This window comes from Miscanthus floridulus, chromosome 7 (assembly GCF_019320115.1).
Source record: "Miscanthus floridulus cultivar M001 chromosome 7, ASM1932011v1, whole genome shotgun sequence".
In the NCBI taxonomy this organism is placed as follows: domain Eukaryota; kingdom Viridiplantae; phylum Streptophyta; class Magnoliopsida; order Poales; family Poaceae; genus Miscanthus; species Miscanthus floridulus.
In genome coordinates, this window is record NC_089586.1 from 38,053,290 (window position 1) to 38,123,262 (window position 69,973).

The 69,973-nt window shown below is 42.9% G+C and overlaps 4 protein-coding genes, 1 long non-coding RNA gene and 1 other non-coding gene across 6 annotated transcripts; 5 read left to right on the plus strand and 1 right to left on the minus strand.

The window, feature by feature from the left end:
- The first annotated feature begins 4,496 nt into the window (after nucleotides 1-4,496).
- Nucleotides 4,497-7,461, plus strand: LOC136466894 (U-box domain-containing protein 4-like). Its single transcript, XM_066465410.1, has 2 exons — nucleotides 4,497-7,106; nucleotides 7,226-7,461. The coding sequence occupies exon 1, from the start codon at nucleotides 4,872-4,874 to the stop codon at nucleotides 7,056-7,058; it is 2,187 nt and encodes a 728-aa protein (XP_066321507.1). The 5' UTR covers nucleotides 4,497-4,871; the 3' UTR covers nucleotides 7,059-7,106; nucleotides 7,226-7,461.
- A 14,664-nt stretch (nucleotides 7,462-22,125) lies between these two features.
- On the plus strand, nucleotides 22,126-26,671 carry LOC136463053 (G-type lectin S-receptor-like serine/threonine-protein kinase SD2-5). Its single transcript, XM_066462097.1, has 2 exons — nucleotides 22,126-22,246; nucleotides 22,370-26,671. Exon 2 carries the CDS (start codon nucleotides 23,254-23,256, stop codon nucleotides 25,777-25,779), a length of 2,526 nt encoding a protein of 841 aa, XP_066318194.1. The 5' UTR covers nucleotides 22,126-22,246; nucleotides 22,370-23,253; the 3' UTR covers nucleotides 25,780-26,671.
- Nucleotides 26,672-28,144: 1,473 nt separating this feature from the next.
- On the plus strand, nucleotides 28,145-33,989 carry LOC136466896 (protein HIGH CHLOROPHYLL FLUORESCENCE PHENOTYPE 173, chloroplastic-like). The gene is made up of 16 exons (XM_066465412.1): nucleotides 28,145-28,352; nucleotides 29,093-29,308; nucleotides 29,414-29,575; nucleotides 29,682-29,732; nucleotides 30,301-30,435; nucleotides 30,531-30,554; nucleotides 30,665-30,776; nucleotides 31,222-31,347; nucleotides 31,460-31,509; nucleotides 32,256-32,414; nucleotides 32,491-32,586; nucleotides 32,678-32,793; nucleotides 32,916-33,039; nucleotides 33,281-33,394; nucleotides 33,499-33,579; nucleotides 33,676-33,989. Exons 1-16 carry the CDS (start codon nucleotides 28,287-28,289, stop codon nucleotides 33,820-33,822), a joined length of 1,779 nt encoding a protein of 592 aa, XP_066321509.1. The 5' UTR covers nucleotides 28,145-28,286; the 3' UTR covers nucleotides 33,823-33,989.
- Nucleotides 28,534-28,605, plus strand: TRNAQ-CUG (transfer RNA glutamine (anticodon CUG)). The gene has a single exon. It is a non-coding gene; the product is annotated as a tRNA-Gln (tRNA).
- A 116-nt stretch (nucleotides 33,990-34,105) lies between the features above and the next one.
- Nucleotides 34,106-45,191, minus strand: LOC136466895 (receptor like protein 22-like). The gene is made up of 2 exons (XM_066465411.1): nucleotides 43,586-45,191; nucleotides 34,106-38,175 (listed from the first exon to the last, which is right to left on the minus strand). The coding sequence occupies exons 1-2, from the start codon at nucleotides 45,189-45,191 to the stop codon at nucleotides 36,290-36,292; spliced, it is 3,492 nt and encodes a 1,163-aa protein (XP_066321508.1). The 3' UTR covers nucleotides 34,106-36,289.
- On the plus strand, nucleotides 38,226-41,028 carry LOC136466897 (uncharacterized). Its single transcript, XR_010761494.1, has 3 exons — nucleotides 38,226-39,179; nucleotides 39,267-39,381; nucleotides 40,762-41,028. It is a non-coding gene; the product is annotated as an uncharacterized lncRNA (long non-coding RNA).
- Nucleotides 45,192-69,973: the final 24,782 nt, after the last annotated feature.

The window sequence follows — 69,973 nt, forward strand, 5'->3', positions numbered from 1 at the left end:
ATGCAACTAATTTAATTACGAGATGATTTTTAAGTATAATTAGTTCATGATTTGACAATGTGGTGCGACAGCAAAGTTACAGTAAATATATGTTAATGACGGATTAATTAGGTTTAATAAATTCATCTCATGGAGTATTAAGGACTTATATAATTTATTTTATCATGAACACTCCCATGTGACCTAAACTTTAGCCAAGGCCACGTTTAGTTCAGCCTATTCGGCGCCGATAGATGCACTGTAGCTACAATGCAACTACAGTGTCGTTTTGTTTTTATTTGATAATAATTGTTCAATCGTTGACTAATTAGGCTTAAAACGTTCGTCTCGTAAAGTACAACCAAACTGTGTAATTAGTTTTTGATTTCGTCAACATATAGTACTCCATGCATGTACCGTAAGTTTGATGTGACGGGAATTTTTTTTTGCATAGTATCAAAGATGGGAATGTGGTGGAACTAAGGCCCCGTTTAGATCCAAAAATTTTTGGATATTGGCTCACTGTAGCATTTTGTTTGTATTTAGTAATTAGTGTCTAATTATGGACTAATTAGGTTCAAAAGTTTTGTCTCACGATTTCTCGACCAACTGTGTAATTAGTTTTTTTCGTCTATATTTAGTACTCCATGCATGTGCCACAAGATTCGATGTGACAGTTACTGCGTAAAATTTTTTGAAATCTAAACAGGCCCTAAACAGGGCACAAATACGTTGAACAATTAAACACACACGCGAGCAAAGTACATACGGTACAGCCTTTAATTTATCTCCCGGTCCCAGACCCAGACCCAGACCCAGACCCCGAGTAGGAGCATCATATCATATGTACCGCTCCCTGCACTAGCCTCAGCTTGTAAGGAGAGTGAGTTTTTTTTTTTATAAAAGAAAAGCTTATTGGAAAAGGTCACGGAAACGGCAATTGATTAAGCCACGTAACTGATCAGTGCACCTCATCATAATATAACGTATGGTACTACCCGGTCGACGAAAAGGATGCGACGAAAGCGACGGAGATGGAGATATCAAAAACCCTTACAGCGCTGGTTGATTAAGAAAAAAAACACGTGAACTGAATAGAAGATATTAATTCCCTGCAAAATTTGGAAGAAGGGAGTCAAATCGTGTAGTAGTAGCACATAAGCCATAAACAAGTATATGTATCTATTATTATTAAATACTCTGTCCGGTCACAAATAGTAAATGACGTTCTGCAATTATGTCTAATATAAAGTGCAAACTTTGATTACATTACTCTTCTTGTATTTTTAGTCTGAACATTTCAAAGTAATATAGTACGAGTACGTTTGCATCGAGAACTCTGGTTACAAATACATTACACAAAAGTAGTAGTTTAGATCATATATATTTGTGTGGTAAAAAATGTGGAAAATGTCGCTTATTTGTGGACAGATGAATGCTCTTAGACACGACGAGATGAATCAATCAACTAACAACCGTTACCTACTTCTCTGCTCGACAGTGACGTAGCTAGTAGATGGATCCCAAATAACAAAAATGTGGGGTATGTGTGTTCAAACATAGCAACCCCGTCTCTTACCACTTCCAAAAAAAAAAAGAAGTCATCGTTGCTCATCAATCAATTTTAAAAAAGAAAAATCAGCCTCAAAGTTTTTTTTTTGAAGAAACAAATTAGCCTGCTTATGCAAATGCACATGGGTTGCATTGTGTACTCGCGTCCCGTCCCATAAAAAGAATCACTACGTGACTTATACGGATTATTTTTTTTAAGTTTAACTAAACTTATATGAAATATTAGCATCATTTGTATCTCCAAATAAATTTATATTATGAAAATATATTCAAAGATCTATTTAATAATATTAGTTATGCACATAAATATTAATATTTTGTTATATTTATATATATAATAGATCAAACTTAAAGGTAGTTCCGACTTCTTCTGCAACAGCATGATTGATACATATAACGCACAGGCAGCAGACAAATCACAAATCCCAGCAGCGCAACATGCAGGGCCTGACTGAAATGCCAATGGGAACCAAGCCCTACAACCTCTTCATTTTGTTGAGTCGAGTGCTTCGGACCCTTTATTACCCTTTGCAATGCCGGGCGGACCAAGGCTACGGGAGAGGCACCAGGGAAGGGAGCCAGCGGCTGGAACTGCACAGTGCGATTTGGATGGAACGAATCCGGTGCGTTCTGCCCTGCCGCGTGTTATCTGCTTGCTTTGGTCTGCTGGTCCATTCAAAATCATTTCAGTTTCAGATTGCACCAACCGGATCCGGATGTAGTAGTAGTAGCATGGTGTTGGGTGACTAAAATTTAGGAGGTGTGTCGAAAGGATATTGTATGGAATGTTCAGATACTAATAAAAAATAAATTATATAATCCGTCAGTACTCCACGAGACAAATTTTTAAGCCTAATTAATCCGTCATTAGCGCATGTTTACTGTAGCACCACATTGTCAAATTACGGACTAATTAGGCTTAAAAGATTCGTCTCGCAAATTAGTCGCAAACTATACAATTAGTTTCGTAATTATTCTATATTTAATATTCCATGCATATGTCAAACATTCGATGGGACACAGACTAAAATTTAGGAGGGGCAACCAGTGTTTTCCTAAACGCTAAACGGTAAACAGTCGGTCACCTACCGTTTAGCCATTATTCGGGCAAAACGTCTCATTAAACGGGCTAAATGGCCAATTAAACGGGGTAAACGAGTGATTAAACGGAAACGGTAAACGGACTAAACGACCGTTTAGACGAATAGTGAGGCAACCAAACACCACCTAGCTCTTCACTTCCTCAAAAAAGGAACTCCCATCTCAAGAAAGGTAATAAGAATAATAATAATATGGGTCACTTAAGACTTTATTATATTCCTGGAGTACAGTATGTTGTTATATAAATAACATTAAAAAAGGTGCTGAAATTATTTCTTTGTTTGAAAATAAAAGGAGTAAAAACACAGTCCCTAGCAGGAGGAGTACGGTCGCCGAGAAATCCTTTTGGACCGTTTGTTCTTGTGGCCACTGCACCGATGATCCCCAGCCGAAACAAGAGTTGCAGATTGGCAGTAGCAGCTCCCGGTCACCAGCAGCACAGGCCCAGGCAGACTGCACCCGTTGACTTGCGAGTTGCGAGGCCCGAAGCATCCCTACATTTCCAACTTTTGAATGCCTATACGTACGCCGAGCGGACCCTACACTCGTACGCCTGGTTTTTGAAAGGAACACACGTTTTTTTACCACTTTGCCCCTGTACAAGCACGTACTCCCTCGGTTCCACTTTTTTTCCCCCTTCTTTTTACATTGATTTTGCTAGATTTAACGTGTCGAAACTTAGTGGCCGCTATAGCGATCAACAATTCTTCGTAGCAACCGCAATAGCATGGTAGCGATGAGGTTACTGCTTCTGACAATGTTAACCAATTTTGGTCCTATGAAATTTGGCTATCATAATCTATTGCTTTAAAACTCTATATGTGATGGTGATGTGTATATAATATGTGGAATGCCATATTCCCATTTTTTTCATTTCAAGTATACGAGACATCAGTTCTCTAATAAGTATAATTAAATGTCTATTTATATTTTATTACCCATGATATATATACACATTAATTTATATGTGGTTATCGGATGTCACTATTGAGACTTGTGTCCGTGGTAGCATCCACGATCTGCTGCTACCTTCACGTCAATCCGCTATACGCATTTGATATCTTGATTGTGATCTCGACGAAGCACAAACTGCATTGACATATATTGTTGCGCGGAGAAACAAAGCTCAGCTATCTCTTTCAGTGTCACTTGTCAGTTGTCACATTTTCTTTTCTAATACTACAAAAAAGGAGTAGGAAAAATTGTCTTCTAAAAAAAAGAGCATAGCAAAGAAAATGTCATCCTCACAAATCCCGTGTGATGGCAAGCAATATCTCTGAGTTCTATAGAAACAATCCCCATCCACAAATAAAAAGACACGACACACTCGTCCGGTTTTTAGATAATTTTTCATCTGATATTTTAATATATACCGTAGTAGTAGACGGAGCAAAAATCACATGAGGCTGCATTATCTTTAATATTAAGTATAAATATGTCCATGTGTTGCACACATAATCATAATATATTACAATCAGACTCCCTATCATCGTTGCATATGACTATATGAGTCATTTTGTGAGTATAAGTTATAAATCTAGATCATATACAAGATACATAGGGTGTGAGAGCAGTTTGAAAATTAAAAAACAGAATGAATAAAAGGTAACTTATATAGAAAGTAAAAAGCAGGTCAGAAAAAAAATCATGATATAAATAAATATAAAATATTGGAAAAATAGCAATAATAAAGAAAGGGAAGTAGGGGAAACCGAAGGAAAATTAAAAACACACACCAAAAAACCGTGGATCCAAAAGAAAACCGAAGCGAGAGGAAGGTTGACATGTCAGCAGCTGGCGCCATGGGCCCCACCGCTCACCTCTCTAGAAGACGAAAGCCGTGGTCGGGCGTCCTCCTCCTCCTCCCCCCACCTCCGCTTCCTCTTCTTCCTCTTCCTCGCCTCCTCCGCCTCTTTCCCGGACGGCCGCCGTTTCTTCCCAACTGGCGCCGGTCCCGGTCCCGGCCCCAGCCCCAGCAGGCGCCAGCGCGCAACGCGACGCGGGCAGTGGGTACGCCTGCGCGAGCGCGACCATTTCCGCGCCGTCGCCGCCCGTCTCCCACCTAACCTAACGCGCCCCCACCCAACCGACCGCCTATCCGCCTCGTCTACTCAGGCGGGGGAGGGGTCGGTCAAAGGAAACGGGGGGAGGGATTCCGTTCCTCCCAGACACCGAGGAGCGGGGGGCCTCTGCGCTCCTCTGGTCCGGTCCTCTTCGCCATGGCCGCCGCGCCGGCCTCGTCGCCGGTCGAGTTCCTGCTCTGCCGCCTGCCGCCGCGCCTGCGGAGGAGGCCACCTCTGGCCGGCGCGTTCTTCGCGCCCACGGGGTTGTCCGGCGCGCCGCTGCTCCGCGCGCTGGCGTCGCTCGCGGCGGATCTGCTGGGGACCCCGCCCCCGCCGTCGCAGCGACGGAACCTCGACGCGCTCATGCGGAGGCTCGCGCTGCTCTCCGCGCTCCTCGACTCGCTCCTGCTTCTCCTCGCCGACGAGGGGGAGGCCGCCTTCTCCGACGCCGCCAACCTCTGCTTCCGCGAGCTCTACGTCGTGCTCTTCCGCGCCGACCTGCTCGTCTCCTACGTCGCCTCCGCCGGCCGCGCGTGGGCGCTGTTACGGGCGCCCCAGCTCGCCGCCTCGTTCCGGGACCTCGACGCCGAGCTCGCCGTCGTCCTCGACGTCCTCCCCGCCGCCTCGCTCCGCCTCTCGTGGGACGCCGCCCAGTACCTCGACCTCCTCCGCGCGCGCTGCAGGCGGCGGGTGCCGGCCCACTACCACGACTCCGCGGAGGCCGCTCTCGGAGACCGCCTCCTCGCCGCCCTGCGCCACTTTGAGCTCGGACAGCCGCCGGACCCCTCCACGCTCCGATCCCTCCTCCTCCAAATCGGCATCTCCAACGCCCCTTCCTGCCGCTCTGAAATCGAGCACCTGGAGGAGCAAATCCTGAGCCAAGAGGAGGACGCCGACCTCCCCCTCATCGGCGGCGTCGTCGCCTTGCTCCGGTACTGCCTCTTCTCCCTTTTCGACCCCAGCAACACAAAGGCGTTGCGTGTTTGGCTGTCGGCGGGGAACAGGCAGCGGCTGCTGTCCTGGAGCTGCAGCGACGACAGCTCCTTCTCGGTGCCCAAGGAGTTCTCCTGCCCGATTTCTTTGGATTTGATGCACGATCCCGTGGTGGTCTCCACCGGACAGACCTATGACCGGCCGTCGATCATACAGTGGATCGAGGAGGGGCATTCCACCTGCCCCAACTCCGGCCAGGCCCTCTCTGACAACCGGCTTGTGCCAAACCGGGCGCTCCGCAGCTTGATTTCACAGTGGTGCGGGGTGCATGGCTTTCAGTTTGATTCGCAGGAGAGCAACGAGGGGATGATTGAATGTGTTGCTGCATCGTGCAGCAGCAAGGCAGCAATTGAGGCGAACAAAGCCACAGCAAGGATTTTGGTCAAGATGCTGATGGAAGGATCCGATAACACAAAGCCGGTTGCAGCTAGGGAAATCCGGTTGCTGGCAAAGACTGGGAAGCAAAACCGGGCGTTCATTGCCGAGTTGGGTGCGATACCATTGCTATGCAGATTGCTGCTGTCGTCAGATTGGATGGCGCAGGAGAATGCAGTGACTGCACTGCTCAATCTATCGATCTATGAGCCGAACAAGACAAGGATTATGGAACAAGGCGATTGCCTGCATCTTATCGTCAGTGTGTTGAAGAATGGTTGGACGACAGAGGCCAAGGAGAATGCTGCAGCTACGCTCTTCAGTTTATCTGTGGTCCATGACTACAAGAAAAAGATAATGAATGAGCCAGGGGCTGTGGAGGAGCTTGCCTCTATGCTGACCAAAGGGACACCAAGGGGAAAGAAAGATGCAGTGATGGCATTATTCAACCTCTCAACACATCCAGAAAGCTCAGGTCGGATGCTTGAGTCATCAGCAGTTGTAGCTTTAATTGAGTCACTGAGGAATGACACCGTGTCGGAGGAAGCTGCTGGTGCTCTGGCTCTGCTGATGAAGCAACCTACCATCGTGCATCTTGTTGGGAGCTCTGAAACAGTGATCACTAGCCTTGTTGGGTTAATGAGGCGTGGAACTCCAAAGGGCAAGGAGAATGCAGTGTCAGCTTTATATGAGATATGCCGGAGAGGTGGATCAACATTGGTACAGCGCGTGGCAAGGATACCTGGGTTGAACACAGTAATACAAAACATCACGCTCACAGGAACAAAGCGTGCCAAGAAGAAGGCAAGCTTGATTGTCAAGATGTGCCAGAGAAGCCAAATGCCATCGGCACTAGGAAGTACATTGTCATTGGTTGATCATTCATTGGTAGGGAACAGCACATTGAGGCGCGCTGCAAGCTTTGGCAGCGGGGAGTTGTCAAACCCTGTGTCAATTTCAGTGCCTGTGCCCTAGGTGGGAAAAAAAAAATCCATTCCAGAGCCCACATAATTGTCACATTTGGTGAGTTTTGTCCCTGAAATTCTTTCATTGCATCCTCAAATGAAGGTATACACATTTAATCCAAAGAATCAAATATATCAGATGTGCTTGGGTGTATGTGATTGTGAATAATTGTGCAGATATAGGTTTACAGGCAGAACTCCAGCTTGATGTTTCCTTGTGAAGGGGACCGTGACGCCTAAGAAGAGATGAATTAGGCAACTTAAAAATTTAACTCCGTAAACTATGGCCTCTTTTTCTAACCCTAGCAAAATATATGTAAATGATAAACTATCTAAATGTACAACTATGATTTTGCTAGTGTGTTGCTATCTCTACCGTAAAAGGAGTAATATAATCAATGTAAATGCAGAAGCTAAAGAGTAAGGTAGAGATATGCAAACTTCCGTCGACGACTCTGGTATTTTTATCGAGGTATCGAGAAGCGCGCAAGCTTCCTCCTAGTCCTCTTTGGAGCCCCTTGCAAGGAATCCCTTGCAAGGGCTAAGCTCCCGGTTGGGTAACTTCATGGATAGCCTCGGGCTTTTTCCACGCGCAAGTGGGTCTTCGGCGTGCCTTTCAGCAAGTCTCTCCTGGATGCTCTCCGCTATCTTCACTATCAACCTTCCGGCCGAAACGTCGCGGGTCTTTCCATTCGGTACACGGTGGCGGTCACACCACAAACGTGGTTGATGTGATCTCGCAAGACTACAAGTCCTTTCGATGTACAACAATGGTGCGCACAAGTACCGAGTGGTAAGAGGTATGCAAACCTCACTAAACACTAGGCCTAAACCTAGAGCAAACGCATAAGCGGTGGTCTAATCAATCTAAGCACTTCGCAAAGCACATACGCTAATCACCTAATAAAATACTAAGCACTATGCAAGTGAAGATCAATAAAATGGTGTATCAACACCCTTGTTATGTTTCCTCAGCTTCACTCATCTCAAATGGTCGATTGGGGGGTCTATTTATAAGTCCCACTGAGAAAGTAACCGTTGGGTACGAAATCCCGCGTTTCTGCTACTGGCCGGACTCAAACCAGTGTCCGGTCAGCACTGACTGGACGCGTCCGGTCACAAAAACGGCTCTCTAGAACCTTACTGATGTTGATTGGACTCTGTCACCCAGCGTCCGGTCACTTTGTTGCTCAGCGTCCGATTATCTCTGTGAGCTGTCTAGCTCCGGTCACCTCTATGAGCTGTCCAGCGTTCGATCACCTCTGTGAGCTCATTTCTTTGCGATCTTGCATCCAGCTTGGTTTTCATCTTTGTGCTTAGACTTTGCTTGATATGTTGGGTTTTCTCTTGTGCTTCTAAGGTCTTGCTTATGGTGTTGATCATCGGATCATCATGTCGTCTTCGTCCAAGTCACGTCTTGTATCCTATTGAACTATAAAACAATCACTTGCAAATTCATTAGTCCAATCTGATTGTGTTGGTCATTAAACACCAAAATCTAAAGTGAATGGGTCAAGGATTTATTTTTCTTACAATCTCTTTCTTTTTGGTGATCGATGACAACACGACCAAAGCAAGTAAATAATAAAATTTTAAAATTTAAAAACTACCTACTTGCTAGGATGCAATGCAAAGGGCAAGATTATATGATGCTAAAAGATACTACTTGTAAGTCTACATAAAAACTTATCTTGCCCTTGCATACCTACTTGCTAGGATGTAATGCAAGTGGCAAGATTATATGATGCTAAAAGATACTACTTGTAAGTCTATAAAAACTCATCTTGCCCTTGCAAATGTTCCCATGTGGTATTATAGATTTAAGCCTTACTTTCTATAAATTCTCTCCATTACATAGGTTAATCCATAATCCAATATTCTTCCTTTTTCGGACCATTACTACAAATTAATGCTTAGTTTTGGTCCTCTAAATTCTCCCCCTTTGGAATCAAACACAAAAAAGAAAGACATTAGTAGCACAAGGGAGGGTCAAACTTTGTGATACTTTATGTGTAGAGAAATATATCACAAAAATTTGACTCACATTATATAGACTAACTTTTTTCTAAATATATGCATACATATGATAGAAGACAAAGCATATGCATAATTGGTAAAGTATTGCACAGGGGAATTTAATCTATATAATGTACGGAGAAAGCATATAAATATTAAAATGAAATTAACATGATGATATTGGTTTAGAAATACCACATGTAGAAATCAATTTTGATTTCTACCACTTGCAATCGATGGTGGATATTTGAAGTATGATGCTTAACTTCGGGGACTCTATTTTTCTTGCAATGAGACTATTACACACATGATAAGTTTGAAAAGGTGTTAGTCTCAAAGCATCCAACTTATAGAGTAACCTCCCCCTAAATTTGTGCACACAAGTATGAAATACTTATAGTAAACATGGACATTGATTTTAGAATAAAAAACACAACTTGAAACATGACATCATATGAATGTGAGGGTCATTTTCGAAGGCGATATTCGGGAGAAATTATCTATAATTTGGACTTTGGCACATATTAGATAAATAATTGAAGGATAAGCTATGTGTCGTGCTCTTAAATAATTTTAAACCATGTAGGATTGCTCTAAAGAATAAGAATGAAACCGAGCAAGCCTACCATATGAAATACCTAATGTATGCATGACCAAATATATAAGAATACAAATGCAAACCTAGGCATGAGTAACTAGATGCTAAAAGATTTCAATTGTAGAAAAATTTAAATCTAATACCAATTGAAGTAAATTGAATTTAGTTACCTAACATGGGAAGGAGAATTTAGGTTTATAGTATTCATTAACCCACTTGGCAATGATTTTGTCCATCATGATGCACCCCATGAAATGCATCCATACTTTACCAAATTTTCAAATTCTCCGAAGTTCATTGGACTTCTTACTTTTCTTGTGGGATCCAAACCTTCTTGGTGCTCTTCATGTTGGAAATGATTTCCTTTGGCACTCAAAAACGTTTGACCCTATTATTGGCTTGCTTGTTCACTTTGATGGCCACCATCTTGTTATTTTTTTCTTCTTCTTCAAGAGATAAGGTGTGGAGGCCTTCTTGTCCACCTTGTTGGTGTATATGTTGGAGAGCTTTCTTGTTTGCTTTCTCTTTTGTTCTTTGCTCCTCCCTCATTTTTCACCTAGCACTCGTAGGACTTGTGACCTTCCTTGTGGCACACGTAGTAAACCACGATTTGTTCTTCATCAAGCTTCTTCACTTCCTTGACGGTGTTATCTTGATAAAGTCGGGCTTGCTTCGCCTTGCCTTTCACTTGAGTTAAGTCCTTGGTGAGGCGAGCTACTTCTTGCTTGAGATGCCCATTCTCCTTTGCAACCTCTTGTGTGCATATATCTACAACAACTTTCTCAACACAAACTTGGTTACACAAAGATGAGTCTAAACATAAATCATTACAAGAAGTAGAGGCATCATTTTTAGACATATTAGAACTTTTCTTTTTAGATGCCTTAGTGGGGGTTGTACTTGAAGGGACCATGACGCCTAAGAGGGGGGGTGAATTAGGCAACTTAAAAATTCTAACTCTAAACTATGGTCTCCTTTTCTAACCTTAGCAAAACCTATGCAAACGATAAACTATCTAAATATGCAACTACGATTTTGCTAGTGTGTTGCTATCTCTACCGCAAATGTAGTAAAGTAATCAATGTAAATGCGGAAGCTAAAGAGCAAGGTAGAGATATGCAAACTCCCGTCGACGACTTTGGTATTTTTACTGAGGTATCGAGAAGCGCGCAAGCTTCTCCCTAGTTCTCGTTGGAGCCCCTCGCAAGGGCCAAGCTCCCGACCGGGTAACTCCGTGGATAGCCTTGGACTTTTCCCACGTGCAAGTGGGTCTCCGACGTGCCTTCCGGCAAGCCTCTCCCAGATGCTCCCCGCTGTCTTCACTATCAAGCTTCCGGCCGAAACGCCGCGGGCCTTGTTCCCTCCAATACATGGTGGCGGCCACACCATAAACGCGGTTGGTGTGATCTCGCAAGACTTCAAGCCCCTCCGATGTACAACAATGGTGCTCGCAAACACTGGGTGGTAAGAGGTATGTAAACCTCACTAAACACTAGGCCTAAACCTAGAGCAAGCGCATAAGCGGTGGTCTAATTAACCTAAGCACTTCACAAAAGCACCTACACTAATCACCTGATGAAACACTAAGCACTATGCAAGTGGAGATCACTAAAATGGTGTATCAACACCCTTGGTATGTTTCATCAACTCCACACTACTCAAATGGCCGGTTGGGGGTCTATTTATAAGCCCCACTGAGAAAATAGCCGTTGGGGACGAAATCCCGCTTTTCTGTTACTGACCGGACTCTGACTAGCATCCTATCAGTACTAACCGAACGTGTCCGGTCATGAAAATGGCTCTCTGGAATCTTACTGATGTTGACCAGACTCTGGCACTCAGCGTCCGGTGCAGCGTCCTATGCATCGGAGCATCTGGTGCAGCGTCCTATGCAGCGTCCGGTCGCTGCTGTTGACTCTGCTGTTGCTTGATCAGAGCGTCCTGTGCAGCGTCTGGTGCAGCGTCCTATGCATCGGAGCGTCCTGTGCAGCGTCCTGTGCAGCGTCATGTGCCTTATGTGAGCTCGTTTCTTCACGATCTTACGTCCGGCTTGGTTCCTATCTTCGTGCTTGGACTTTGCTTGATATCTTGTGTCTTTTCTTGTGCTCCTAAGGTCTTGCTTATAGTGTTGATCATCGGATCATCACGTCGCCTTCGTCCAAGTCACGTCTTGCACCCTATTGCACTATAAAACAAATACTTGCAAATTCATTAGTCTAATTTAGTTATGTTGGTCATCAAACACTAAAATCCAAAGTAAATGAGTCAAGAGTCCATTTTCCTTATAATCTCTCTTTTTGGTGATTGATGCCAACACGACCAAAGCAAGTAAATAATAAGAATTTAAAAGTAAAAAACTACCTACTTGCTAAGATGCAATACAAAGGGCAAGGTTATATGATACTAATTGATAGATACTAATTAAAACTTTACTTAAAAGCTTGTCTTACCCTTGCAAATGTCCCCATGTGATATTATGGATTAAAGCCTAGTTTTCAAAATAATTTCTCCCATTACTTAGACTAATCTATAATTCACTTTCCTTCCTTTCTCGGACCATTACCACTTGTAGACATCAACTTGATGCTTGCCTTTGGTCCTTCAAATTCTCCTCCTTTGGTATTAAATACCGAAAAGGAAGACATTAGTAGCACAAGGGAGGGTCAAATTTCGTGATCCTTTGAGTATAGAGTGAAATGGATCACAAAATTTGACCCTCACATTATATAGACTAAGCTCCCCCTAAATATATGCATACATATGGTAGAAAGCAAAGCATATGTATAGTTAGCAATTTATTGTTCAAGAGAGTTTGATCTATATAATGCATGAAGAAAGCATATAAATATGAAATGAAATCAACATGATGATGCCAATTGAAGAATAATGCTTCACTCTAGGGACTTCAATTTTCTTATAATGAGACTACTACACATGTGATAGGTTTTTAAAAAAATGATACTATTTGAAAAAGTGTTAGTCTCAAGGCATCCAACTTGTAGATTAAGCTCCCCCTAAATTTGTGCATACAAGTGTTGAATACTTGTAAAGTTTGTGCACATTGATTTAAGTATCAAAATACCACTTTGAAAGATAATATTTGGGAGAGATTATCTACAATTTGGACTATGGCACATATTAGATAAACAATTATAAAACCAGCTATGTGCCGTGCTTCTAAACAATTTTAACCCATGTAGGTTTGCTCCAAGGGTTGATAATGAAATCGAGCAAGCCTACCATATTATATACCTATTGAATACATGACAAAAGATTTAAGCATGTAGATGCAAACATAGGCATGAAAGATAACTAGATGCTTTAAGAGTATATCAATTGAGAAACAAAACCAATTGAAATGTATACTAATTGAAAGGAATGACATCTAGTTACCTAACATGGAAAGGGGAATTTGGGTCCATAGTATTCACTAACCTACTTGGCAATGACTTTGTCCATCATGATGCACCCCATGAAATACACCCATACTTTGCCAAGTCTCCAAATTCCCCGAAGTCCGACGGACTTCTCACTTCCCTTTCGGGATCCAAACCTTCTTGATGCTCTTCATGTTGGAAATGATTTCCTTTGGCACCCAAAAGCATTTGACCCCATTGTTGGCTTGCTTGTTCACCTTGATGGCCATCACCTTGTCATTTTTCTTTTTCTTCAAGAGATAAGGTGTGGATGCCTTCTTGTCCACCTTGTTGGTGTAGGTGTTGGAGGGCTTGCTTGTTTGCTTTTTCTCCTTCTTTGCTCCTCCCCTATTCTTCACCTTGCACTTATAGGACTTGTGACCTTCCTTGTGGCACATGTAACAAACCACGGTTTGTCCTTCATCAAGCTTCTTCACTCCCTTGATGGTGTTATCTTGATGAAGTTGGGTTTGCTTCACCTTGCCTTTCACTTGAGTCAAGTCCTTGGTGAGGCGAGCTACTTCTTGCTTGAGTTGCTCATTCTCCTTTGCAACCTCTTGTGTATATGTATCTACAACAACTTTCTCAACACAAACTTGATTGCACAAAGGTGAGTCTAAACATAAATCATTACAAGAAGTAGAGGCATCCTTTTTAGACATGTTAAAGATAGAACTTTTCTTTTTAGATGCCTTGGTGGGGGTTGTGTTAATGGCTTCAAGATTAGCAACTTTATTAGTTAGCTCATCACAATGTTTGCACATGGTTTCCATTTTAGCAAGCAAACTATTATATGCTTCTTGTGAGCTAGCTAACTTTTCTTTTAATTTTTCATTTTTCTTTAAGAGTTGCTCATCATTGATTGTGCATGCATTTGTTGTTGCACTAGTCTCAAGTTTCTCAATTTTAGTAGATAGTTCAACATTGAGATTAGCAAAGTTCTCATATTGTTTAAGTAAGGTTTTGTATGCCTTTTGTGAACTACCTAGCTCTTCTTTTAAATTTGAGAGCTTCTTTTATTGACTAGTGCAAACTTTAGCATATTTACGATTTTGTTGCACAATTGTATTATAAGAAGGTAAATTATCATCACTATCGCTCTCACTAGAGGATGAGCTTTTATTACCTTGTGCCATAAGGCACACACGAGAAGAGCTTGATGATGAGTGCTTGCGCCCTTGCCTCTTGTGATGATCTTCTTCACTTGAAGAATCATCCCATGACCTTATTGATGTGAGGGCTTTGTTCTTGCACGCCTACTTCTTTGCCTTGGGTGTGGGCTTGTTTGGACAAACTTCCACAAAGTGCCCCAACTCGCCGCATCCATAGCATCCTCTCTTTCTTTGCTTGTTTCTTTGATTAGTGAAAACAATGTCTTGAATTTGGATGGGCACACCCTTGACATTGAGCCTTACGATCATCTTCTCCACCTTTTTGATAAGTTTGATTGATTCTTCATCAAGGTCGGAGGTGGAGGAGAAAGATTGATCATCATCACTTGATTCTTGTTCATCATCATCATCATTCTCATCTTCTTCTTCTTCTTCACTTGAGGAGCTTGAGCTTGAGCTTGACTCAACTTTCTTGCCCTTCATCTTTTTCTTCTCGCTACAAGAGAGAGCTTTGCCTTTGCTTGATGAAGATGCTTCTCCTTGACCCATCTTACGTGACATTTCAAATGCCACTAGCTTGCCAATGACAATGCCCGGGGTCATGGTGCTCAAGTTCTCCATGTTGTGAAGGATGGTGATGATGCTTGCATATTTCTTTTATGGTAGAACGGAGATGATCTTCCTCACGATGTCTGCATCATCTAGCTTTAATAATCCTATTGAATGGAGCTAATTGATAATTAGATTCAATCAAGAATACATATCACGAACAAGCTCATTATCATTCATAGCAAAGGAATCATAATTTTACTTAGCTAGATAATGTTTTTGCTCACGGACATTACTTGTGCCGTCATGGAGCTCTTGGAGTTTTAACCAAATTTCATGTGTCGTATTTAAGGTGAACACTTGGTTAAACACATCGATGCTAAATAATTCAAACAAGCAATTCTTAGCTCTAGCATTAAAATACATTTCTTTTTCGTCACTCTTTGTGGGCTTTTCGGAATTCTTAATGGGTTTTATCCCATCACGAGTGACTCTCCATACACCTAAATCAACCGCCTCAAGGTGGCAAGCCATTCTAGCCTTATAGTAGAGGAAGTTAGTTCCATCAAATTGTGGAGGCCTAGCGGTATCCATCCCAATCACTCTACAATAGCGTTGGCTCAACGGTGGTTAAGCCAAAAGGTCCAAATATAAGCCAACCGGCTCTGATACCAATTGAAGGGACCGTGACGCCTAAAGGGGGGGGGTGAATTAGGCAACTTAAAAATTCTAACTCTAAACTATGGCCTCCTTTTCTAACCTTAGCAAAACCTATGCAAACGACAAACTATCTAAATGTGCAACTACGATTTTGCTAGTGTGTTGCTATCTCCACCGCAAATGTAGTAAAGTAATCAATGTAAATGCGGAAGCTAAAGAGCAAGATAGAGATATGCAAACTCCCATCGATGACTCCGGTATTTTTACTGAGGTATTGAGAAGCGCGCAAGCTTTCTCCTAGTCCTCGTTGGAGCCCCTCGTAAGGAATCCCTCGCAAGGGCCAAGCTCCCGGTCGGGTAACTCCATGGATAGCCTCGGGCCTTTCCCACGTGCAAGTGGGTCTCTGACGTGCCTTCCGGCAAGCCTCTCCCGGATGCTCCCCGCCGTCTTCACTATCAAGCTTCCGGCCGAAACGCCGCGAGCCTTGTTCCCTCCAATACACGGTGGCGGCCACACCACAAACGCGGTTGGTGTGATCTCGCAAGACTTCAAGCCCCTCCGATGTACAACAATGGTGTTCGCAAGCACCGGGTGGTAAGAGGTATGTAAACCTCACTAAACACTAGGCGTAAACCTAGAGCAAGCGCATAAGCGGTGGTCTAATCAACCTAAGCACTTCGCAAAGCACCTACGCTAATCACCTGATGAAACACTAAGCACTATGCAAGTGGAGATCACTAAAATAGTGTATCAATACCCTTGGTATGTTTTATCAGCTCCACACTACTCAAATGCCCGGTTAGGGGGTCTATTTATAAGCCCCACTGAGAAAATAACCGTTGGAGATGAAATCCCGCTTTTCTGCTACTGACCGGACTCTGACTAGCGTCCTGTCAGTACTGACCGGACGCGTCCGGTCATGAAAATGGCTCTCTGGAACCTTACTGATGTTGACCGGACTCTGGCACTCAGTGTCCTGTACAGTGTCCGGTGCAGCGTCCTATGCATCGGAGCGTCCGGTGCAGCGTCCTATGCAGTGTCCGATCGCTGCTGTTGACTCTGCTGTTGCTTGATCGGAGCGTCCTGTGCAGCGTCCTGTACATCGTCCGGTGCAGCGTCCTATGCATCGGAGCGTCCTGTGCAGCGTCCTGTGCCTTCTGTGAGCTCGTTTCTTCGCGATCTTACGTCCGGCTTGGTTCCTATCTTCGTGCTTGGACTTTGCTTGATATTTTATGTCTTTTCTTGTGCTCCTAAGGTCTTGCTTATGGTGTTGATCATCGGATCATCACGTCGTCTTCGTCCAAGTCACATCTTGCATCCTATTGCACTATAAAACAAATACTTGCAAATTCATTAGTCCAATTTAGTTGTGTTGGTCATCAAACACCAAAATCCAAAGTAAATGGGCCAAGGGTCCATTTTCCTTACTGTACTAACGACTTCAAGATTAGCAACTTTATTAGTTAGCTCATCACAGTGTTTGCACATGGTTTTTATTTTAGCAAGCAAATATTTATAAGCATCTTGTGAGCTAGCTAATTTTTCTTTTAATTTTTTATTTTTCTTTAAAAGTTGCTCATCATTGATTGTGCATGCATTTGTTGTTGCACTAGTCTCAAGTTTCTCAATTTTAGTAGATAGTTCAACATTGAGATTAGCAAAGTTCTCATATTGTTCAAGCAAAGTTTTATATGCTTCTTGTGAACTATCTAGTTTTTCTTTTATTTTTCTGAGCTTCTTTTGTTGACTAGTGTAAACTTTAGCATAATTAAGATTTTGTTGTACAATTTTTTCATAAGAAGGCATTTTATCATCACTATTACTCTCACTAGAGGATGAACTTTCATTACCTCGTGCCATAAGGCACACACATGAAGAGCTTGATGGTGAGTGCTTGCGCCCTCGTCTCTTGTGATGGTGTTCTTCTTCACTTGAAGAATCATCCTATGACCTTATTGATGTGAGGGCTTGGTTCTTGCACGCTTTCTTCTTTATCTTGAGTGTGGGCTTATTTGGACAAACTTCCATAAAGTGCCCCAACTCGCTGTATCCATAGCATCCTCTTTTTCTTTGCTCATTTCTTTGATTGGTGAAGATGATATCTTAAATTTGGATGGGCACATCATTGACATTGAGCCTTCGGATCATCTTCTCCGCCTTGTTGATAAGTTTGATTGATTCTTCATCAAGGTCAGAGGTGGAGGAGGAAGATTGATCATCATCACTTGAATCTTCATCATCATTATCATCCTCATCATCTTCTTCTTCACTTGAGGAGCTTGAGCTTAAACTTGTCTCAACTTGCTTGTCCTTCATCTTCTTTTTCTTGCCACATACAAGAGCTTTGCCTTTGCTTGATGAAGAGGCTTCTTCTTGACCCATTTTGCGTGACATTTCAAATGCCACTATCTTGTCAATGACTATGACCGGGGTCATGGTGCTCAAGTCCTCCATATTGTGAAGGATGGTGATGATGCTTGCATATTTTTTTTGTGGTAGCACAGAGATGATCTTTCTCATGATGTACGCATCATCTAGCTTTGTTAATCCTATAGAATGGAGCTCGTTGATAATTAGATTTAAACGAGAATACATATCACGAACAAGCTCATCATCATTCATTTTGAAGAAATCATAATTTTGTTTAGCTAGACAATGTTTTTGCTCACGGACATTACTTATGCTGTCATGGAGCTCTTGAAGTTTTAACCAAATTTCATGTGCCGTATTTAAAGTGAATACTTGGTTAAACACATCCATGCTAAATGATTCAAACAAGTAATTCTTTGCTCTAGCATTGAAATGAATTTTCTTTTCACCACTCTTCGTGGGTTTATCGGGATTCTTAATGGGTTTCATCCCGTCACGAGTGACTCTCCAAACTCCTAAATCAACCGCCTCAAAGTAGCAAGCCATTCTAGCTCTATAACAGGGGAAGTTAGTGTCGTCAAAGTGCGAAGGCCTAGAGGTTCTATCTCAACCACTCTAAGTAGCGTTAGCTCAACGACGGTTAAGCCAAAGATCTAAATTGTGCCAACTGGCTTTGATACCAATTGAAGAGGACCGTGGCGCCTAAGAGAGGGGTTGAATTAGGCAACTTAAAAATCTAACTCCATAAACTATGGCATCTTTTTCTAACCATAGCAAAACATATACAAAAGATAAACTATCTAAATGTGCAATTATGGTTTTGCTAGTGTGTTGCTATCTTTACCGCAAAAGGAGTAATACAATCAATGTAAATGCGGAAGCTAAAGAGCAAGGTAGAGATATGCAAACTCCCATCGACGACTCCGGTATTTTTATTGAGGTATCGAGAAGCGTGCAAGCTTCCTCCTAGTCCTCGTTAGAGCCCCTCACAAGGGCCAAGCTCCCGGTCGGGTAGCCTCGGGCCTTCCCCACGTGTAAGTGGGGTCTCCGACGTGCCTTCCGGCAAGCCTCTTCCGGATGCTCTCCGCCGTCTTCACTATCAAGCTTCCGGTCGAAACGCCGCGGGCCTTGTTCTCTCCGGTATACGGTGACGGCCACACCACAAACGCGGTTGGTGTGATCTCGTAAGACTACAAGCCCCTCCGTTGTACAATAATGGTGCGCACAAGCATCGAGTGGTAAGAGGTATGCAAACCTCACTAAACACTAGGCCTAAACCTAGAGCAAACGCATAAGCGGTGGTCTAATCAACCTAAGCACTTCGCAAAGCACCTACGCTAATCACCTAATAAAACACTAAGCACTATGCAAGTAGAGATCACTAAAATGGTGTATCAACACTCTTGGTATGTTTTCTCAGCTCCACTCATCTCAAATGGTCGGTTGTGGGGTCTATTTATAAGCCCCACTGAGAAAGTAGCCATTGGGGACGAAATCCCGCTTTTCTGTGTTCAGTCAGCACTGACCGGACGCATCCGGTCACAAAAATGGCTCTCTAGAACCTTACTAATGTTGATTGGACTCTGGCACCCAGCGTCCAGTCATTTTGCTGCTCAGCGTACGGTCCAGCATCCGGTCACCTCTGTGAGCTGTCCAGCGTCTGGTCCAGCGTCCGGTTACCTCTGTGAGCTGTCCAGCGTTTGGTCCAGCGTCCGGTCACCTCTGTGAGCTATCCAGTGTCCGATCACTTCTGTGAGCTTGTTTCTTCGCGATCTTGCGTCCGGCTTGGTTTCTATCTTCGTGCTTGGAGTTTGCTTGATATCTTGGGTCTTCTCTTGTGCTTCTAAGATCATGCTTATGGTGTTGATCATCGGATCATCATGTCGCCTTCGTCCAAGTCACGTCTTGCATGCTATTGAACTATAAAACAATCACTTGCAAATTCATTAGTCCAATTTGGTTGTGTTGGTCATCAAACACCAAAATCTAAAGTGAATGGGCCAAGGGTCCATTTTCCTTACACCTTGGCAAGCTTGGAAATTATTTATTTTTTGTTCAGTTTCAAAAACACCAAATATGTATGCGACTTGCTGTAAACCGTTCTCATAATTTAGTACTCGCTCCATTCCAAATCGTAAGTCGTTTTGGCTTTCTCGATGTGTCTCTACACATCACTTATATTTAGGTACATGCATAAGCTATGTACTTAGAAAAGCCAAAACAACTAGCAAATTGGGACTGAGGGAGTAGTTTACATTTGAGGGAAAATTGGAAAGAGATGATATATCATTTCACCAATGGACTTGTAATAGAACAGAGGATGAATTATCACAAATGCATCTTCAACATATGCATGTCTTGCTTTGATCGACCAAAGAGAACCGGTGCTGCTTGTTGTCTAGGAGAGGGAATAGATGCCAATCTGAAGAACATCCCGAAAAAGTCAGGCGCTTTGATTCTTGAAGATATTTGTTGACTGAAGACAACCTTTTTGCAAAAAATTGAGCTCTGACCAGAATCTAAATCTCCAGGAAGATTATACATGTGCAAGCCAATCTATGCTGCACTAAGAAAAGGACCTCAGCTTAAAAACAAAAGATTCTTTGGAGGAGCTGAGTATCAGTAGAACAAAGGTTACAATTCGTAATGATGTGGATCTGGGTTTCACATAAAAGTTTCAATGAAGAGTGCTTGCCGGGACCTACATAAACGAGGCGCCTCCAGCAAGAATTGCTGCAGGTAAGCAGAATAAGGCGGCCATCTGATCTAATGGCAACCCTTGGCGTTCACACATCATGATTGGTTTCAAGGCTGCTTAGTTTGCATGGCCTACAGTCTTCCATTCTGCAGCTGTGAGCTGTGAGTGTTCGTCATGAGAAACCGTGTGGAATATTGTGTTCCCAGTTGGAGATTTGCCTACACCCATTTTGGATACTTTGTCTGAATGCATGTTGCAACAACCGGATATCATCATGATACTGGAGACTTGTTCTGGAGAAACACCCTAGTTAGGCTGAACCATCTCATGCCATTGAGTACTTGATTCAGGTCTCAACAAAAGATTGTCCTTTTTTTTCTTAAAAGAAAACTTAAAATTCATGAAAACATTTTGGATGCATGCCAACCTTTAGGAGCCATTTAAAAGTTTCAGAGCACCTTTCCATAATTCTATTTTTAAAAACCTTTCAGGAATTCAAGGATGTATGAATCATTAGCCAATCTTTTCTTTGTCCATGAAAAAGTGTTGAGCAATTCTCTTGTTTGACCTACATTTGCCCCACAAGACTCCTCCAGACCTTTGCACACTGTCCCATGTTTTGCCGTTCTGGTAAGAGCATCTCCAAGAGTCTTTCTAAATCTCACTCTCTAAATTATCATTTAGAGAGTCATTTTCATAAAATTCACTTTCTATATATTTTCACTCTCCAACAGCTTTTCTATATATCGTATGTTCTCGTCTTCTATTTTTGACTAGCGAAAAATCCGGAATAGAAGATGGCTATATTTGCATAACCATTTAGACAAGCTGTTGAAGGGTAGTTTTTCACTAAAATCTCTATTCCTAATATTTAGGAGGGATATAGAGAGTCTCTTGAAGTTGCTCTGACGCCACCTCGCCCTTCGTCATGGTCTTCCCGGTAACTTTGTTTCTAAGCGAAACCGTGTGCCCTCTGCAAACTTTCTGCCTGTAATAATAAATAAACTGAGAAAAAGGCCGTCGTCCATTCTCTACGCCGCAGCTCTGACGAGTTTCACACCACATGATTTAGCGATGCGTCAGAGATGAACCACAACCAGGCAGAGGCAAGGTCTAGAACTTGGCCAGACTAGTCCACACCTGGATCATGTCGACATGTGACGGAGGTTTCCAGTTGATGGTTCTGTTACTGGAGGAAACTGGGTGCGTGGCTTCCTTCTGAAGTTCTGAAGCTGATGTGGATGCGCTGGAGCAGCCTGATCATGGAACTGCAGGATACGTATCAAGAAAATTAGAGTTGCTCCAAGATTGATGATTTTGTGGTTGCTGTGGATTCAGGTCACTAACAAGTGGGGCCCAGGACTACCTTTCATCGTCTTCGAATCGTCCTGGGCAGTAGCTGAGAGCTCTGGGAAACTGAAATAAGTTATGTCCATGGTTAGAGTGGAGCAGATTTTATCATTTGAGCTCCTGGATGGATGATATTTTCAAGCAAGGTGCATGTTTAGGTCCTGTTCGCCTTACCCCATATTCGGCTTCTTTTTTCAGCCAGGACAGTGTTTTTCTCTCACAACAATTCAACCGGAACAGTGTTTTTCAGCCAGTTTCAGCCAAGTTTCAGACCAGTATATACTGGGAATCAAGGCAGTAACCAATTAGGCAATTCACATTGAAAACCTGGTGTTTTCTCGAAGAATGTTTGACCATACATTACATCCATACCAGAACACTGGTGCGTTCTGTCTTGGTCTTCGTGTATCCACCACAACCTACTTGACGGTGCGATTTTCTTAAACATTCAGAGGCAACTGAAAGAACAAAATATTTTAGCTGAGAAGGTTGTCTTTTCCCCCACTCGTTCTCATGGAAACTGAATACGTCAATTATATTTCTTTCCTGCAGATCGAAGCAATCTAGTCATGACACCGGCAATATAAATTTTCAGGCCGAAGTTTGTTGAGACTTTCTTTTTTCCATCACAAATTCACAAGTAATCAAATATGTTTCAGCAAGTTTGTAATAAAAAATCAACTAGTGTCCATTAAGGGAACTACAGAGTGAAGATAAAGAATCAGGGGCATGATGACCGATATAAGGTTGCCTGTGGTAGATCTTTTCTCACCAACAGGCAGTCCTCCTGCCTCGTTCGTTTTTAAAAAAAAAAATCTGTTAACATGTACTATGTTTATGTGATAGACCATAAAATATGTTGATCCAAAGTTGATCAAACCACTTATGTCAGCGAGGAAGTTGAACTTGCATGAGTGCTCTACATGACTTCTTTAGTTCATAGAGAGGTAGTGCTCTGCATGACAACCTCCGATAACTGGGATAAGTCCAAACTATCTAATCCAAGCTCGCTTGATTCCTGGACCCCAGTTTTTGCATCCTATAATGACATGCCTCGGTTGCATAGCATATGCTCATCTAAAAGGACAGTTTGGTTCCCTGATAGCAAGTTTATTTCACGATTGACAACCAAAACTGCGGCAACTGGATTCAAAACAAGGACTTAAGGGTGTTGGCCATGAACTGTGCCAACAGCCATCGGAATTTTGTTTCCAGTGTACTTTATGTTTGCTTTTTAGAACTTGGATACCACTAAGTCTCCACTCCTCCCCTTGTCTAATTGTTTAATCTGATACATGGACACTTGTCTTTGCAAAAATTTCCCTCCAGGACAAGCTCTAAACTGCATCTCTCTCCTCCCCTCATCTATCTCCGAGGCCACCTCTCCAATTGTCCATTGTCCAGAGCAAAAGATCACATGATCTGCGCACATTTCCATGTCCAGTCCAAGAACTCACAAACCAGCCATGCCTAGGGTTGAAAGCTTGCTACTCCTTTTTATGTTGTCCATTCCTTTCTCCCAAGCTTGGTCCATTGATTACCCTAGCCCCATCGCCAACCTTCCTGCTATATGGACCAACAATGAAGCTACTATCCCTTACAATACAACCTATGCTGACGGTTCCATGATCAGAGTCATTCTTGTCAGGCAGAAACCTGCTGGGTTTGGTCCATCCTTCGGCTGTGGCTTCGTCTGCACTGCGCCCTGCAAGGTCTTCCTCTTTGCAGTCTTCTTTATGTCCATCGGAGATCCAAACGACCCTGCCTTCAATGCCTCGGCAACGCCAAGGATCGTCTGGACAGCCAACAGGTACCGCCCAGTGAAGGAGAATGCATCAGTGCAGTTTAACAAGGATGGAAATCTCGTTCTGAGAGACTTCGATGGTTCACTGGTCTGGTCCACGACTACATCAGGCAGCTCGGTTGTTGGCATGAACCTTGCTGAGACTGGGAATCTGATACTCTTCAACGTGATGGGGAAGACGGTGTGGGAATCGTTTGCACACCCAACTAACACTCTCCTCATTGGGCAGTCACTGTGGCAAGGGAAGAGGCTTAGTTCCTCTTTTTCGGAGACAAATAGTACTCAAGAAGGTCAGTTCTACCTCACTCTGCTCGACAATGGCCTCTATGCTTTCATTGATGCAGACCCTCCACAGTTGTATTATCAGAAAAGCTTTAATATAGCTGATGCAATAGTTCAATCAAAGAGAAACATATCCTCTGATCAAGTGAAGAATAGCACGGCTTACATTTCCTTCTTACAAGGGAGCTTCTCAGCATTTCTTAGCTTCAACAGCACAGACATCAAGTTATTCGACATCTCTCTGCCTTTGCCATCTTCAGCACAATTCATGAGTCTTGAGAATGATGGGCACCTGAGAGTTTATGCATGGGACAGTGTTTCATGGAAAGCTCTTGCTGATGTTTTGCATGTGTATCCTAATGAATGTGCATACCCTACAGTATGTGGAGCATATGGAATCTGTTCACAAGGGCAATGCAGTTGCCCACGTGGAAGTAATGATGATGACCTTTTCCATCAGTTGGATGACCGGCAACCTAACCTGGGCTGCTCATTAGAAACTCCTCTGTCCTGTGACCTGATCCAATATCATAAGCTTATGGCACTCCCAAATGTCACGTACTTCAATTTTGCAAACAATTGGATTACCGATGAAGAAAGCTGCAAGGAGGCATGCTTGAAGACCTGTTCATGCAAGGCAGCATTTTTCCAGCATCAAAATGTTTCCAAGGGCTCCTGCTATCTGGTGCCAAAGATCTTTTCACTCATGAATTATCAGCCAGAAGTGACTGGTTACAATTTATCTGCATATGTCAAGGTGCAGATGTTACCACCACCATCAAGTAAGAGAATAAATGCAACTGCTTACCATGTCGGTGTTCCTGTTCTGGTTGTAGTCATCTGCCTACTCATTCTCATGATCAGAAGAACAATAGTGAAGAGGATGGAAGAGGACGATCCATTTAAAGGAGCGGCTGGAATGCCTACACGGTTTTCATACAAACAGCTGAGAGAAGCAACCAATAACTTCAGCAAAAAGCTGGGGCAGGGAGGATTCGGGCCAGTGTATGAGGGAAAACTTGGAAATGTCAAGATTGCTGTCAAATGCTTGCGTGACATTGGACACGGGAAGGAAGAATTCATGGCCGAAGTCACTACCATTGGTAGCATCCATCATATTAATCTTGTTAGATTAATAGGATACTGCTCAGACAAATTCCACAGGCTCCTTGTCTATGAGCATATGAGCAATGGGTCTCTGGATAAATGGATCTTCAGAAAGAACCAAAGTGGTTCACTCAGTTGGGCAACTCGATACAAGATTATCCTAGACATTGCAAAGGGTTTGGCCTACCTTCATGAGGAATGCCGCCAGAAGATTGCTCATCTTGATATTAAGCCGGGAAATATCCTCCTTGATGACAAGTTCAACGCAAAGATCTCTGACTTTGGTTTAGCAAAGCTTATCGATAGGGATCAAAGCCATGTGATGACCAAAATCAGAGGAACAAGAGGTTACCTAGCACCGGAATGGTTGTCATCAACAATCACTGAGAAGGCTGATATTTACAGCTTTGGCGTAGTTGTGCTGGAAATAGTGAGTAGAAGGAAAAACCTGGAAAACAGTCAGCCTGAGGGTAGCCCTAATCTAATTAATATACTGCAAGAGAAAATGAAGGTTGGGAAAATTCTGGATATAGTAGACAATCAGGATGAAGATCTCCAGTTACATGGGTCAGAAATGACAGAAGTAATCAAGCTAGCTGTCTGGTGTTTGCAGCGTGACTGCAGTAAAAGACCAGCCATGTCACAAGTTGTCAAGGTCTTGGAAGGAGTTATGGACACAGAAAGTACTGCAGGTCACGATGCAACTGGCAGAGATGGTATTTTTGATGCTTCATCCCCTTCGTCCCCAGTGCCAGTGGCTGCACGATAATATGTTTTAGCAAAAGTAGGGGAGAAAAGGCTCCTTTGCAATTTAGTTGCAACTACCATGTATAGTGTCTTTGTAAATTTGTTTCTTGACATTGTTATTTGTTAATGTATGAATGAAATGAAATATGAAGTTTATTGATCAATGATCTTCGAAAAACATGGAAAGATGAGAAGTAACATTTTTTCCCCTTTAGGTCACACTACACATAATCTATTTGGTCACTTAATTAAGGAAGCCTATATGCTTGGAGGATTTTAGCAAATGAGGCTAAGAGAAGTGCCTGCTGCATGGATGCCAAGTGTGCTACTCAATAATATCTGTGTCACAAAGTGAACCCGCTTTCGAAATTGTGTTCTATATTATTTTGGAGGATTACTTATTGATTACAGTTACAGCAGGTGGCATTCTATAGCAGCTAAACAAGCAGACATGCCACAAGAGCTCATGATGATATGTCCCAGAACTTTGGTTGGTTATGTAGAAGCATACCATTTGGTCGTTTGTGCATTGTGTGGCACTGAACATTTGGTCATCCTATTGTCTTCAGATAACATGTACGTACCTAGCAAAGCATAAGCAACTAAGGTGATGGGAAACGGGGAGGACGCGTGTGCGGAGAGTGAACCACACCGTGGCCAGAGAAGAAGGCACAGTCGTTCCCGGCCGCGCATATAGTCGAACAGCTCGCGGACTTGCCGGCCACCGCCGCCGGTGGAGAGATGGAGCGATCCATCATCCATCTGACCATCTCATGCCAGAAGTGCTAGTTCTAAGCCATGCAACTACGCCAGTCGCAAGAGCGCCGCCAGCCCCCGCCGAGAGCCGCGCGCCGGATGGGGCTGCCGCAGTGCCGCGCGGCGCAGCGCGGTTTGATCGTGGTTTGTGACCAATGGGTCGGCCGTCGGCGCACTCACAGCTGTATTTTAAGTTTTTAACCGACTTGCCACCGATGCTCCTTTTTATGAGCCCAACATGGCAACGTCCATGAAGGGGTCCTAAAATCCAAGAAGCCACTAGTGAACTTTTTGACGTCATACTCTATTTTTCTAAATTACAGTGTTCGAATTTAGGGGCTTCATAAAAAAAAAATGTTTTGTAGAATCGAGATACATAACTATAAGATTCTTTTTTAAGCCAATATATATATATATATATATATATATATATATATATATATATAAACAAGAGTAAAACACATTTGGCGGTCATTTAAATCATTTAGATCCATATACTTCTAAATCATTACTTTTAGGTCTTTAAGCTCACTAAATGTATCATCACACATCAGTGGTCTAAACTGGCTCAAAAATGTGTGTGTCACTTGCCATGGCGGATTTTTTACTGTGCCCATTTCCATTTCACACACATGCATTGTCCCAACCCAAAGCTGGTGGAGGTGATGAAGTTGGTGAGGAGTGAGGTGGAGAGGGATGAGGCACGACATCTCGTCAGAGTTGAGCGACACCGATAAGGTGCACAAGCGCAACTGGGGGTGGTGAAGCCAAAACCAGCTAGAATCAGTGCGACAGTGAAACATGGCCCCCAGGTTTTAGCTGGAAAGTGAGCCGCTAATGGAGTATGGTGGGTGCCTTGGTGCCCTAATCGCTCGTGCGTCTTAGGAAATTTAGTTGTCTAAGTTGTTTGTTTGGTATCATCTAGTGTGGTGCTTGAGTATACGAATGATCTTTACGCTTTTGATATCTAGTAGAAATTTTGGATCTAGTATAAATTAGTTGTGTATTAAAGTATGTTCATGTACAATGTAGCTCCCGACTACAACAAGAGGTGGAAAGAATAGTAGAGAAATTAAGTGTGAAGTAGACAACAAAAATGGTGGAAGATTTCCCACTCATTCCACTTAGATGTCAATGTGGCAGCTCTGTAGTCCATGGCTTCATTATGCAGCACATACAAGCGGGTTTAGACTATTGATGGTACATTTAGCAAGCTTAACGTCTCAAAAATAGCAATTTGAAATTATATAAAACTAGTTAAGAACCACCAGCAAATCATAGAGTTTGTGTTGTCTCACTCAAGAAGACCATGTAGCATGCATCACCTAGATACCCACAATTAGCTTTTTGTTAAGATCAAGTATCAAAACAACATAACAGTATGTAGCTCATTAGCATCGTTGAAACTTTGTCCACTTAAATTTGAATCTTCGATTAATCGATAACTTTTACTTTTGCTACGCCTAATCTTCCACAGGTTACGTACGTGCGTGACATAAAAACTTGCCATCGAAAATCCGGTGTTCACGCAGCACGAATCTCAAGGTCATACCGGACGATTGTGCGAGGCGTGGGCGCACCACGTGCACGCAGCAGACCGCAGGGATTTGTGTGGTCCGCGCCTCCCTTCCACGACGCTCCAGCGGCATCCGCCCCGTCGTCGTCGTCGCGCCGATTGGCATTGGCTCCTCCTCATCAGTCCCGTCCCAATCATGGTGGCCTGGTGAGCGACCCTTCCGTCCGGCCGGCCGTCTTCTCCAGCGAGGGAAGAAAATGAACTGCTTCTCTTGCTGCGCCGCCGCCGTTACGTCTCCTCCGGTGCTTCTCGCCAGGCCGCGGGTGAGCGCGCTCTTGCCCCCTTATCCCCACCGCTGCATCATCCTTTTTTCTTGTTTGCCAGCGCGCTAGACGGAGAGCAGAGCAAGGTATCCGGCCGTCTTGCGCCGAGTTCTTCAAATGCTTAGCCCTAGGTCCTTGTTACCTAGTTTTTAAGATATTACTAGGGACTGTGGGCATCAATGGTCCCATGGTCTAGCGGTTAGGACATTGGACTCTGAATCCAGTAACCCGAGTTCAAATCTCGGTGGGACCTATTTTTTTACCAATTCATTTTGCTGAAATCAGACTGACCAGCACACTACAATATCAAAAGATGGAAATGAAATCAGTAATTTTGATTTTAATTTTTGTTTTGTTTCCTGTCATTTTTTTTCCACAAACGCGCAAAAAAACACGTATTTCTTTAAAGGAAAAAAAAAAGACGACCTGAACCACGCTTATGGGGCCTGTTTGGATTGATGCCTCCCAGGCAAGCTCGCGCCCAGGCAGCCATCCTGGCCCCAGGCGTTTGAAATCGGACGCCTGGGAGCCGCACTTGCGCCAGGCAAGATTCCCAGGGACTAATCCAAACAGGCCCATGGTGCATTCCCCAGCAACGCCAGAAGCAGTGGGTTTAGCTGATTTTTTTCGTCATCCATTTGGCTCATATCAGACTGACCAGCACAACGCTACAGTATCTAAAGATTGAAACGAAATCAGTAATTTTGATTTAAATTTTTTGTTTTGTTCCCTGTCATCAGGGGGGTTTAGCTGCTAGCTGCTCCACGAGGACAGATCAGAAGGTGCTTTTCCTCGGCTCAAAACAGTTTCCACAGATCACATACAGCCCAGTAAGCCGTGCGTCGCCACGGTTGTCACGGAGTGAGGTAATAGCTTTTGCTGGGCAACAAACTTGGGACCTCGGTAGGTTTTTCAAGACATTGTACTTCTTCAACGGGCCTCCAAACCCTCTCAAGGTTCTATCACTAACTTCTGAGTTTTCTGTTTGCTTTCATGTTACATTCAAATTGACTTTGAGATATGATGTCTTCAAGTCTTGATGCTTTTTCTTCGATTCGTAGATTGTAGAATCTATCATCAGCAGTTTCACTGGACCTGCTTCTAGTGAAGCGCCGAAGAAAATGGAAACATCGAATGTGGTGCTGGTTACGGGAGCCACTGGTGGTGTTGGGCGACGGGTGGTCGACATCCTGCGGAAGAAGGGCGTACCTGTTCGAGTATTGGTATTCTACTGACAACCATACTCAGTTTGGCCTTTAACATTTTTCCATTTTTTGTATGAACAATTCCTATAGTCCTTATGGCATCTGTTCCATTTTTCGAGTTCAGGCTAGAAATGGAGACAAGGCAAGGAGCATATTGGGGCCGGATGTAAATCTGGTAGGTCACTTATTTTAGTTGAATTATTACTGCTGTGCTATGAGATTTTATTTCAGCAACTGCACTTCCTTTTTTTTTACGCAAAACTGCACTTCTGCCCCTACTTCAAAGCCACCAAACAAATTCTTGAAGTGTCATAGCTACGAAGGATTTGCATCCCAATAGCATTACCTGATACCTTTTTTTAGATAAAGGCAGTTTATTGCCAAGAGAAATAAGGTTCCCCAAAGAATTATTTTTGGCAGTGCTCAATGCTGGCCTACAGTTACACGCCTGACATAAATGCTTCTGCTACATGTTTCAAACCTGTCTGTTGGTAGGAAAGGTAACTATGGAATTTGATGATATCATATGGCGACCAAAATTTGGGTACATATTTGATATTTCTGACATTTTATCTGAAGGACAAAACAAAAGAATGTGCAAGGACAGGCTGAAATATGATTTTACTCCTTATATCAGTGCCTGTGGTTCATGCTATTATCTATATGATGTTAAGTACTCACCTTCAAAGAATCATGTCATCAAAGCTCCATATTTAGAGTTACAAACTTACTGTGTGCTTCAGATCATAGGAGATGTTACAAAGGAAGATACACTTGATCCTAAGCTCTTCAAAGGGATAAAAAAAGTAGTCAATGCAGTCTCTGTCATAGTGGGGCCAAAGGAAGGTGATACACCGGACAGGCAGAAGTACAAACAAGTACGTCATATGCTCAATAGTATGATATGTGAAGAATTTATGCACTCTGCCATCTGGCTACATCAGTGTGACACTTCAGTCTTGAATTCATGCAGGGCATTAAATTTTTCGAACCTGAGGTAGGGTATCAGAAATTCTTCACATGTATATTATGGAGCACCTGGTTCTCCTAAAAATTACAGCTCTTGCTATGTCCCAAGCTCACAACATTAGATGTTTCTCCAATCAGATCAAGGGACCTTCACCTGAAATGGTTGAGTACATTGGAATGCAAAACTTGATTAATGGCATAAAGAATAGTGTTGGACTGAGTGAAGGGAAACTGCTATTTGGGCTCAAAGGTATACCTTTCATTGGCTTATTTTCCTGATCAAATTAAAAGTCTTTGTTATACTCATTTTCATATATGTAGTCTGGCACTACTATGTGTGCTGAAAACCCAAGTGTGTCCACAAGCATATGGGCCTGGGATCATGTAATCCTGTTCCCATATAGTTGATAATTGATCATTTGGCTATTGTTGCATAGCATATTACTAGTACATCCTTTTGGTATGAAAACTTAATTGTGAGATGGAAACTAATTAGGAGATTACAACCAATCAATCGTAACTAATCGTATCCTACCATAACAGCCAGGTCCTTCGTTTCTCTAACATGTACTATAACATTAAGTAAATACGTTTTTTGCTAATCATGATTGTTTTATTTCATGTAAATGTATTTATTTACTTTTTATGAGTTTATTTTCCTTAACAGCTAGCACAATAATCTCATTTTTATGTAGGCAACTTATCTGGAAAGATTGTGTGGGGAGCTCTTGATGATGTTGTAATGGGTGGTGTTAGTGAAAGTACATTCCAAATCCTGCCAACAGGAAGTGAAAGTAGTGGACCAACTGGGTTGTTCAAAGGTATTTTTATTTTTATTTTTATTCACTGAATTTTGGATATGAGATTGTTCCATTTGCTTGAAATGATGGTATTGTAAGCTGATAAGCTGTGGATAATCTACCTTCCTTGTAGGAACTGTATCTACTTCAAATAACGGTGGGTTTACTAGTATAAGGACAAAGGTAGTTACTTCCATGAAATTCTGAGGAATAAAATTACTGCTAGGCATTTAATTATTATTTGTGTGCTGTGTTATTTGCAATGATCAACTATATCCTGCGCTGTTTCATGCAAATAAATGAAATTGGTTTCTTCCGTCACAAGCAAGTGTAATTTTGTAGACACCTAATAACTTATACTCCCTCCAGTTCCATAATCCTTGTAGTTTTTTGGACAAAATTGAGGTTAAACTTTTAAAACTTTAGCTACTGATAACTTAATATTGAGTTTGATGATGCTAAGACAACATGAATAGATTAGTATGTTGATTTTTTGTATATATGGACCATTCCAACTTATAGTTCCATTTAGATTTCTCCTAAATCAAACTTCTCTAATTTTGACCAAGTTCTTAGATAAATATGTTAACATCTAGTTCAAATAAATGCGTTATCAAGACCTATTTCATGGAAAATTTAATGAAACTAATTAGATGTCATAGATGCTGGTGCATTTTTCAATAAACATGGTCAAAGTTAGAGATGTTTGAGTTAGGACAAAGCTAAAGTGATTTATAATTTGGAATGAAGGGAGTATTATAATAGGAAATCTGCATCAAAGATATGTTTTGGAGACCGTGTCGTAGTTCAAAATGACAAGAATTATAGAACTTGATGGAGTAACTCTATTACATATTTTTATTTATCAATGTATGCTATTTATACTGATGTTACATTGCTAACAGTATGATACTTTACTTGAATGGCAGAATTTTACTGTGCCAGAGGACCTGTCAGCATATGATGGTATTGAGTTACGAGTTAAAGGTGATGGACGACGGTATAAACTCATTATACGGACTAGCTATGAGTGGGATACTGTTGGCTATACAGCAAGTTTTGACACAACTAAGGGGGAATGGCAAAGTGTATGTCATATCATGCTGTAAATATCTTCATAATTTGTTTCAGCAACTTAGAACTATGTTCTTATTCCTGGATCAGGTTAAAGTACCTTTCTCTTCTCTGAGACCTGTATTCCGTGCTCGTACTATGACTGATGCTCCACCCTTCGATGCAAGCAACATTACTTCACTACAAGTAGCACTTCTTCCTTTTTATTTCCTTCATCAGTAAACATTTGAAGAATTGGTAAACTCTCATCTAAAAGTTGATGTGACAATTTTTGTAGCTTATGTTTAGCAAATTTGAATACGATGGAATACTCAACCCAACATTTACTGAAGGTCCATTTGAGCTTCCTTTTTCGAGTATTAGAGCATACATAAACGAGCCAATCACTCCAAGGTTTGTTTATTACTAGTTTTCAGGCAATGACATCAGTACAACAGATACATAGCCACTTCATTTTTCAGTTTCTTTTTGGAACCATTTAGGACTAACTGGGCTTGCTTTTCTTTTGTATGAAGGTTCGTTCATGTGAGTTCTGCAGGAGTTACAAGACCTGAAAGACCGGGGCTAGATTTAAGCAAACAGCCACCTGCTGTTCGATTGAACAAAGAGCTTGGTTCCATTTTAACTTACAAGTTGAAGGCATGCTCACTGTCTTAAACACATCTTTATATAAAAAACTGTCTCTCGTTCTTACTAATGATGAATGCTTTTTTTATTTCTCCTGACATAAAAATCACAATTGTACATTTTTTTGTACTGCAAATAAACCATCAATATGCATCTAATAAGTACTTAAAATATAGACTGAGCAACTGTGCTGCTCATTTTTTCATGTTGGTTATCTTGGAACCCCTATATAACGTCTGAGGTGGCTTTTCAGGGAGAGGATTTAATTCGGGAAAGCGGTATTCCGTACACTATTGTGCGGCCATGTGCATTAACTGAGGAACCGGCTGGAGCCGATCTCATCTTTGACCAGGGGGACAACATTACAGTATGTATTGGAAGCACCGTCATCCTGATATCCCAATTCCCAATGTGCTCTACTGCTCTTCCTTCCCACAAAATTGATTTAATAACATTCTTGAAACATCTCAGGGAAAGATATCAAGGGAAGAAGTTGCCCGTATTTGTGTAGCAGCTCTGGCAAGCCCAAATGCAGTGGGCAAAACTTTCGAGGTTGAATCCTGTAACTTGTTTGCAAGAATATTAGGGCAGAACTTATTGTCAACTATCTTTAGAGACAAAGCTAATGGTGGTAATTCTTATGATCAGGTCAAGAGCACTGTTCCATTTAGCGAACCATATGTGATTGACCCTTCAAATCCCCCGTCTGAAAAGGACTATGAAGTATATTTCAAAGAACTCAAAGAAGGTATCACGGGTAAAGAGGCATTAGAGGCAATACCTGCTCAAGTTTGAAGATACCATTGAATGAAGAATTACATCTGCTTTCATAAATTCTGATACAGTAACCCCCACTCTGAATGTCTTAAGCCATCTAGAAAGATAGATGACACTAATGCTAAATTTTGTAGTTGAAGATCACACGAATAAACTAGATGATGTTACCCCGCGCATTACCTCGCGACGCGCTCTCTTCCGGAGGCGGCACCTGCTATGACGGCCTTGAGTTAGTGGCGTTGTGGCGCCGGGACAGCGAGTTGGCTTTGTTTTAGGGCGATGTTCAGGAAGTGCCGAGGCTCCCGGATCTTTTCATTGGTCTCCGGGTCCGGTGTGTCCGGGATGTCGCCCAGATAGCAGGCAGCGACCGCCATGTTGTGCATCGTATGAGGGAAGCGAGGCGGGCTTGGAGCCGTCGCGTCATTGTTGATGCCCCGCTGGACGCTACGCGCGGGTGTGTGCGCTGCTGGCTTGCTGGCACTCCATCTCCTCCCGCTTCAACTTGAGCTTGATGTGTTTGGCATCCAGGTTAGCCTGTGGGCCCCAGAGCCCCTTCTCTCGTTGTTAGGCGCCCTGCTGGGTCAGAGTTAGGTCCGGAGGCATATCTTCAGGCTCGTCGGTGTGTGGAACCTCTCCGTGGATGCATTAGCACTCGCGTGCCAGGTGGTAACTTTCTGCTTTGTTAGAGTCGTACTTCGAGTCAGCCCTCCAGAGTATCTCAAGGAAGGTACGCAACGAGTTTGGGGTGTTTTTGGTTTGCTAATCTAGAGTTCAATCCTTTCTATAGGAGCTCATGCCCTCGCTTTATATAGCGGAGGGTGATAGGAGTACAAGTTACGTGATTGTGGGGTTTTTCCTAGGGTCTCTCATCCTAGGCTTTGGTTCCTCTTCGGCGGCATCATACGCCCTCCATTGTCTTGTAGCAGGGGGCTGACAATGTTCCAACTACCCCCTAACATCTTCTACCACTACCTAGAGCTGACCGTCAGATGTTGTCTGCCGCTATTGTGCCTTCCCCGAGTCCGCCTTCTCGCTGCTTCCTTTGTACACCAAGATTCATCTTCTACCATGTGGGCCTGGAGTCCTCCAGACTGCATGTATGTGGAGAGTCCTTGTCATGACGCGTCACGTACCGGGCGTAACCCTACGCCAGAAGTGGCCGACACAGCCTCGCGGGGGCGGAGAAAATAGGCCCTCGGTAGAGCATGACACCTTGCTGTTCTGCCTGTCTGTCTGTCGGGCTCCGGATGCCTGATAGATTTCAGGACATATTCCCGGCGTCGGTCTGGGTTGGAGCCTGGTTCAAGCCAAGGCCGGGGCGAACGTGGCGATGCTTGCTTTGACAGACGCCCCTAGGTCAGGAGACACTTTAGCATGGCCAAGCCCCTGAGCCCCGGGGCGATGGCGGCCCGAGCGGGGACTTGGCTTCTTGGCTTATCCTTCGGTGCGGGGGCTTCTTCTAAAGTGGGCCATCTATCGATTGGCTAGGGTGCGCGTGAGCGCATACAATGGGTGTAGCCCCCGAGCCCCTAGTTAATTTGGAGGGTTAATCGGATTGTTATGGTCTTAATTCGCTAATTTAATCTACCCCTATTTGACACTTAATAGGGACATTGCCGGGGAGTGATGGGTGCTAGTTTTTGCCTGCGGTGGGTTTTTTCCAACTCGGCCAGATGCACGTCAACCCATTGTCTCCTTTGGATTCTTTATCGCCTCCATGTGTTGCACTTGCTGTGATGTCGGGTGTGCTGTCGTGGCAGATAGAGGTAGGATGGTTGAGGTTAGGGAGAAGTACTAGACGATGATGTTTGTGGGCGCTGCTTCCTCCTTGGATGCATCCACTCCATCCTACCCTACTAGTTTTCTTTGGGTAAAAACCTTACATATTTTTGAGCCAACGACAATGACGCTGTTAGCATCATGACCTTCTTGAAGGTATTGTGGTGAGAATCTTGTGTCATGTTCGGTGCTTCATTTGGTTGTGATAGTGGTTGGCAAGGAGAACCTTGGTGATATACTTCGTCTTTTCTAGCCATTTTTGGACTAGGGTGGCAACTTGGTGCTTTGATGAGTCTTTGTCTTATAGCTTGAGACATTGCTGAGGTCCGTCGATGTGATGCCAAAGCTACTTTCTAGTGGTAAGCTTGGCAACGATAGTAGTCGTGACGAACTCCATCACATGTTAGTAGTTGGAGATCGTGCTACATGGTGTAGTTTTGTAAGTAGTGGTTGTATGGCTTTTGGGCTTAGTTTCTCCCATAAATTGGATCAATTCACTTTTTTATTAATATATACCAGAACAAAATGCACTTGTATCTTAAAAAAAATGCTCTTACAAGTAGCATACTAGCATAAGCATGATATACTTTAGAAGTATCGATAGAATATAGAGATGAATAATCACATAATCCATCTAAGTGTCATTCTCCTTACCAGTAATGCATACATGCGAACTGTGCGTGTATAGGTCCCTTGGGACTTAGGATCAGCTTTGCAAAATGCTTATAGTTCTATAGAATTTGCCAAGTGGAACCTGTATGCCAAGAATAGCAACTGCAAATCCAAGTCCGAATCCCAATCCAACAAACATAAATAGAGTTATATCGACATGATCTTGCGGCATTTTTGGTTTCAACTCATTTGGCTGAGGTGAACTGGCACATTGTCTGCTCAAGGGTGCTCCACAAAGGCCTATGTTACCTTCAAATGAACTGTTCTCAAACGTTCCAAATTGGCGTGATTGTGGAATCCTCCCTTCCAAATTGTTGTTAGACAAATCCAAGGTTTCAAGAAATGTGAGATTTGCTAGCTCTTGTGGTATCTCCCCAGAAAGGTGGTTCCATGACAGGTCTAGTGATTCCAGCTGGCTCACCTTGCCTAATTGGGGAGGAATATTTCCTGTGAATGCATTGTGTGACATATTCAATATGTGTAGTGAAACAAAGTTTCCGACCAAATCTGGAATGGTACCATTGAGTTTGTTATTTGAAAAGTCGATTGAAGTTAAGGCTGTCAATATCCTTTCAAATGTCATGTATCGTCCCTTAACTGTTATTGCAACAGTATCTTGGTAATATCGGTTGGATGCAAAATGACCCAGGATCTGTCCAGTGTTATTCATCTTCTCCATCATAGATTTAAACATCTTGAACCATTGTGGTTTCACATTGCCAGAGAAATTGTTTGAGGCAATATCAATTATTTGTATCATCGAGAAGTACCCCTGGAAATTTCCACTTCTGAAAGGGCCATCTAGTGTGCCATAGAATTGATTGGATCTTAATACAAGGACACGAAGATTGGAAAGGTTGCCAAGCCAAGATGGGAAAACATCTACAATTTTATTGTTTCCAACGTCAAGAACCTCCAAATCAATGCATTTAGAAAGAGCCCTCGGCAACTGTCCTTGATTGTTATTTCCATTTATATTTATTGTCTGTAGATCACATTGGCTATTAATATTATAAGGCAACTCTCCTTCGAAGTGATTCCCCCTCAAATTCAATATACTTAAGTTGCCATCTTCTATCAGGCAAGATGGAACCTGCCCTCTAAAGTTGTTATTTTCCAGGTCAAGGACTTTAAGATAAGTTAAATTGCAAATTGAGGGTGGTATATGGCCTGTGATGTTATTGTTGGATATCTTGAGATACACAGTTTGGCTAAGATACAAAGTGAAGTTTGACATAATAGATGTGAATCTGTTATTGGAATAATCCAAGATTTGTTCTGAATTGTTAACCATCGTCAACATGTTTGGGATTGGGATCTGGCCCTGGATTCTGTTGGAACTCAAATCAAGATATTCCAAATTACTGTTATGGAGAACATATGAAGTGAGTTGCAAATATGTGAACACATTGTTCGAAAGATTCAAAAATTTAAGGCTATGGTCCCATGCCTGCCATATCCAATTTGGAATAGTCCCAAGTATCTTGTTGCAGGAAAGGTCCAGTGTAGTGATATAATCAAGGTGTACCAAGAAACTAGGAATTTCGGTCAAGCCACATGACTTCAGTCCTAATCTACGGAGTTTTGGTAATAAAGGGAATGTGGAGTTACTTCCTTGTCCATCCTTGATATAGAACTTGTTGTTGGATAGACGCAACATAGAAAGCTTTCTTAGTTTCCAAAAAGAGTCAAGGTCTACCAAACCTGTCAGGTTATTTGAGCTGAGATCCAAAACAACCAAATTTATGAGGTGGAAGAGCGATGAAGGAATATTTCCGCTGAGTTTATTGTGATTTAAACGAACAATTTTCATGTCTGATGATATTGTATGAAACTCTTGTATGGGTCCACAAAGTTGATTCGACGAAAGATCCAATTGTAATAATGATGGTAAAGTGAATAGAAATGTCGGCACATCCCCTGCAACAAACTCAAGGGTGGGCTATGTTAAGTTCGTGTTCAGAGAACAAAGTGCATATTCTGTGAAAAATTAGTAATTAAGAAAATGAGACAGCTTTTCTAGGGACAGTCTAGAACATCAAAACGAACTAACAATAACAATTTGGACATAATTTTGTATACTCCATTCTTTCATCAAATAGCATGGAAAGAACTCATTCTGTGTTTCTGAAGTTTGTGTAGGCTGTCCATCTTCATTTTTCCCAGCAGAACACTACCATTCATTTTTTTTCTTAGATAAAGAAATTTTTATTGATGTTAGACATTATATATATAAAGGTGATACAATCAAACCAATATCACTCCAGGCCTCTGCGTAAAATAGTGGCATGACATCTATCAAACCACAACAAGCAACAGCGACATTGTAGAAACAAAACTGTTGGGATGATTTGTGTAGGTGGGCTATAGGAGCATGGGTTGATGAACTAGTTACTAAAATAACAACAGGGATTATAAGTTGGTCCTCCCTTACCGAAACTTTCATGATGTTATGTAATACCCCGAGAACAAATGTTATAAATATGAATTTTAATATGGATTAGGTGTTTTTTATAGAAGGTTGACTGGGCACTTTAAAGAGAGGCAAAAGTTGACTTTTTTATAAGTTGTTAGATGGTTTATCGGAGGTCGTGAATGCGTAGAGCTTGTCGAATCGTTTCCGTTTGACAATTCATATGCTTTAACGAGAGTTTGGATTGCGGAGTTACGCTTGTCACAAGTCCTGACATGGAAAAGAAAACGTGCTCCAGTAACAGTAACGTGCGGCTACAGTAATCATGCATCTACAGTGCCCATGGCTGTTGCAATTGTTGAGTTGGACTTCCGTGCGTCTGCCACCCCTGTCCAACCCTAGCAGCCACATCTCTGTACACGAAAAGAAGAAAACAGAGGGGGACAGAAGGAAGAGAGGGACTAGGGCATGCCGTCGTCGCTGCTCATCCTGCCGTTCTTCCCTAAAACAGGTTTGACATCATCTCCTCTCTCAGTTTTCCCCATCAATCTCTCGTTCCCCTCAGCTGTCCATGATGAATTTGACACGTTTGGAGTAGATTGTGGCGGCGAGAGAGTTGAAACGGCAAGAATCGTGGTGCGGTGGAGGAGGGAAGAAGGGAAGAGGAGTAGACGCAGGGTGTTTCATCGGTGTTCTTGCTGTGGCTGCCCTAGGTGAGATGCTAAATCATGATCCAATTCTTTTGATGAAGTTTCATGGATTAAATCACTTTTTTAGATGTGGTTTAGTTGGAGCAATCCCTGAAATTAATTTCTACCATGTTTGAAATCTCGTCAGACTGAGCATTCTCTGTTAATATTTATTTTGGTGTATCTTAGAGGCCTTAATAAATTTTGTGGCTGTGGACAAAGTTGTAGAGGACTTCAATTCCTTTGTTGTGACACCAAGAAGATGATCATAGCCTCTGTATTTTGGGTTTTATCATTGTTATAAGGTGACTATTTTTCAGTAACGAAAATCTAGACAGATTTAGATCTAATCAATTTATGATCCTCTTAATGGCATAAGTTCATCATTTGATAGGAACAAAAGTTGTAGACTTTTTATCATGCTTTCCATATTAGTAAAGTACATAATTTTTGGATGAGCATATCTCCAGTTTTGAATTTTTGAAATTGGATGTCATGTTTTGGTCGACAGAAGAGTTCAATTAATGGTTATTTAGGCCATCTTGGAGACTTCGTATGCAAAACCCTATAATACCAAAGATGTAGATAATATAGTTTTGTATGATCTGGTAGATTTTTAGAATTTTTGAATGTTTGGTTTAATGTGTACGAAAAAGAGAAGGGACAGTGTCATGAACAGTAGCAAAATGGTAGATGCTTAAACGTCGGGTACGAGGCGCTATTGTGCTTTTTGTTGTACTTGTTTGTATGACAGTGTTGGTACTTAGTATTAATTGTGATCAAGTGGTTTGCTAGTGGAGTGTGCCCAACTCTTTGATCGATCATCGGTAAAGGCAAGTAAAAGTGGCGTTGTGGTCCACTATGCTTTAACTTTGTTGTTTGAATTGTCTTCATTAAAGTTCAGTATCCCACACTAGCAAGATAAATCTAAAATTTGAAGTATTTATATCTATTTACTCTTAAGTATGCTATTTTATACCTTGTGGTAATGATCATTAAATTATGAACTCTGAAGTTTATTAACTGCATTCATGGCAACATTGTATTTGCATTCTTCCTGTTGATATGCATAGAACAAACCATAGCCGAATTGGTGCGGCAAGTACCAGTACAACAACACACGTGATAAGCAATGTGGTTGCCAGCAACGCACATTGATAAGCAAAGTGGTTGCAGCCGTTACTCCCTCTCCTTAGGACGTGTGGGTAGAAGCGAAGAGCATTGTATTGCATCATCTGCATTGCACTTGAAAGTATATTTATATTTCTATAAAGCAGTTGATGTCTTTATTATTATACTATTTAAATTTGATGCTTAATCATACTGTAATTTAAATAACATGGTTGAAGTAGTTTTCTGGCTGAGATTTTCCATAAACCTCACACGCTTGTTCCCCCATCTCAGGTACGTGAGCTTCAAGGATGCTTTGTCACAATGGGAGTAGCAGCATGTGTGCACACTTATTGGCATATAATTGAAACAAACACTTTTGTTACGACAAATTAGTTGGTTGTCCGAGGTTTTCTATGCATTGTAATAAACACCTTGGGTTTGCTAGCTGTCTTTGAAGATGCCTTTGTTTATGTCATCGTAGAAGACTTAATTTAATGCTCAACTTAGATCAGTTTGTTGCCTCCGTGTTCTCTAATTATGTGTTCTTGTTAGATTGTAGTGTGGTAATACATCATAAGGATTTTTTTGTTTTTTTGTTTTCCTTTAGGGTGTTACATGTTACTCATTGGCAAAGCCAAGGGGAGCCGGCAGGGGCCATGGTCGCCCTAACAAATCAACAATATTTTTTTACATAATCTAGAGTGTAAGGGACCATAATGCCTAGGGGGGGGGGGGGAATTAGGCAACTTAAAAATCTACTCTAAACTATAGCCTCTAATTTCACCCTAGCAAAACCTATGCAAAAAAGTAATCTATCTAAATCTGTAACTACGGTTTTGCTAATGTGTTGCTATCTCTACCGCAAAAGACTCTTGCACCCTATTGAACTACAAAACAATTACTTGCGAATTCATTAGTCCAATTTGATTGTGTTGGTTATCGAACACCAAAATCCAAAGTAAATGGGCCTAGGGTCCATTTTCCTTACATATAGTTTAATATCAATATTTATATCAAGAAATATATAGACAATAAAATCCCACAAAACACATTAGAATAAAATATTTTAATTTTAATCAATCTAAATTTGATTGCCTGCCATATCAGGATATATTTAATAAAATTTTAGGTTTTGCTAAATGCATACTTGCATTTCATTATATTTTATATTTTACTAAACGCATACTTAACCAATAGGAATAACAATTCGGTGGTGATCAATAGTTTATCGGCATAAGTTTATTGAGCGGCACTATTATTATTGTACCGATTCACTTTTTACTATAATCGCACTACATATGTAGACACTTATATGCATGCACGCACACTCACCCCTGTAAACAAACACATATTCTGCCTCACTATGAGAACATTCGAAATACTAATCTAGTAGATTTCAAGATTCCTAAGTCACCATATGCGCCTCGCTGTCAACAAATACAATTACATACCACAGTAAATTAGCATTGTTAAATTGTTAAATACTGTAAATCTAGAATAATATGAACAACTACAATGATGATTAATGGTCAAGTTCCACCACAAGAACATAAGTAAATGAGCAACATTCATTTCGCATATATACTTCAAATTTCTTTCACCGGCTCCCCCTATGTATAATTCCTGGCTCCGCACAAGGTGCTACTAGACCTATTAACTACAACCACACCCACATGGGCCTTACTATAGGATATTAGGCCAAGGTATTACAAATTAGGATAAAGATTAGGGGTTTCTTTATAATATTTTTCTTAATGCCAGGCATGAGTAAAAACTATAATATAGATATAGATTTAGAGGCTACTTTATGTTATTTTAGTGATAGAGGTTGGTAATCTAGATCTAGATTTTAGTGGTTACTTTAAGCTAAAGAGAAAATTTCCTATTTGACACTAAAAAAACTTTCGCTTTCCTATTTGACACCCAAAATTTAAATCTTTCCTATTTGTCACCCCTTTTACTTTTTTCTTTCCTATTTGACACTTCCATCATTTTAGAGTTCCAACGGTGTTAAGTCTCAGATGAAAAGACCATTTGCCCATGTTGTTTATTTCCTATCATGTTGTTTCCTTTTGCTGGCTATTGCTATTTTTTTTTGTATTTTTATGTTTCTTCAAATGAAAAAATAAAAACTTAAAAGTTTTAGATCTCATCGAGAGTCTTACGACTTTCGTATTAAAAGTATTTTTATCCGTACAAGAAAAATATGATTTTTTCTAAGAAGACAAGCCCTGGTAAGCGATTAATATGCGACTAAAAATTTATATTTTTTTAGCATCATAAAGACCTCAAATGGAAAAGCCAAAAACTAAAAGTCATAGATCTCATCGAGAGATATAATTTTCATATAAAAAGTATCTTTACACAACGCTATACAAGAAACATATGACTTTTCTAAGGCTACAAGCTCTGGTACGCGATTAATATGCTACTGAAACTTTATATTTTGTTAGCATCTTAACGATCTCAAATGAAAAAGCTCAAAACTAGAAAGTTATAGATCTCATTGAGAGGCTAAAAGTTTCATATAAAAATTATTCTCGTCCGACGTCATATGAAAAAGATATAATTTTACTAAGGTAGAGCGTTGTAGTCTATTTGCTCAAGGGCATTTTAGTCCTTTTCTATTGGCTCATGAGGAGAGTTAACGGTGCTGGTTAATGGAGTTAACGGAAGTTTCAAATAGGTAAGAAAAAAATAAAAGATGTGACAAATAGGAAAGATTTCAAATTTGGGTGTCAAATAAGAAAGCAGCCGTTTTTTAGTATCAAATAGGAATTTTTCTCTTTTCCCAATATTTTTGAGAAAATATAATAGATCTTGTGTATTATTATTAATTAGAGTTTCTGGAATTAATGGTCGGATGATTTTTTTGTGAGATTTTTTTAAATTATCTTTTTTCTAACATGTCTCATAAGGATTAACACCTCTAATGCGTAATAGTAAGATAGAGATAATAAAGAAAGAAATATTTAAGAACAAAAAATGGCATATGTTATTTATGACAAAATTTGCCATGGGTTCATGCATGTTAATGGTTCTAACATATAATCTCATTTGATGCATAATTCACAAATTACAAGGTATAATGTGATAGTTGGATTTTGAATCTTACCGACAAGGTCATTCTGTGAAAGGTCCAGAAAAATCAGTTTAGTCATGTTGGCAATTGTATTTGGTATTCTCCCAGAAAAGCTGCAATCTCTAAGTATTAATACTGCCAACTTGTTGAGATGTCCAATTGCCGGTGTTATAGGGCCAGATAAACCATGATAATCATAGGATATTTGCAGGAATCTTAAGTTTCTGAGATTGCCAACGGAAGAGAGTAATTGACCCGAGAAAGCACAACGAGAGATTGCCAAATATTCCAATGTCGTGAGGTTGCCAATTGAATGTGGAATTGGCCCAATGAAATCACAATACCTGATATCCAAGCTTCTCAAATTGGTGAGGTTTCCAATCCAGGAGGGCATTGTCTTGGTGGAGTAGCAATCAGACAGTTTCAATGTTGTCAAGCTCTGGAGATCACCAATCCATGAGAATTTTGACCCTACCTCCCATAAAAATTTTATCGAAGAGAGTCGCAAGGTACTAATATGGTCCAGCTTGTTTATAAAAAAATAGGGAGGCTCCGTAAAAATTGATCTTCCATCTATTCCCAGATCTGTCAAAGATGTGAGATTGCCAAAGTAGCTCAGAGTGACGCCAGAGAAAAGGGTATCCTGCAGATTCAAAGTTTCCAGGGAGCTCCCATAGAGAAATTTTGGAACATTCCCCGATAGCTGTTCGTTATTTGACACATCCAGTACTCCCAGATTCTTCAGCTGAAAGATTTTGGGAGGAAAGCTGCCTCTCAAATTATTAAAGCTGAGTTGAAGAACTCTTAAATTGAGAAAATCTGCAAAGAATTCTGGAACCACCCCAGAAATTCCATTCAGTTTGAGATTGATCACTTCAATAGAGCGGAGAAGTGACATGGAGTAATGGATAGGACCAACAAGCCTGCAATATGCCATGCTAAGAACCTGAAGATGAGGAACATATTTTCCAAGCGTTCTGGCCCAGTCTTCTCCGCCACTAGCTATGTCCACTCCGTCAAGGTAGAGCTCTCTCAAATTTGTGAGGTTTGACACTAGTGTCTCGAAACTTGGTTCTTGTAGGACCAAAATGCTATAGCTGTCAACAACATTATACAATGTCTCCATTTCAACATCAATGTTATGGATTGACGAAATATCCAAGGATATGAGACTCGAGAGTTTGCCTATTACAATGGGAATCTGTCCATAGAAACCTGCGTAAGAAAGGTTAAGGTGTGTGAGTACCGAAAGCCTCTCAAAGCCAGCTGCCGGAATACATGATCCACCAAAGTCATTCTTGCTCAGGTCGAGTCGCTGGAGCGAGGTGAGGTTGAAGAGCGCTCTGTCAAGACTGTAGCTGTACAAGCCACGGCCACTGAGGTCAAGAACGGTGACTTGGCCAGAGACACTGTCGCAGCCAACACCCTCCCAGAGGCAGCAGTCAGTGGCTGCTTCCCATGAAGGAAGGGTGTTGGTGGAGTAGTCGAAGAGGAAGGATTGCTTGAGCTGGAGGAGTGCTGCAGCATGGTCTGGATGGCACGAAGGGGCTGTGAGGTTGCCATAGGAAGTGGATGAAGCTAGTGAACGGAGGTGTATCAGTACTACGAAGAGGGGAAGGAGATAAGTAGCACGAGACATCATTCTCCTTGCAGTTCAGAACAAAAGGAAGGCAATACAGTTCTATATATATATTAGAGATGGACACATCCAAAGCTATCCCATTCATTATGCACCACCCACAGACCACAGTGGTCCACGGTAACGACTTTGAAGATTTCAAAGTCAAGGCACCGAAAGATATCAAAGCTATCCCATTCATTATGCACCACCCACAGACCACAGTGGTCCACGGTAAAGATTTCAAAGTCAAGCCACCGAAAGATATCAAAGCTATCCTGTTGGAACCATTTTGTTACTCTTAAATACTCTCTCTATTCTAAATTATAAGACGTTTTGACTTTTCTAGATATATTATTTTTGCTAAACATAATATATATCTAAGTGTATGGTAAAGACTACGTAAGTAAAAAAGCTAAAACATTTTATATTTCAAATGGAGGAAATAGCTTTGTAGGAGGATGATCTAACAAATTTGAACTATTACGGGTATGTTTGGTTGGGTGTCCAACTCCCGGCTTGTTTTTTTAGAGCCAAAAATGGGCTTGTTTGGTTGGTTGTTGATGGCTGTAGCCAGGTTTCCGGAGGCCACCATACCCCCCTGGCGTGGTTCCAAAGGACGTGAGTGTTGGCCGTTTTCTGGAGCCTGGCTTGGCCAGGGCTCGGTGTCCAGTCGAGTCACCTCTCAGTGCGTGCGTGCTCGAGCGGAGAAGGACGACGGCGGTGCTCCGGCCACCACCACTCCGGCCAGATCCTCGGCGTCCACACGTTCCCCACCCGCGAGGAGCTCGTCGTGGCCAGCCCCTGCGATCTCACTGCGGTCGGCGCCACCAGCCAGGGAGCTGGGGCGCGGCCGGTCTGCATGGGTCGAGCCAGAGCTCCGCTCGATCCCCTTCCCTACTGCGGGCAAACAGGCAAATCCCATCCCATCACCGACCGATCCACTCAGCCAGGATCTAGGAGAAGAGCGGCTCTGTTCATGCGGATCCGGTGACGTACGGCGGTCGCGGTCTCGATCTCGTGGAGATGGAGGAGTCTGCATGCTCCGCCCCAACGCGCGAAGGGCGACGACAATCTTGGTCCACCTCAGCCTGCCGCGCGCGTGGATGCCGGAGAAGGACACGCGCCTGTGGTGCCTGGCCAAGGAGATCGAACCAACTTTAACCCAAACAATTATGTGTCATGTGTCAAGTTGATAACTTTAACCCAAATAGTCAGATTTCACTACAAGAAATCCAACCAACTTAGCTACACTCACTTCGTTGAATTATTATCCTTTCAAAGATTATGACATTGAATCATACACCTATAAATATCTTCCAATCGGATAGCTTGGAAAATTCATAGCCAGACTACCGCGGGACTTCATTCCACCTGTAGGTAACTCGAGTGCGCATCCAAAAGGAGGAGAGGTGAGTTGGATTGCTAAAAATTTAACCTTGGACTCTACTTGAATTCTCATTACAACTAATGTGCATTTAAGTTTATCTAGTGTTATCTATCTACCCAAACTCAGTTTATCAAATTAGAGCCAATTATATTGACTAGCCTAAGCTACTCCAGAAAAGGTAGGCCACGCTAGTAGAGCACATTTGGAATGTAAATGCGGTAAGAAAAGGGGTTATTTGGTTTCTTGCCATTATAAATTTTCAAGTTTTGAAGAACGCCATTACTTTTCGTCTTATTGGAAATTTGCCATTACAATTCTGGTTCTCCCTCTCTCTTGCCCTTTGCTACGGCTGGAGCGTAGACGGGCCCACCTGCAGGCGCCGTATTTGGGTATTGGGCCGTAATGCCCCTGTACCAGAGGGTAAGGTAGGGTACGCCCGCGCCACCGTTAGGGTTCTTCTCAGTCGCCCCCGTTCCTCTCTCGCCTTCTTCCCCCTTCTGTGCCGCACGCCCGCGCCACCGTCCCTTCTTCTCCCCTCATCCCTCCGACCAAACCCTAACCCCATCGCTTTCCGCGGCGAACCAGGCGTGAGCGGTGGCGGCGAATCGAGGAGTGGTTGACGGCGGCGATTGGAGGTGGTGGCGACGGAGACAAACCCTAACGGCGTCCACTGGAGGTGATGGAGGCACCCTGGTGGCGGGGAGCTCAGTCGTAGGGCCTCCGTGCACGTCCACTACTCCGGCGGTGATGGAGGACAGCGGCAGCAGGTACCCTTTCTGCATCCTTCGTCTCCATGTTTGCGCTAGAGGTGGGATGTTTGATTTGGGGGTATTCTGATGATTTGTGCATTTGATTTGGGGATGAAATTACTGCTTCTTAGGGGTGGGATGTTTATGCTAGAGGTTAAAGTCGAAGCTTTTGCTTCTAAAGACTCGACTGGTAGGAAATCATACACAAAAGGCCCAGTGTTTAAGTGGGATGTGGAGTATGGGTCACTGACACTAGACTTGCTGTTGAAACATCTGTCAACTGAAATGAATCTTTGCACTAACCAGACACCCACTGTTTGGTTCTTTGACAAAAGATTGAATGAGGATGTCAGACTAGTTGATGAGATACAAATGGTTGATTTGTTTGAAATGCATAAGGAGGAGATGAGCTGCCAGGTTATAGTAGGTGTATTTGATAGTACAATTTGTGTGGAACCTGAGTTTGATGCACTGCAGCCTATCTGTGTGGTTCCTCCAGATGATGCAGCAGAATTAGGCACTCATGATGCTAACATGCCTAAACAACCCAGTAGTGGTGGTACTGAGCCAACAACCTTGCCATGTGCTTCTCCTGAGAATCCAGAGGTGGCTGATGAGTTAGAGCCAGATAGAGAGGCAGCTAGAGAGCCAGATAGAGAGGCAGCCAGAGAGCCAGATATCTTTGATAATGATGAAGAATACGTGGGAGTTGATGATGAGGACATGTATGATGAAGCGCCACCTACTGAGTTTGCCCAGCCACAACCATTTAACAATGCTAACACTCATGGTACTGCTGATCCATCTAATGACTTTGTCCATGTTGAGGCAGAGGTGGATGATGATGATCCTCTGGAGATTAGGGTATTGCATGACCCTGAGAACCCAAAGATTGTGAAGGGGGAGCTGTTTCCTGATATCATTTCATTCAGGAAAGCATTAAGACATTATGCTGTGAAGACTGGGTTTGAGCTTGCTCCTGGTTACAAAAGTGACAAGCAAAGGTTCGTAGCAAAGTGTGCTGCTGAGGGATGCCCTTGGCGCATACATGCTTCCACCATTTTTTATAAGAAGACTGTACATGTACATTTCTTTTCTAATTTATGATGTATCATTGTCTCTGTTAACATGTATTATTGTCTATTAACATTTTCTTTTACCCTATGCTATTGTAGATCAAAAAGCTTCCTGCTGCCCACAATTGTCCTACCGCCAAGCTAAGAGAAGGGAAAATGGCCAGTCAGGGCTGGTGTGTAGATAGGATTGGAGATTGGGTTAAGAATAACCCAACAAAGGGAGCAAAGGAGGCAAAGAAAAAATTGGAGGGTGACTTTGGAATAAAGTTGAAGTACTCAAAAGTGTGGTCTGGTTTGAAGGTAGCCTTGGATTAGATACATGGTAAGTATGAGGAAAGCTTTCAACTTCTTTTCAATTGGGCTGCACAGCTAGAAATAAGTTCACCTGGAAGTAGACTACAAATAGAGTTGGAGAAGATTGGTAAGAAGAATAGGTTCAAGAGGGTTTTTGTTGCTTTGAAGCCATGCATTGATGGATTCTTAGCTGGTTGTAGACCCTTTGTAGGAGTAGATGCATCTTTTATGAATGGAAAGTATACTGGACAGTTGGCTTCAGCAACAGGTGTTGATGGGCATAACTGGCTGTACCATATTGCATTTGGTGTGTTCCACTCAGAGACTAAGGACAACTGGAAGTGGTTCTTAGAGAATTTGCATAGTGTCATAGGAGACCCCCCAGGACTAGTAATATGTAGTGATGCTTGTGAAAGGATCAAGATGCCCAAGAGGGGGGGGGGTGAATTGGGCTAATTCTAAATTTTCTTGCAATAATCAAATCCTATGGATAGCCCAATTAACCCCTTGTGCCTAGAAAAGTATTTCTATCAAACTAACGCACAAAGGACTTGCAACCTATGTTCCAAACTTACTCTAGCATGGCAATTCTATGAATATAAAAACAAGTATTGAATTGCTCAAAGTAAATACTTAAAGTAAATGCTCAAAGTAAATAGAGAGAGAGAGGAACGCGGCGATGTTTTGCTGAGGTATCGAAGAGTCGCCACTCCCCACTAGTCCTCATTGGAGCACCCGCGCAAGGGTGTAGCTCCTCCTTGATCCGCGCAAGGATCAAGTGCTCTCTACGGGTTGATTCTTCGACACTCCATCGCGGCGAATCACCCAAAGCCGCTCACAACTTGAGTTGGGTCACCCACAAGCTCCGCCGGGTGATCACCAAGCTCCCAACCACCACCAAGCTATCTAGGTGATGGCGATCACCAAGAGTAACAAGCATGAACTCTCACTTGACCACGCGAAGCCTAATGAGAAGATGGATGCACACTTTGCTACTCTTGATTCACTAATGAGGCTACTCTCTTGGATTCTCAAATCTCAATCACCTCACTAGGACCTTGCTCTTCTTGGCACTCACAAACGTGTTTCTTAGCTGTTGGAATGAGCAAAAGTAACTCCACACACGAGTGGAGCTTCTATTTATAAGGCAGCCTAAAAAACGAATCGTTATGAGCTTCTGCGGGGTGACCGGACGCGTCCAGTCGCATTAAACCCTTATTGGAACCTTACTGTACTCAACCGGACGCTGAACCCCTAGGGTCCGGTCAGTACTGACCGGACGCGTCTGGTCACAGATTCCCTTCTTTGGAACCTTACTGGAGTCGACCGGATGCTGCCTTTCAGCGTCCGGTCACTTGACCTCTCCAGCGTCCAGTCGCACCGAACGTAGTCTATTGATCAAATGAACTGACCAGACCCTGCGGCCAGCGTTCGGTCGCACCGGGGCCAGCGTCCGATCAGCATTTGACCCTCTATTCACTTCCAACTCTCAATCATATGTGAATGAAGTTTGCTCCAATGGATCTTAGGCATTCGTAGGAGCTACCTAGAGCTAGTTTTAACAAGTGTGCACCACACCTAACTCACTAGACTCAACTAGGTCAAGCTACCCGTTCATACCTCCCTTAATAGTATGACCAAAGGAAAAACAAAGTCCTAAACTACTCTAAGTGTCTCTCCATCTCCAATCGACACTTAGAACTAGTCATCCTTAACCTTGTCGTCCATCCTTTGAAAACCGAAACGATTTTCATTGTAGGGGCATGACAACTTTGATTGCCCAATCGATCTCCATTACCATGACCTAACTTAATTGCATCTGCAAAACACACGTTAGTTATAGTAATCTTGTATTGTCATTAATCACTGAAACCCAACTAGGGGCCTAGATGCTTTCAATCTCCCCATTTTTGGTGATTGATGACAATACCACCTCGAGTATGTGAAAGAGTGAGGTTTTTGACGGGCTTGGTTCATATAAGCTTTTGTCGATAAGAACAAAAGTGTTAGTCAAGCTTATATGACCCAAGCCAACACAATGTACTCAAAGGATATGAATTAATGCATGAGTACGAGTAACAAAGCTCATTTGCATCGGAGTATAAATGCGGAAGCAAAGGCAAATGAGCATAACACAAGTGATATGACATATAAATGATGTAAAGTAGCGAGCACACATGTCATATATCACAATCATGTAGATAGCACTATCACATAGATATAATAGTATGCATGAAAGTAACACACGAATGCATAATAGTAATAGTGTATCACACAGATAAAACTCTAAATGTATATAATAAGCTAATACTAGATAACTAGCTCCCCCTGAAAGTCGCTCCCCCTGAGTCTACATACTCGAACCCTCTCCTCCTTTGGCGTCAAACACCAAAACCTAAGGGTCGGTCGGTGGGGCTGCAGTGGATGAGCCGGGCGCTGAGGTATGAGGAGCAAGCTAGAACTAGGCGCCATCATCATCTAACCCTAAGCTCTGTACTAATTGACCCTCTATAGCAGGAAGTGTCACTGAAGCGGTCTGGGTCTGAGCTAGGGCAGGTGCTGCCTGTGAAGCTGCTAGTACGTCTATCGTAGGATCTGAAGAGGCGACAGACGAGGGGAGCCTCTAAGTAGTCACTATGACTGGGGCTGCTGTAGAATGACCGGTGGTATGCATATGAGGCGGTGTAGGCATGCCGGTCAACTCGCTGAAGGATGCTCCAAGACTCCTAGAGACTGACGTGTTAGGCACAAATAGCGAGGGTGACTGCTTCGGTGAGAAGCCCGTGTGATATGGAGTGAACTGCGGGGCAACCACCTGTGAGGACAACCACTAGGACACCTGAACCGTGGGTGATGCAAATGGAGCTGGAGGCAGTTCCTGACTCTAAAGCCCACTGGGCTGTACAGCTGGAGTCATCGTGGTGGAGGCAGGCTGAGCAAGCTGGGGCGAAGGCTATGGCAGTAGGGCCCCAAGTGCTATCACTACATGCTACATAAAGCCCATAAGCTGCTGCTGCTACATGAGTATCTGCTGCTGCTGCTGGAGGAGCTGCTGCTGCCTCTAGAACTCATCCTGACGAGCCTGGAACTATGCAAAGTTGGCAGCAGTCTCCTGTGCCTGTCGTGCCTGATCCTGCTACATCCGCTCAAGAATGGCAATCAATGCGGGGTCCATCTACGGTGCTGGTGGAGCTGAGATGGAACTACCGGCATCTGCATTATGTCTGCGTGGAGGCATCTGAGGAATCGGCAGATAGTCATCATCAGAACTATCACTGGACTCGGTCATCCCCTGCTGTGCCTCAAGCTGCTCCTCCTCTATAGCGGCTATGCCTCTAATGATCTCGTCCTGCTATGCTGCTGACTTTGGAACATCTAGATGATGATTGGGCTGAACGGGTGCCTGTGGAGTGCTGTGCCTGATCCTCTGTGCTATATTATATGTGGGAAATTCTGTGGTGGCAGCCTTGTACTCTGCAACCATCTCAAGAGTCCTGACCTGCACACACTTGAGCATCAAGAAGATGACCTAATGTGCATAAGGAAGCTGTCTGTGACCTTTGAAGCCCTTAGCAATAGTATCCTCCATCTCTGATAGAAGGAGGTCCCAAATGTCAAACACGGTCTGCTGCATCAGAGCATTAAGGAGCCAGAGCTGTAGGTGAGTTAGACCCTCTCTGTATCCCAACCTGGGAAGTAGTGTCCTCCTGATAATGGCCTCTAGCACACGAGCTATAGGAGTCAGGTCACTAGGGTTCCTGCTCGACCCCTCACCAAAGGGCTCCTTGAAGCAATGTCGCACCAGATCTATAGGGGGCACCAACCCTCCATGAGGACGCCTAGGAGGCTCCTGCTATCCATAACATACCTCATGCAATTTGATAGGCTGATCCTGTAGTCTCAGTATCTCCCGGACCCTGAAACTCATCACCCTGTAATCTCTGCCGTTGAATGCAAAGTGAATGAAGTTGTGATGCGGATCAACGTAGAGTGAAGCATAAAACTGCCGAACCCAAGATGGTACATATACTCCTGTCCGGCCAATTAGATCTCTGAGCCCCGGCAAATATGACAAGTAGGGCGAATGTGCTCTCCAGCTGCTGCCATAATAGACTCTAAACTGCAGACTCTCTGAGATCTGAACACTACCCCACTGTTGAGATAGGTATTATAGAAATCCTCCTGGAGCAGCATGTAGAACCCCTCTACTTCTCTCTCATCCCTCCTCGGAGGAAACCATACATCGAACTCAACAAACCTCAACTGGCGAACTTGTCTGGCTATGGTGGCCCTCAAGTCGAGGTGTACCACTGGAGGCAGACCCTATGGTCTAGGCGGTGGGTGTGAACCCCTATGCTATGTAGCTAGCCTTGGTGGAACTATAGCACTGGTACGACCAGAGCAGCATAGCTGGGGTGCCGGCTCGGTCTCCTCGGCCTGCTGGCCCTCTTGAGTGTCCTGAGCTGGCTGGGGCTTTGCTGGTGAGGGCTGTTGCTGTGGCTTCTGCTAGGACTCCCCCTGATGCTGAGGCTCCTCAATAGCTAGACGATGACCTGCCATCATGACAGTCCCAGGTGGACTACCATGAAGTCGCTCAATCTCCCTTAGTCTGCCCTACGCATCTGGTGGCAGCTGATCTGCTATGACAACTCCATTGTGGGCACCACCTCTCTCAGCATGCTCTGCGGCCTCAGTGACTACAGCTGCTCTCGCTGTCTCTGCGTCGGGGTACTTGTGCTTCTTGGATGTCACCTACTTTGTTGCTTTGCCTTTTGGTCCTATAGGCTTACGAGGCGGGGGCCTCCGGTCATCATCACCTGGGCCACCACCAACGTTCTTAGTGCGAGCCATCTGATCTGACAAGAGAATAAACTGCTGCTGATGAAGATCAACTGTCAAACTGACACTCCTGAGGCTTGGCCTCGATCCTTACTCATGAGCTTGGCTCCAAGTTGATTGCCAACTGCCATAAGAACCTCAACGGCACCGACTCGCTGCACGATAGAATAGATGGATATATGAATAAATACAATATATCTAATAGATGTGAAAGACCTAGGAAGCAAGCAATGTAGGTGCAAAATTGAGACGATGGGCAAGCTACCTGATGATCAGCGATCTAGAAAAGGAAGAGACGTCACGCGGGGGAAACCTCGGACCTGGCTAGATCTAGGGTTGCAAAGAACGGTGAATGGATTGACTGCCCTGGATGATTTGAAATTAGTGCTTGCAATTTGGTCTAGGTTATAGGCGAATGAAATTGAGAGCACTGATTTGGCCTTTCCAAAGAGGAGGAAGAGCTAGGGCATGGCAGCTGGATGGCGCTCGGTGGCAGGGGAGCCGATGACGACATTGAGTCGTGGGAGGCGCACGGGTCTAGCTTGAGCGCACGAGGGGGCTCGCTGGTGTGCGCGGCTAGCGAGGGCACGGAGCAGGGGTGGACGATGGTGGCACGCAGCTATGGCGATTAGGGTTAGGCACTACTGCGGGATATGGTTGATATCGAAAGTATGGACGGTTAAAAGGAGATCCCACGCATAACGGAGAAGGAAACAGGGAAAGAGTTCAGAAACCGCACGTTCTCCATTGACCGGACGCTCTGGTGGTAGCGACCGGACGCTACCACCCAGCGTCCGGTCGATTCCAGAGAGGTCCAATTCCTCTAGAATCGCGACCGGATGCGTCCGGTGGTCCATGACCAGACGCAGGCAGGGTCCGGTCAGTATAGCCTGTTTTTCCTTCAAATGATTGGACGTTGGAACCCTTCCTGACCGGACACACAAACGCAACGTCCGGTCACTCCTTCAGCAGCAGTTCACCTCCTATGAACTGACCGGACGCTGGACAACAGCGTCCGATGCAGCGTCCGATGCACCTTTTCCAGCAAAACTTCAAAGTTCCTTTGCGCTGCCTGTTCCCAATCAAGTCCCAACTCAAATAAGATCCAAATAAACACCAACTGGGACTGATGTGAGTGACCTCTCTTAAACCCTCATATTTTTCAAAATATTTTGCCCTAGGCTATAATTCTTTTTAAGAAAATAGGCAATAAGCGGGCAAATGGAACAAAATGACAAAACAACATCCATGTATATGCAATACTATGTAAGTAAATCTAGTTTCTTGTCAAGTTTGATCCAAGGTTAAGCTTCTTCACACACTTTTTGGCGGTTATCTTAACCATGTTAGACAAGCCCTATATGCATTGCCAAAAATTAAACATGTTGTATATTACAATGAATGCAAGAGACAACATAAGCTCAATTTTTAGTGAAGTTACTAAAATCAAGCACATTGAGCTCATTTCGCAATCTACAAAATGTAGCCTCATCTAGTGGTTTAGTGAAGATATCCGCTAATTGATCTTCGGTTCTTACACCTTCTAGTGATATATCATTTTTAGCAACATGATCTCTTAGAAAGTGATGATGGATATCTATGTGCTTGGTGTGAGAGTGTTGAACCAGATTATTTGCAAGTTTTACCGCACTTTCATTGTCGCACAAAAGAGGTACTCTTTCTAGAACTACACCATAGTCTAGCAAAGTTTGTTTCATGTATAATATTTGTGCACAACAAGCACCTACGGCAATATATTCTGCTTCAGCGGTGGACAAAGCCATAGTATTTTGTTTCTTAGAGGACAAAGACACAAGTGATCTACCAAGCAAATGGCACCCTCTGGATGTGCTTTTTCTATCAACTTTGCATCCGGCGTAATCCGAATCGAAATAGCCAATTAATTCAAATATAGCTCCTTTGGGATACCAAAGGCCAATGCTTGGTGTGTGCTTAAGATACCTAAGGATTCTTTTTATGGCAATTAAATGTGTTTCCTTAGGACTAGCTTGAAATCTAGCACACATACACACACTAAACATGATGCTGGGCCTAGATGCGGTTAAATATAACAAGCTACCAATCATAGAACGGTAGAGAGTTTGATCAACTGGGTTACCTCCCTCATCTAGGTCGAGATGTCCATTGGTAGGCATTGGTGTCTTGATTGGCTTATATTCATCCATCTTGAATCTCTTGAGAAGATCTTTTGTGTATTTCTCTTGAGAGATGAAGATGCCTTCTTTCATTTGCTTGACTTGAAAATCAAGAAAGAATGTAAGCTCACCAATCATGGACATCTTGAACTCCTTCGACATCAATTCACCAAATTCTTTGCATGAGTCTTCATTTGATGATCCAAAGATGATATCATCAACATATACTTGACAAATGAAGATATGCCCATCAAGCTTCTTGGTGAATAGTGTGGTGTCGACCTTCCCAATGGTAAAGCCCTTCTTAATGAGGAAGTCCCAAAGGCGCTCATACCAAGCTCTTGGGGCTTGCTTAAGCCCATATAATGCCTTTAACAACCTATAAACATGATTAGGATATCTAGGGTCTTCAAACCCGGGAGGTTGATCAACATAGACTAGTTTATTAATAAAGCCATTTAAAAATGCACTTTTCACATCCATTTGATATAGTTTCATTTCATGATGTGATGAATATGCAAGAAGGATACGGATGGCTTCTAATCTTGCAACCGGTGCAAAGGTCTCTCCAAAATCTAAACCTTCAACTTGAGAGAACCCCTTTGCAACTAGTCTTGCTTTGTTCCTCACAACAACACCTTGATCATCTTGCTTGTTGCGGAACACCCACTTTGTTCCAATGACTCTTGCACCTTTTGGTCGCGCTTCAAGAGTCCAAACTTCATTGCGAGTGAAGTTGTTCAACTCTTCATGCATGGCATTGATCCAATCCGGATCTTTAAGAGCTTCTTCTACCTTGGTATGCTCATAGCAAGAGACAAAAGAGTGATGAGCAATAAATGAAGTAAGTTTTTGAGATCGAGTCATTACTCCCTTTGATAGACTCCCTATGATGAGATCTTGTGGATGATCTTGTAGGAGAGGTGTATTTCTTCTATTGACCACTTGAGGAGGAGGTTGTGGAGCATCAACATCTTGTGCTTGTACCACCATTTGCTCATGGGAGATATGAGTATCTTCATTTTCTACTCTTCCATTTTTTCACCATCTTGTGGCACACTTGATGAAGAGGGTTGGTTAATGACTTGTACATCATCTTCATCATCTTTTGGCTTGATGTCTCCCACCGGAATATTCTTCATGGTCTCCCTCAATGGTTCATCCCCTACATCATCAAGATTCTCATGTGCTCCTTGAGAGCCGTTAGATTCATCAAATTCCACATCATATGTTTCTTCAACCAAGCTGGTGGCATGATTAAATACTCTATATGCTTTGGACTTCGATGAGTAACCAACAAGAAAACCAATATCACAACGTCTTTGGAACTTCCCTAGGTGTTGCCGCTTCTTGTAGATGTAGCATTTGCAACCAAACACCCTAAAGAAGGAGACATCCGGCTTCTTCCCATTGAGCAACTCATAAGGTGTCTTGCCAAGGAACTTTTGAAGGAATAGGCGGTTTGATGCATAGCATGCGGTGTTGATTGCTTCCGCCCATAGAGCTTCGGGGGTGTTGTACTCATCTAGCATTGTTCTTGCAAGAGTGATCAAAGTCCGGTTCTTCCTCTCAACTACACCATTTTGTTGAGGAGTATAAGTTGCGAGACTTCATGCTTGATCCCAACTTCATCACAATAAGCTTCAATGTTTGTGTTGTCAAATTCTTTTTGTCACTTCTTCTTCTTGAGCTTCACTTCAAATTTATTTTGAGCTCTCTTGGCAAACTTCTTGAAGCAAGATGCAACTTCGGATTTGTCATGAAGGAAGAATACCCATGTATACCTTGAATAGTCATCAACAATCACAAGACAATAGAGATTCCCTCCCAAACTCTTGTATGTTGTTGGTCCAAATAAATCCATGTGTAGGAGCTCTAGCACTCTTGTGGTTGACATGAAAGCTTTGTTGGATGAGTATTTGCAACTTGCTTGCCGGCTTGACATGCACTACAAAGCTTGTCCTTTTCAAACTTCACATCCTTCAACCCTCTCACCAAATCATTCTTCATAAGCTTCTTGAGTGAGCTCATCCCAACATGAGCAAGTCTTCTATGCCATAGCCACCCAAGTGTTGTTTTGGTGAATAGGCAAGTCTTCAAATTTACATCTTCGGAGGTGAAGTCCAGTAGATATAAGTTGTTGTATCTAAATCCATTGAATATCACTTGATTGTCATCTACCTTGGATACAACAACCTCTTCTCTGATGAACAAGCATTGGAAGCCAAGATCACACAATTGCCCAACGGATAGCAAGTTGAAGCTCAATGAAGCAACATAGAGCACATTGGAGATGGAATGATCATTTGATATTGCCACTTTGCCCAATCCTTTAACCTTGCCCTTTGAGTTATCTCCAAATGTTATTTTCTCTTGTCCATCTACCTCTTCATCTAGTGAGGTGAACATACAGGATCACCGGTCATATGTTGAGTGCAACCACTATCAATAACCCAATGACTTCCACCGGTCTTGTAGTTCACCTACACACAAGAGATTCAAGCTTTAGGAATCCAAACTTGTTGAGGCCCTTCACCTTCTCAACAAGTGACTTAGCCACCCAAATCTTCTTAGGCCTATTCTTGTTAGGGGGACCTAAGAACATGACTTTCATCTTTCCACTAGAGTCCTTTCTAAGCATGTAGTAAGCATTGAAGGCAAAGGGTCTAGCATGCTTGGGCAAGGGTTGTGGTGGTGGAGTTTGACACTCATCTCTACCCCTATAATACACTTCAAATTATCCTACAGCTACCAAACAAATCCCACATCTACAGTCACAACCTAAACTACTCCACCCTACGAAACACACACAGATAAAGATCACATTAAAAACATACGCACCGGATTAACTCTCACTCATTCTCTCTTCTTACTCAACCACACTCCGACGGTCCTGCTTGTTTGGATGTGCCTTGCCCCAGCGACCGCCCGCCCCCCCCGCGACGCCTGCAGCCTCGGTTGATGTCACCACCACGGTTCGAATCCTCCTGCAGGTTGTATTTTTTCCCCTGAAAAAACAAATGAAACATCATCGGCTCCTCCCATCCGCGACTCACGGCTAGGGTTCCCCGCCGCCGCTATGCCAGTGCCGCCCTATGGCTGGCCGCGGCCCATCGGCGCTTCTCCGAGGCCGTCCACCATAGGCCCCGGGCTGGCCGCCCATCGCCTGGCCGCCTAACAAGCCTGGCAGGGCCACACCCACCGCCACCTCCGAAGGCATGGTCCTGGCTATGCCTATCCGTGCGCGTGGGAGCTGGGGCGCTGTCGTGCTCATGGGTGACCAGAAGCTCCAACCGGTCAAAGTCATCGGGCTCCGGCACTCCACGGACGCGCGGCCCGCGCCGGGTGGCAAATCCGTCTGACCATAGTCTTTGATTCGAGTGGATCCATTGAAGATCTCTCGTGGAATAGAGCACGTGTTGACGGTGGTAGGCGAGGAAGCCGAAGACGAAGGGGAGCTCAGCAGGTGCACATCCATGGAAGCGTTTCAGGGGTGAATGCGTTTGGTACGCTGACTGAATTCGTCTTTCATTTGATTAGATTAGTTGGATGGATCGTCATGTGTTGGATTTTCTCGCTTAAGTTGAACCAGATTGGAGGATGTTCTTTGGATTCCATTTATTTGGACATGGATTGTATACTCTTCATTCAGTTCTGTTTCCCATTATTCTATCTACGAGTCCAGTTATTCTACAAAGTGAGTGTTCTGATCACAAGCTATGTTTTTTATTAGGTACTGTATAATGGGGATGTTACGACAGGCTTCTCTTCATAATTTTGCACTCACGGAAGGTATTAGGAGGACAGAGGTCTTCTCCAGTTGTTCATGGTGATGAAAGCATACATACGCCTCACTACTATGTTCTATTATGGACAATACATTCTCAAATTTCACCTGGTAAGCACGAACAAATGCCGTGGACATGACTCATACTCGTGCATACAGTTTCTTTTCAATCAATTGCATTTGATTTGTCATGAGGCTCCAGCGCCACTGGTGAGGACCTTGCGGTGGCGTACTTCACTGCCGGCCGTGTGGTGGGGGTCGTGAGATGCGAGGACCTAGCGGCGCGCCATGTCAGGGAGCTTATCATGGGGTGGACATTAGGTTATGTATATAAATATAATACCATTCAACAATTTTTTGGAGTGGATATTAGGTTTCTTGTTGAGATGAGGGATGCATTCATGATCTAGGTTCTTGAAAAGAACGATAATTCAGTTGTTTGGAGTAAATTGGTGAAATTGAAAAAAATTGCTTCCCATTGCCTTGGTTTATTAATATCTAATAGATGGAATTTGTCTTTAGAAGTTTTGAGGAATATAAAAGGTTTCAATAGTTGCATCCAGAATGGACCTTAAGTTAATAATGATGCATAAAAAATATGCAGCTAATGCTTGTCTCCTCTGCTAGTCACTTACATGTTGTGATCCTTCTGTACTAAAATCCCCCATCCAACTTCTAACACTGACTTGTTGATCCTTTTGTATATTTCTTTGGTTCAAGCTCCACAAATAAAGTTGTGTTGGCATTTAGGCATATTCTGAAATTTCTGAGGAATTGAACCTTAGGATCACTGGGTAGCCATGTTGTGAATTATGATCACTGTCTGTGTAACATAAGCATCTATTCTTGACATGGATACAACTATTATGAATTTTCTTTGGGATCTTGGGGCAGCATGATTTTCTTAATAGAAAACTCTAATGTGGTCTCTAATTCAACCATTTTTCCTAAGAAATTCTACCTATAAGGTGAACAAGTTGAGAGAAAGATTGAGAAGAGACATTAACTTATGTCATTTAAATGCCAGTCCCTTTTTTATCGAACAAGCAAGACCATCCATATGAGCTTTTTTTATATAAAAAATATTGACATAGATAAAGCTGTTAGATACTTTGCACCCACTATCGCCCAAGTTCATGCTTGAACCCTATCCTCCTGATTGCAGCCTCCTTTTTTTGCTGGTTTCGCTGTTTTTTGTTTGTCTACTTATTTTAACATGTGGCTTTAAAAATGTTCAGTTCAGTAGCTCTACGGGATTTGTGGAAGCTAAGAAATAATTTATACTTTTAGAATGATGTTTGGACTCCCTGAACCAATTCAACCAGTGGTTTTCAATTTTTCTTTGGAAGCAGCAAACTCAAGACCTGAGATGATTGAGATGGGTGGTCCCTGATCATGCAAGATTTGACTCTAGGTAACTTGGTGGAGTTGGCTCCGAATTGGATCAGTTCATGTACTCATCTGGGTGAATGGATGAAGCTGAGAGAGGCGGGTGCTGAATCCACTGTAGGCAAGTTAGGCCAAGATATGTGCCTGGACTGAGGATGACAGATGTTCTCCTAGCTGCACCTGCACACCAATGTTCTCCCTATATAAAATAGTTCCTTTTTTTTATTTGACTGGTGTCTAGGGACATTGATGATAGTTGAGGCAGGATGTGCTCAGTTCAGTGCTGTAGAAACAAGTTTGACAATGTACAATTAGCTAAGTACTTCAAATTTGATAGGATTAACTTTGGATTTAATGTGACCCGTAGTATGAGAAGTTCCAAAAAAAATTTTGTTCCTGACTGCATTTGTGTTAATTCCAGTATGAGATGTTAAAGGACACCTCCCTTTTTGATTGCATTGCATTGGTATTTGTCTTTATCCAGTAAGATTTTTGTTCGCTTGTCTTTGCAATAGCTTCCTTTGTTCGTTGTTCCATTCGTCTACTAGATCAATAATACTCTTCTCTAATCTACTAGATCAATACTCTTCTCTAATCTACTAGATTCATTCGTCTACTAGATTCGTTGCTTTTTCTTTCTCTTGAATTGTTGCTTCGTTTCCTGCAACAAGTTGGTAAGGATTTCGCCTTCTTCTGTAACTTTTTGCAACTATTGCAGCTTCAGAGCTGCATATTGGATTGGACAGAGGAGCAGAACAATGACGATGCCTCACTGCGGGTGGACGGGTGGAAAACCAGGAAGCTACCAAGTGGACTGCCAGTGGTTCCTCAGTCCTCACATCGCCGAGTGTACTGCTGGTCAGTTCATGTACCCTTCTGTCTCTGCCTCGCTCCCATGGCTTCAGTGGAATCTGCACATTTAGCCATGGTGATGTGCCGCTTTAGCTGCTGTGGAAATATTGTAATTTTTCCTATGTTGTCTTCCTAGCAAACTGCAGTGCAGACTGTAGAGTGGTAATTTTAGTTTTGGTAGTTTCTATAATCTAAAAATTATTAATATGGAGAGGAACGGTTATTGCCCTTGTGATGCACAGGAATTATATTATATGCTTTATTAAATATATGTACCGTGCTCAAGTCATGATTTAGAGAAAATTTCCTATTTGACACCAGAAATAATGCTGCTTTCTTATTTGACACCGAAACTGAAATTCTTTCCTATCTGTCCTTCACTCGAGTTTTTCTTTCCCATTTGATATTTCCGTCAGTTTGGACCGCTAACGGTGTTAAGTCCTAGGAGAAAAGTCCATTTTACCCCTAGAGTTTTTTTACCAGTTATGACATTCCATGGTTGACATTGCTATCTTCTTTTTGAATGTTTTTATCTCGAACTGCTATATTTTTATTTTTTCTTTTGTAAAATAAATAAAGGAATGAACATAATCTTATATAATTACTTATAATTATATCAGTTCAATATCAATCCATTTAATCTTAGCCGTAGATCACGAGATGGATGGCTCAGTTTTGCTGCTGGTGTGAGACGTATACGTGTACTCATAATATATAATGAATTTATGAGATTATTTTTCTAAAGGAAAACAGCCATATAACGCGTATGACATCATGATGACATCAAGCAAAGAAACACTGGGGCAAAACAGAGCACAGCTCGCGGGCGGCATTCAGGGTTCGCAGGCACGCGGCCATGGCGGCCTCTCCTGCGGCGGCGCGGCCGGGGCCAGAGCTCGCAAGCGCGGCGACGGGACGGGCACGGCCTCGCCAGAGCTCACAGGTGCGGCGGCCTGCTGTGAGTTGGTGTTGTGTCCTCGGCGCGCCGGCCCTGCTCGCGCATGCCTTGGTCGCGCTGGCTGCCCCCATGTCCGCGATGGCTGGCCTCGAGGCCACGGCGCCCGCCTGCGTGTCCGCGATGGCCAGCCCTGAGGACGAACAACCACGACTCCCAGAGACTACCGAGTTCATTTGCTTCCCTCAAAGGGCATAACGGTCTTTTCCCATTGCCTCACTTGGACAACTAACGTTAGTTGCTAACAGAACTGACGGAAATGTCAAATAGGAAAGAAAAACTTAAGTGGAGGACATATAGGAAAGAATTTTAATTTCGGTGTCAAATAGAAAATCATCATTATTTCTGGTGTCAAATAGGAAATTTTCTCCATGATTTATTCTATATATTTCTCTGAAAATGAACTGATTCTTTCCATTTCATTTTTCCAATATATGACGGTTGTTTTTATGTATATCCCTGAATGAAGCCGTGGCGTTAGCACGGGCACTATACTAGTGAGCAAAATGGCCTTCTTGTCCACACTCAAAACATCTCTTTAGCTTTGGCTTTGGCTTTGATTGTTGTTGTTGAGCTTGAGCCTTCTTCTTCTCTATACTTGCCACATATCCAATGCCACTTCTATCCATCTTCATGACGGTGTTCATAAGTAGCTCACTTTGGAGGTGCTTGCCTCTAGCAAACTTGCTTAACCCAATCTTGAGATGCTCTTTCTCCAACTTGAGCTTCTTATTTTCTTCCTTTAGAGCATCATCTTTCTTCTCTTCCTTGAGCTTCTTGTTTTCTTCTTTGAGCTTCTTATTCTCAAGGATCAACTCTTTATCATGATCAAGAGTTTCTAGCACAATGATGTTGTGGCTTTTCATCTCTTCAAGATCTTTCATGAGCTTCTCATTATCACTCTTGAGCTTGACATACTCATCATAGTCATTGCACTCAACCACTTGCTTGCCTTTGCTACTAGATCCATGCTCAATGCTCTCATTAATTAAATCATCACATGAAGTAGCTATATCAATCTTGACAACATGGTTAGTAGCATCATGTGGCTCATTTGGTAAAAATTCTTGAGCAATAACAAGAGTATTATGATTAATCTTAAGAGTAGTGTATTCATCTTTTAGCTTGTTGTGGCTAGTGATGAGTTCATTGTGCACCCACTCAAGTTTATCATGTTTATCCTTAAGCTCTTTCTTAGAAGATTTGAGCTCCTTGAGTTTGGATGATATAGCATCATTAGTTTCTCTAAGCTCATCATTAGCCTTTTCCAATGTATCACACTTAGCTAAAAGTGAATCATTTTTAGCATCAAGATTTTCATTTGTAGCTCTACTCTTTCTAATGATCTTAGTGTATTTTCTTAGTATTTTGACAAGATCATCATGTGTAGGTGAATCATCATCATCGCTATCACTATCATCATCACTAGCATGCTCATCATCACTACTATCATCATTCTTAGTTACCTTGCGTTCACCCTTGGCCATAAGGCATAGGTGTCTAGAGGATGATGGCGATGGTGGTGGTGAAGATGCAAGATCAATAGCAATGGCGGCCACCTTCTCATTGTCACTATCATCATCGGATGATCCACTTTATGAATCAATGTCCGTGAGCCAATCACCGACAATGTAAGCCTTTTCACTCTTCTTCTTGTAGAAGTCCCTCTTTTTGCCATCCCTCTTCTTGTATGGCTTGTTCTTCTTCTCATCTTCATCTTCATTACTTGAGTCATCTTTCTTGCCCTTGTTCTTGTTCTTGAACTTGTCTTTCTTGGGCTTTGTGCATTGATGAGCTAGATGGCCAAGTTCACCATAATTGTAGCAATCCATCTCGGAGATTGGCTTTCTTCTTGAGCTAGTGAAGAACTTCTTCTTGCCATCAAACTTGATGCCACTCTTGTTTAGCTTCTTTAGCATCTTGGCGGTCTTCTTCACCATGAGAGCAAGACTTTCTTCATCATCTTCATCACTTGAGCTCTCATACTCAAGTCTTGCTTTGCCCTTATCTTGGCTAGCTTTGAATGCTAAGTCCTTCTCTTTCTTCTTTGTAGAGGATGAGCCATCTTGAGGCGTGATGTGCATGTACATCTCATGAGCATTGATCTTTCCCAAGATTTGTGTCGGTGTAGCGGCGGAAAGATCACCTTGATGTAGCACGGTCACAATGTGCCCATATTTGTCAATAGGGAGGACACTCAAGATCTTTCTCACAACGTCGGATGGTGACATTTGAGTAAGACCAAGCCCATTGACTTCCTCTACAAGAACATTTAAACGAGAATACATCTCATTTGCACTTTCTTTAGGAAGCATTTCAAATGAATTTAGCTTTTTAATCACAAGATGATAGCGTTCCTCACGCTCACTCTTGGTTCCCTCATGGAGCGCACAAACGTCCGACCATAGTGCATGGGCGTCTTTGTGGTTCCTTACATGATTGAACACATCTTTGCAAAGGCCTCTAAAGATGGTGTTTCGAGCCTTTGCATTCCATTTTTCATAGTTAACCTCATCGCCTTGTAGGTTAGTAGCATCCTGAGGTTTTGGGAAGCCTTGTGAGGCGGCTCTAAGAATACCAACGTCTAGAGCTTCTAAGTACGCCTCCATGCGAATTTTCCAATATGGAAAGTCATCTCCCTCAAAGATAGGAGGAGGTCCATCCCCATGAGACATCTTGCTCTAAGCGGTTAAGCTTAAAAACATGAGCACAAGGCTCCGATACCAATTGAAAGGATCAAGATGCCCAAGAGGGGGGGTGAATTGGGCTAATTCTAAATTTTCTTGCAATAATCAAATCCTATGGATAGCCCAATTAACCCCTTGTGCCTAGAAAAGTGTTTCTATCAACTAACGCACAAAGGACTTGCAACCTATGTTCCAAACTTACTCTAGCATGGCAATTCTATGAATGTAAAAACAAGTATTGAATTGCTCAAAGTAAATACTTAAAGTAAATGCTCAAAGTAAATAGAGAGAGAGGAACGTGGCGATGTTTTGCCAAGGTATCGAAGAGTCACCACTCCCCACTAGTCCTCGTTGGAGCACCCACGCAAGGGTGTAGCTCCCCCTTGATCCACGCAAGGATCAAGTGCTCTCTATGGGTTGATTCTTCGATACTCCATCGCGGCGAATCACCCAAAGGCGCTCACAACTTGAGTTGGGTCACCCATAAGCTCCGCCGGGTGATCACCAAGCTCCCAACCACCACCAAACCATCTAGGTGATGGCGATCACCAAGAGTAACAAGCACAGACTCTCACTTGACCACGCGAAGCCTAATGAGAAGATGGATGCACACTTTGCTACTCTTGATTCACTAATGAGGCTACTCTCTTGGATTCTCAAATCTCAATCACCTCACTAGGACCTTGCTCTTCTTGGCACTCACAAACGTGTTTCTCAGCTGTTGGAATGAGCAAAAGTAACTCCACACATGAGTGGAGCTTCTATTTATAAGGCAGCCTAAAAAACGAACTGTTATGAGCTTCTACGGGGTGACCGGATGCTCCGGTCATGTTGACCAGATGCTCCGGTCAGTTCAACCCACGAACCAGTAAAAATGTGTTGACCAGACGCTGTCAGGGTCCGGTCAGCATTGACCGGACGTGTTCGGTCGCATTAAACCCTTACTGGAACCTTACTGTACTCGACCGGACGCTGAACCCCCAGGGTCCAGTCAGTACTGACCGGACGCGTCCTGTCATAGATTCCCTTCTCTAGAACCTTACTGGAGTCGACCGGACGCTGCCTTTCAGTGTCCGGTCACTTGACATCTCCAGCGTCCGGTCGCATCGAACGCAGTCTGTTGATCAAATGAACTGACCGGACCCTGTGGCCAGCATCTGGTCGCACCGGGGCCAGCGTCCGGTCAGCATTTGACCCTCCATTAGGGTGGTTTTTGGGTTAGGAGGTCCTTGCACCATACTGAGTCCGGGACTCAAGGGTGGGGGCTTGGAGTCCTAGTTTGGACGGGGACCTAGACCCCATGACAGTAGGGTAGTGGATTGGTCCTGCTTGTGCCTGGGGTAAAAGCGGGGCGTGTGTTTTGAGATACCCAGCTAGGGGCATTGATTCGCGAATCGCTAGGCAATCTAGTACGACTTGTCTAAACTCTAGCATCGTAGTAAGAACTAAAAGATAAAAGATGGAAAAAGGAAATCTGATTGCTTACCACCTGCTTGAAAGTAGCATAGGTGCTTACATAGAATGGTTAGTTAATGAACTAATGCACTGCTAATAAAAATCGAATATAAAGATGCACTTTTAGTAATGCTCCTACAGATGCAATAAACCCACAAGCCAGATAGCCTTGCATATCCTTGGAGTCTTTTCTTTCCTCCTATCGGGTAAGTCTTGTTGAGTACAATTGAGTACTCAGGGTTTTATTTCCCCCTGTTGCAGGTGACAAGTGGAGGCTAGAGCTAACCTTTGTGTGTGGATTCCTCCTAGTGGGCTCAGAGAGGATTTTCTTTACGCTGCAATCATAGTTTTCATTTATAACTCTCACTAAATATTTTCTAAATAAAAGTTTTATAATCTGTTGTCATAGTTTATTTATCAATGCTTCATCATGTCATGAATAGATATTTATTTCCGCTATAATTCTGATAACATGTTTATATTCCGTTGTTAACTTAATTTATTCATAACTCTGATAATATGATTACATTCCGCTGTTATAACAATACATATTATACTCTAATGTTGTATTAAAAGTGATGTAAGAAATGGGTTAAGAATGTTGTAAGCTTTATTCTCTCATTTGTGGTCCTGATGGAAAAATGTAGATTTTTGGGTTCTCCCTTGGGGTGTGCCCGATAGAACCTTGTAATTTGGTGTCCTCACTTGAGTGCTTAGTGTCTAATAGAAGACAAGCACTCCTAGGAGGCATTAGATTAGGCGGTTCTACCACACATGAGGCCGTTAGGCGAACGAAGGGTCCATGAAGAGTCATGGAGCACACGGAGCTAGACACCCAAGCCTCCATACCTGGGAACACCAAAGAGACGTTGTAGCCTTGCCCCGATGATGCACCGTGTGCCCATAGGAGGAGGGTAGCCACTGATGAGGAGGCATGCTACCATGTGGCACCTTTGTGACACGCTCCGCGTGGGCCTCCTCGAACTCGTGCCTGGCGTGGCACACAGTGCCTCCCGCCATGGCACCCTGTGACCGTCGAACCATGTGAAGAGCCATGCCTCTTGGAGGATGTTGTAGTACAGAGCCAGCGCCTCCTGGTAGGAGCTCACTAGCTGCCATCGCGCTTTTGCTGACTCCTCATCTGTGCCCACTGTGGGCTTCTTCATGAGATGTCGGTCCAATAGCTCCCCTACGCCGGATCCAGCGCGAGCAAATGCAGATCTTGCTACCGACCAATAGGGGGAGCCTGGGGAGGGGGGTGCCATCACTGATGCCCGCGCCTACACCTCCCTCAATGGGGAGCACCCACGCGCCATGCAGGATGGCTGGATCTAGCTAGAGCCACCGGATCCTGAGAGGGAGGCGCCAGATACGGCACCAGCGAACGCAGACTCACCGCCGACCAACATCCATAGGCAAAGCTTAGAGAGGGCAATAGAGGGGGAGGAAGAGGGCTGCGGATGGCCGCCTTTTTTAGTGCCACTGTGGCCACCGCCACCGCTCGCCGGAGACAGCAGTGGCAACCAAGGAGCATCTAGAGGTGGGGGCCCTCGACGGTGGAGGCCCATCGCCCGGAGCCGCCTCACGGGGAGGCGACGTGGGGAGCTGCCTCATGGCTAGAAAGATGTCTGTCCCACTGTTGCTATTTGTTGGTCTAATGGAAATATTGAACCACTGTTGCTATTTGTTGGTCTATATGGAAATATCAAACCAAGTCTGTTTCGATAAAAAGATCATTAAACACCAATTTGAGATGATTACAAAAGTTTGCTCTGTTCTTAATTTTTGGGTAGGTCTTTCAAAGGAGGAATCAAGGAGAAGGTGGCCGAGGGCGCGAACTTGCTCCTTCGGACTGCCCTTCAACTGTTGTTTACCCCGGAGCACCACCCTCCGTCCCTCCCTTTTTTATCACTGAGACTGAGGAAGATTCTGAAGATGACAACAAGGGCGACGTCCATCTTGAACAGATTTGATATGGATGGAGTTTCTTTTGATATGATTGTCTTTGTGTTGCTTCAAAGTTAAACTAAGGACCTGCGATGTATACATGCTAGTACTTTCTTTGAGCAGCGCCCTAATGTAGGAGATTGAGAGTATTTAGGCTTGATGTTCACCTGAGTCAGGTGTTCACATAATGTCTTTTAATCTCCCTCCAAGTAGTTACTCATGAACTCTGTTCTTGATTCGTTCTTAATGGAAAAATCGGGTGTATCCCAATTCAGAAATAAAAAGTAAAAACAAATCCTAAACTGCTCCAGTGCATATATCCCAACAAACCAATTGGTAATATCTGTTGAACTGATCCAATAAAAATTGTTAGAGTAAATAGGAATAGTACCATATTGTCTACCTATGTGGGGTGTTAGTCCTATGTAGGGATGGCAACGGGCGGATTCAGATCAGGTGGAGTCTCTGTGCACCAAAACCCGAAATCAAAACCTAAAACCGCACCGAACACCAATTCGGGTGATAATCCGTCCCCAAAACCGAACCCGCGGATACCTGAAACCCGAATGGATACCCGAAACCCGCTTTGTATGACAACATAGTAAGAGAAATAAGGACTTTCTATAAACATATGCATGATATATATACACATATTCACATGTATAACAAGAGGCAACAAATAATAAATATTTTCATGAGTCAACTTAGAATAAATTTAATAATATAAGTAAACAAGTTATTATTAGCATATTATAAAACATGAGTTTTATATATGGTGTTCTATGGTGTATTTTGTGATGTTCGCGTAGTATACATGTGATGTTCTATTATATTTTTGTGATGTAGTTTTATGATGTTCATGATACGATGTTCTATAATATATTTGTGATATTCACATAGTATACATGTGATGTTTTGGGATGCATTTATGATGTTCACATAGTATACATGTGACGTTCTGTGCTGTATTTTGTTATGTTCACGTAATATACATGTGATGTTCTATGATTATGATGTTTCACGTAGTATACATGTGACGTTCTGTGATGTATTTTATGTTCACATAGTATACATATGATGTTCTATGATTTATTGTTGTAAAGTCCACGTGGTATACATATAATGTTCTATGATGCATTTTGGGGATGTTCACATAGTATACATGTGATGTTCTATGATGTTTTTTTAATATTCATGTTATATAAATGAGATGTTTCAGGATTATCT

Bases quoted from the DNA above. Each gene is read 5' to 3' on its own strand.
- LOC136463053 (XM_066462097.1), top strand. From the start codon at position 23,254: ATGTCCAGTCCAAGAACTCACAAACCAGCCATGCCTAGGGTTGAAAGC.
- LOC136466896 (XM_066465412.1), top strand. From the start codon at position 28,287: ATGAACTGCTTCTCTTGCTGCGCCGCCGCCGTTACGTCTCCTCCGGTG. The intron at 30,436-30,530 runs GTACGTCATATG...GAATTCATGCAG, and splicing joins ACAGGCAGAAGTACAAACAA to GGCATTAAATTTTTCGAACC. The intron at 30,555-30,664 runs GTAGGGTATCAG...TTCTCCAATCAG, and splicing joins TTAAATTTTTCGAACCTGAG to ATCAAGGGACCTTCACCTGA.
- LOC136466894 (XM_066465410.1), top strand. From the start codon at position 4,872: ATGGCCGCCGCGCCGGCCTCGTCGCCGGTCGAGTTCCTGCTCTGCCGC.
- LOC136466895 (XM_066465411.1), bottom strand. From the start codon at position 45,191: ATGTCTCGTGCTACTTATCTCCTTCCCCTCTTCGTAGTACTGATACAC. The intron at 38,176-43,585 runs GTAAGATTCAAA...AGTTTGTTGCAG, and splicing joins TTCACAGAATGACCTTGTCG to GGGATGTGCCGACATTTCTA.